Source organism: Prosopis cineraria, unplaced genomic scaffold (genome assembly GCF_029017545.1).
Source record: "Prosopis cineraria cultivar Desert tree isolate PC_DT_omini unplaced genomic scaffold, ASM2901754v1 PC12, whole genome shotgun sequence".
In the NCBI taxonomy this organism is placed as follows: domain Eukaryota; kingdom Viridiplantae; phylum Streptophyta; class Magnoliopsida; order Fabales; family Fabaceae; genus Prosopis; species Prosopis cineraria.
In genome coordinates this window covers 41,614,284-41,686,372 of record NW_026555343.1, presented here as the reverse complement: position 1 = coordinate 41,686,372, position 72,089 = coordinate 41,614,284, and the positions used below count along the sequence as shown (strand labels likewise).

Here is a 72,089-nt window from a genome sequence, read left to right as displayed (position 1 = left end):
TGGAAAAACTAAAGACAAAATTTTATACTTGAAAGATAAGATGCCTTTTTATATTATTTTTCTCTACTTCATTTTTTTTCTTTCATATTTTCTTTCCCATCCCAAACTGAGGGTTAATAAAATATGGACAGAGGCATGACAGCAGTAATTATTTTTTAAATTTTCAAAATACAGGAGAAGTTGAGAATCACAATGGTCATATTAAATTCCATTCAAATCTAAACATAAAAATTAGTTGAGAGGTTTTTTTTTATATGATTATTTGATTGGGTTAGATTCGAGTATTGTTAGACCTAATTAGTTAAAAATAGCTCTTTCAAATATATTTTTTGACATTTACACAAATTCAAACTCAAGATTATATGTTTAAAGGGTTATAACCATTTTCAATATGACTAATGCATGTTATTTTGATTCTTACAATTTTTTATGTCTCGTACATTTATTATTTTTATCAAAACTATCCATACAGTTAGATTGTTGTATAATGTATAGTATAAGATATATTGATAATATTCCAATAAAAATTATTAAAAGAATGAGTATTTTAGAAAAATTAACACACGTATTTCATTATATGTAAATTAGTTAATTAGCCGTTAGATTTTTGTATAAAACTAAAATCATGAGATTATAATTGTTGAGTTTTTTCTTGGCGTACCTCTTCCCGACAATACTTAAATTCCTTGATTCCAGCGCACAGGCACGTGAAAGTGGTACTTGTTAGTTTCTAATGTACCCAGGCAAATCTCTCCCTCTCTCTCTCTCTCTCATCCTCCCTTTTATTCAAAATATAAAACATTTTTAAATATAATTCCGATCCTTTCTCTAATTTAAAATATAAGATATTTTTAATTATAATTTAAATACTAATAAAATTTAATTATATCCTTATCTTCAGTTAAAATTATTGTAAATTTTTCTTTTTATCATTTTCCTAATTGTTGATAATAAATTAAATGAAAGAGATAATATTTTTTACCAATAAAATTTTACCTATGATGAAAAGTGAGAAAAATAATAAAATATAACAAATATTACACAACAAATTAAGTTAATAAATATAAGGGTAAAATAAAAAAATTTAAAACTTATAAAATATCTTATCTTTTGAATCAATATGAGCTAAAAAAAATGTTTTATAATTTGGACAAGAGAAAGTATAACTTTTCTTGGGTTAGTATCATGCATGATGCATCTAAATGCAGCGATTGTAGAATATAGAATAGTGAGAGAAGACTGTTGACAGAATGAGTAAATTCGGAATCATTATTATTATTATTAGTATTATTTTGCCAACGAATAAATTCGGAATTCGATCGTTAGCATTGATTGGCGATCGATGGGTTCGCCTAAGTAGCTATACATTTTAAGGGTGTCATTTTGGTCCAGATTGAAGTCAAAGATTCTTATGCTCCTTTCTATCATTTTTACAAGACACATTTAAATACCTCATCAAAATTAAAAAAATAATTAAATTATTGATTTTATTTAAAAAGGAAATAAATATTCAATTAGCTATCTTAGATTAAGAACTAGAAAATATTTCTTAAAAACGTCATGTAATACAAATAAGAGAGAGTATGTGTTTATATAACAATAACCGCCTCCATTTTCACTCAAGCCAAGTCAATGTTTTGGCATAGACTAAGGCCTCAAAAACATGGTTCTAGACTCTCTTAATCACTCCTAAAAAAATTGATTTTAGCGAGCGACGAATCTCTCACTAAATGTCATTTTTCATAGCTAAATTGCATTTTAGTTATGAATTTTATCCCTCGTTAAATTCATAGCTAAAAAAGGGCTCGCTAAATTTAGCGAAGAATTATATTTCCCTCGCTAATTAGTGAGAGATTTAGTAAGGGATTAAATCCCTCGCTAAAATTAGCTAGGCACTGAATCCTTCGCTAATCTCTCGCTAAATATGCTTATATTTAAAAATAATTATGCCACATCACCCGCCATGTGTGATATCAACCTGTAACATGTCATCAACAACCTCATGTTTTGTCAACCACCATGTCATCTACCATCTCGTGTCCTATCACCCATTACATGTGCGACAATTCATGACGCATCATTATTCACCTTGCGCCATGTCACTTGCTTCTTACCATATCATACGTTCATCATTTTTATGCCAAAGTCAAGGTTTGAACCCTTGACCTCATACCTTCCAAGCTTTATGCTCTCCTTCTTTACTAGTTGAACTGAAAGGCACCTACGAGCATTATATGATAAATTAAATATATATATATATATATATTATTTAACTACATAAATATATCAAATAATTTATTATAAAAATACACACATATACATATTAAATTTTATTTTTAATTATTAATATGTTAAAAATATTTATATTTTATTTAAATTATTCTTTATATTATATTTTTAATAAAATATTATTTTATTAATGAAAATCAACTTAAAATAAATAAAATATTAAATAATTTTACTATGAACATTTTAGTTAATTTTTAAATTTAATTATTATTTTTAAATAAAAATAATTAAATGTATAATTAAAAGTCATTGTCAAAAGGTAATTTTTTTTTGTAGTAATTAGCTAGGGATAGAATCCCTCGCTAAATCCCTCACTAATTATCTTATTTTAGAGAGGGATTAACAATCTCTCGCTATTTTCCTCGCTAATTCTCTTATTTTAGAGAGGGATTGACAGTCCCTCACTAATTTTAAGTCAAGTACAAAATCAACATCCCTCACTAATTTTCTAGCTAATTTGGTATTTTAGAGAGGAATAGATGATCCCTCTTTAAATTTTCTCACTAATTTGCATTTTTCTAGTAGTGAATCATGGATCTCTATAGACATATATCATATAATGCTTGTTTGAATTTTAATTGGATATAATAGATGATAAAAATAATTTATTAAATAATATATTTTAATCATAATTGATTATATTATAACGCAATCTATTTGGATATAATTTTTTAAAAATAAATTTTAATAAAATTGAAGATATTTGATAATTTATTTAGAATCAATTTTAACTGTGTGAGTTACCATAAAGGACGTCACGTTTTAAAATTAAATTATGAATAAATTTGTGTCTAATATTATTAAAGTTGTTACATTTTATATAAGAAGTAAAATATATTATTTAAATTACATATCTAATTAATTAAAATTTTAAATTATATTAACGTTAACATTTAAATTTATGTAAATAAGTAACTCAATATATCTTAGTTAAAATAAATTTAATAAAAGAGAAAAATTTAATTCTTAAATACAAACATCCATTTTACAATAACTAATGAAAATGATAATATACAAATTAATATTTAATGATATCATCAATATGAGTTATATCTAACAAAAATATTAAACACTACCTTAAACTTTTGGCAACATAAAAAATGTAGCCATGTAACAAATGACACAAAATCTTTCTTTGGATCTTTGTAACAATCTTTGTAACAATTCTAAATTTTAAATTAAATTAAATTAATTTTTTTTATCAATTAATATTTTATTTTAATTAGTTTTATAATAAGTGTTAAGTGAAGGATGGTAGTTGATAGGAATTTATGCTAGTAATTTTTTTAAAAATTTAAAATTTAAATTTTACTAAGAGAATAAAAAAAAGAAGAAAAGAGAGTTTGATTTTATTTTTATTAAATTTTATGTCTTTTTTATAATTTTTTCTCGGGCTTTTTTGGTAATTTTTCTCAATATTTTTTTATCAACTGTTCGGAGAAGCTCAAATCCCTAGCTTTCTATAAAAATCGGTTTTAACCAAAAAAAATTCGATTACTGGCTGTTTCAGGTGTTTGGGAAATAACTCAAAAAAATTGATTTTTGAGTTAAAGAATCGATTATAGATGTATCCAGGCACGCACATAGGGAGATTCGTGCCAACTCAAATAAATTATTCATAAATAAAAGCTAATAGTAAATTTTATTTTTAAAAAAATAAGTTATATTTTTATTTTAACATCAATTCATTTTGTATTAGTCATTGTCTATTAATAATCTATTTGAATGCTCCTTGAATATAATTTTCCATACTAAAAACTGTACATGATATTGAATTGAAAAAAAAAAAATTATTGGATCAATCTTAAAAGGAATTTTAAGTTTTAGTTGTGATGACAAATTTGATGATTTGTTTTCAAATTAAAAGCATTGAAAGAATTAATCAAATAATATTATATTAGACTTAGAGTATATCAAAATATTAGATTTTTTTTCAAATACATGTGTTTTACTTATAGAAAATTATTGGTAATATATATTTGGTGACATTGGGAAAAAAAAAATCTCAAAATAGATGAAATAGGCTAAACATATTTTGCATGAAATCCCAGCCATGTACGGACAGTTCCATGGGAAAACGACAACTAGAAATCCCGTGCCAATATTAATAATAATAACTAGTCTTAAACAATTGAAATTTAAATAATAAATTATGCCCTTACTTGCATTGTAAGAAAGTATCTTTTATTGATTAATTTAAGATTCATAACAAATTTTTGTAAATTCACAACTAATGTTATAAATATTTTCAAATATCTTTGATTGATTTCTAAATCCATTTATCAATATGACAACAAAAAATACAAATGATTAGCTTACAATTCATAATTAACTTCATAAATTCTCAAATAATGTTACAAACAATTATAAGCGTATTTTATAAATTCTCAAGTGATTTATATACATATATATAGACAGCAAAAAAACACTGATTAAAAAAAGATAAAATTAGTAACAAACAAGTTAGTCATTAATAAGCAAAATCTGTCAATCATTTTAGGTTCAAGTTGAAATAATGTCATGCTTAAAAAGAATTTAAACAACTTGGGCTTTGACACGATGGTGATGTGGCATGAAGGTTCTAGCGACGATAATATAGTAGGTCATATAAGAGTGACATGGTAGTGATTAGATTCACAAAAAAATTATTATAAAATAAATTAATGATAAAAGTATGCTAATGCATGGCAAATATTTTCTGTTTTAAAATTATTGATAGATCCATACCTGTCATATGGATTGATGATGTGGTATTTTTGATAGAAATTAATGATGGATAATTCATCATTAAATTCAAATTTAATGATGAATTTTGCTTACTAAGGATAAATTTGTCTATCACCAATTTAAATATTTTTATTAGGGATCACAAATGTAATATGTTATTTATTCATCAAATGGATGATTTGTTTTCTTTTGATTTAAAAAAAATGATCTTGTTCTAGTTCTTCTTTTTGCTACTCTTCGAAGTTATTGATTTGTCATTATTCTAAAATATATTCCCTTCATTTAAAAATGTAAAATATTTTTGGAGGAGTTAAATATTTAAAAATGTAAGGTATTTTTTAATCTTTTGAGATACAATCATTGCTTTTTTTTAAAAAAAGTACCCCCTATTGATTAATTACTTTATATTTATTGTAGGGTATTTTATAAGGGTAAATATAAAAAGATAGAGTTAGTTAGAAAGTAGATAACTATTTTATTGGGATGAAATTCGATTAAAAATACTTTACATTTTTAAACGGAGGGAAGGAGGGAGTACATGGTTTGGCCAAAAAAAATATAACAACATATACATAAATATGCAATTTTGTATCCTAATCTTGCAATTTCATATGATAAATTTACAATTATTTTTTTAAATATAACAGCATAATTTTTAAGTTTGATTTTTAATTTTGGAATTTCAAACTGATAAATTTTTAACTTATTTTATAACTTTTAAGAAAGAATGCATATGTTAAGGTTTAAAGTTAAAAAGCAATAAAGGCATTATTCTAACAGTTTCATGGTTTTGCAAATTTGGCTCCTAATTTTATCACTTTGAATTAATGAATTTATAATTTATTTTTTAAATTTTAAGAGAAAACACGCATGTCAATGTTTAAAGTTGAAGAGTAGCAAAGTCATTATTCTAACATTCTCTAGTGATTTGTAAGTCTAGCTCTCAATTTTAAAACTTTAAATTAATAAATTTATAACTTATTTTTTAAATTGTAAGTGGAAACACAGATGTTAATGTTTTAAGTTGAAAAATAGCAAAGTCATTATTCTAACAACTCTAAATTTTGTAAGTTAAGCTCCTAATTTTACAGTTTCAAGTTGATAAATTTATAATTTATTTTTTAAATTTTAATCATATATGTAACTTAAGGATATTTAATTCAATCACTTTATAAGTTAGATTTGTTAAAAAAAGAAAACACATGACACTTTGCCAATATTCTAAAATTTGTTGGAACTTAAGTTGGATCAATTGGTTCCCTTCAATCTCTCCCTTTAGACCACAATATAAACCACTTTCTAAAAGCATTCCTTGGTTCAAAATATAAAATATTAGGTAAATTTTATATATTTTTTCAATTTATACTTTTTTTATTCCTTGTCTTTAAATGCTTCATATTTAAAGACCATATAGTAACACATATATATGTTACTACGAACTCTTAAAAGAGCATAAATGAAAAGACATTGATATTTTTTTATAAATTAAAGTTTCAACTAACATTTTTTGTGATTTGTGAATTAGTTGATAATAACATATATTTTCTCTAGACTATAATATATGATATCTTTTGATCCAAAATATAGAATATTAGATAACTTTTATAACTGTTTTTTTCAAATATACCCCTACTTCATTTATTATTATTTTTTTAAATGATGCATTTGAATTTTCATTATCAGAATATTTATAAGATATTTAATGAGGATAAAATAAAAGAAGTGTATATTTTTTTTAAAGAATTAAGTTTTCACGTAATATTTTTTGTAGACGGTGAATTAGTTGTAAATACCCTTATTTTGGTCAAGAGAGGGTAGTTGTCATTCTCCCTATATTATTTTGAACGTTAAAAGTAGTATAAGCAGCCAATGATCAACATTTATTTTGGAAACCATATGGTCTTGGACTCTAATCCTCCCGAGACTATCCTTCCCAAAATTAACCCAACGCCAATTGCTGGAGCTACCACCGGCGGTGGCTAGGCCTAGGACTTATTTACATTATTTTATGTTAAAAGAAATAAAACAATGTAAAAGTATTTTTGTAATTGCACAAATAACTTATTTACAATTAAGGGATTTGGAATTTAGTAGTAATTTGTGCATTTAATGAGATTTTAATATAATTGAAACAGATGGCACTTGAGAGTAATCCTCCCTAAATTCAATCATGCTCATAAATTTTTAAAAATTGTTATTAGAACTTAAAATGAGTTATTAATATAAATCCATATAGTTACTAATAAAAAAGTTTCACAACTTCTTAAAATATGTATATTTAATAGAGACAATGTTGAAAATTTATTAAATTTTAAAGAATTAATGAATTTTATTTTATTTTGATTTTGATTAAATATATTATAAGTGATATGTAAATAAGATTAAAGGGAATATTTGAAACTGAATACACACAAATATATTGTCCCCTAATTTATTTCCCCGCATATCTTTATTGTGTATAATAAATTATCACTATAAATACTAAATTTAAAAATTTTGATATTTGCAAATATATTTGTTTCAAATTCTACACACCAGAATAATATGAATACCCAAATCCAACTGGCGATAGGAATAATTCAGACTTTTAACAAAGATCTACAGCTTGATCTATTTCATGTCTAATCTAGTTTACTTATTAAATAGGCACAAGCTAAATTTAAACTTTTAATTAATCCTATTTAGTTATATAAGTCAAGCTTATTTTTTAAGGCCTAACTTATAAGTCCAAAGACTTGGCTATATATATGTAATAGTATATTACAAGTACATCAGTTTCATCATTTAATTTGTAACCAATCAATTTTTTTTATTTTTAATTATATTTTCAATCTATTAGATTTATATATTAATCTTAATATTGTTACTTTATTTTCATATTATATTATAGTTGATAAATCCTTTTAATTATTACATATTGTAATTAATAAATCAGGTTGTATATTATATATTATAATAATTTTAAAATATATTTAATACATTTAAAACTAATATGTAGGCATATTCAAGAGGCTTACTTTCACGTAATCTTTTAAATATGTTTCAGGCTAGGTCATGTTTTAGGTGGCATGGGTTTAGGCTTAAATCATAAAAAAAATCTTATACAAGTTTTAGATCAAATTATTTATCACATAGGCTCAAATTTACTTCTTCTATTTAAAAATATAAGGCATTTTTAATTAAATTTTATTCCTCAATAAATTAGTTATTTACTTTTAAACTAACTCTATCTTTTTATATTTATTTATATTAGATATTCAATAATAAATATAAAATTATTTATTAATAAAAATATTTTTAAAAAATAATAATTATATTTTAAAAAATTAAAAATATTTTATATTTTTAAATAAAAAGAGAGAGTATCTAAATACTTAAACTCTATCCAACTTATTTTGATCCTCAGACCCAACTACCTATTTTTTGGAATGTGAGGAAAAGCGGTTGATTAGCTGACAGCGCATGTGAGGGTAGTTTGGTTCACCTTTTAGCATCGCATAACGATAAATCTCCACTGGCTCCCACCCACCCTTGATTTACGTAAGATAGGATCCTTTTTTTTTTTTTTAAGTTATAAAATAATATGAGATAAAATTATATGTATGAACAAATTTAATAATAATATTTAACGAGTTTTTTTAAAAAATAAAAAATATAAATTTTTAAAAAATTTCTTCATTTAAATTTACACACCTAATCTTTTATATTATAATCATTTTAATTTTTTCACCATGGTAAGTAATATTGAAAAATTAATGAAATTTTATTTTTGCTAAATTATGTTATATTTTGGGACAGTAAAATATTTTTAAAGTTATCTTATAATTTAAGTTGAATAGAGTATTTTCTTAAAAAATTTTATAATTCTAAATATAAAATACTTTGTAAAAAAATAGTTTTCTTAAAAGTAATTAAAATATGTTAATTTTAATTAGAAAGAAATCTTTGGCCAAAAAAAATTAGAAAGAAATCTTTAATACAATTAAGTTTTATCTTCTTTTTTTAATTTTATTAAAACCGAAAACAGTAGTGGCACGTCGCGGAAGAGCAAGTGAATATTCCCTCTTATCGTTGTTGTAAACTACAATATTCGATATGAATCGCACGTGTTAAATGCTTATATGGTTCTACCTTCTAAATAATTCATACTAGGGAGAATCACTAAGAGGCCTTAAAAAAATTAATTAATATAAATCAGGTCTTAAGTATTAAATTTTAAGAATTTACAACTCAATCTCTCAATTTTGTAATTATGTTATAGTAGATTTGTAATTTATATTTTAAATTTTAATAGAGAAAATAAATTTTTTATTCTTCAGTCACGTTAAAATTTAAAAAATTAATTACAAATTTATTATAATATAATTGTAAAATTGAAAGATAAATTTATAAATTTTTAAAGTTTGGCACTTGAAACCTAAATTAAAATAATTGATGATTTTAGGACTTTTTTATCATTTTCCTTCACACTACTCTGGTGATTCTTATGGAAATATGACACAATTGTGGCTTTGATATTAGGCTGCATTTGGTTGAAGGAGAGATATTAATTAATTTACCATTACACTCTTATATGTAAGTTTTATATTCTTTAATTATTTGTTGTGAAAAATAATTTTAGACCTTAACCCAAATTGTATGGCTAAGATGATTTCACACCTTAATTATCATCTCAATTTTACACAATTTTTTATTTTAGAATTGAATTATTTTATTTGTTAATTCTCAAGTTAATTTTAATATTTTAATTTTTTATTAATATAAGAAGTTTATTCTAATAATCAAACGTCAATATATCGTGACAATAGAAAATTGAAAAGGAATCACCAGCCAGAGTACTCGAGGCTTTGAGGGACATGGGAAATGATGGAACAAAGAATTGAAAGAGGACATCAAAAAGTTGAAGGTTCTCACAGCGATGATTGTACAGTGCACAGGAAACAAAATTACAGATATAAAAAGTGAGGGAGAAGAGGGCACACAGTTGATGCAAACAGTGAGATACGACTAGCTTGATTAGCTTGAATATAGATGATGAAAAAGGTTTAGATAAATGCAATGAGAAGGATAAATTAGTCATAAATTTTGGTTCCTTTTCAAAAATCTCAAATTGGAGGAAAGTTTCTTTCCTTCAAAATTTTTTAACCAAACGAGGGAAGCTCTTTCCCTCCCTTAAAAAACTCCCTAATCAAACACACTCATAATGTTGACACATATGAGTAAAAGTTAGCTTTTTCTATAAAATATAAAATATTTAATATTTTTTTTATTTATTTGACGTTTTTATTGGCTAAACTTAATTCAAAATATAAGATATTTATTATTTTTTAAAATTATTTGCATGTTAATTAATGTAGATACACGAAATATAATCTTCCTAAATACTTCTTCTAATTTTTTTCAAATAATGGGGTTAAGTTCAAAGTGGAAAATTCATTTTTTGTTACAGGAGTAAAGAAATACTCCATCCTAAAAAGTTTTTTTTGTCCTCATTATAAGAAGAAAAAAAAAAGATTTTACAAACAGAGCCCACGTTATAATATCAAAACAAGCAAACAACTTAACATTTATTATATTTTGTATTATAATTAATTTATTATATTTTTTAATGATATACTATTATATATTAATAATAAATTCCTCTTATATCAATAATAAACTCATTGTATATCAACGTAGACTGACCATAAATTTTAAAAAATTTGGTTCATATTTTGTTGGCACGAGATTTTTTTAGCTAGTGAACCAATTTATCCTAATTAATATTTTTTTCCAGTTTTTGCCATTATTTATTTATTATCATTTGAATTCCTAAAATACAATTTATTATGGTTACTAATAATAAAAAGAGTAAATTTGAACAGTTATATATATTTTAATAATTTTGAGAATATAATTATGATTTCTTAATTGTTTTTTTCTTAGGAATTATTTTTTTTTTTGACCAAATTCTTAGGAAGTATGAAGTTGATTAAATATATCTTGTATGAAGGACTTGAGTGGCAATGACTATTTTTATTGGAAGGTGAACATGACAAGGAACGTCCTGCAATTTGGATAGAAAGAACAGATCCTATTGCATTGGGACACGTATATGCAGGGAGATGTCAAACCGGGGAATGGGCATGTGTCGTCTTCCTATAAAACCCAGCAGTCCATCTTCCGCCTTCATAACCCTCACTCCTCCATCTATTGTTACTCTTCTCCACAAACATGTCTCTGTGGGCACCCAAGTTGGCGCAACCGCTTTGTTTCAACACTTTTCTTGTTTCCTCAAACAATGTTGGTGTCAACCATGTCCCTCAGACTTCTCGCCGCACCGTCGACCCGCTGTCGTCATGGAGATCAACATCAAATATCCAACCCCCAAACTGGTAACCCATTGCATTGCTTCTCTTTCTGCTCCTCTCAACATTAATTTTTTTTTTTTCATCTGATCTTATATTGGTTTTTTAGTTGATAGTTAGATGAATATTCCAGTGTCGTTTAAGTATGTTTAAAACATTAATTCTAATTGCTTTCCTTTTTGTTGGCTAGAAAAAAATAGTCAATTTTATTGATGTGAGAAAACAAGTACACTGTCTAATGCTGGCAAAGGCCCCAAAAAAAAAAAAAAAAAAAAGGCCAACGTCCAACCTATGAATGAAGCTGTAAAAAATTTAATGAATATTAATTTTCATACCAATCTCATACCAAAAATCTGACCCAATCCTTCCTCAGTCAGTAACTCGGCGAGCGGGATGTTGGCTCAGGAAAAAAAAAAAAAAAAAAACAGCAGTTGGAGGGATAACAGATTATCCAACAATTCCAAAATCTCCTCGATTATTAAAAAAAAAACCTAAAATCAATAATTTGAATCTAGACAGGTAAAAATTAAATTTGTCTAAAAAAATTTAAAATCAAGTTCAATAAATAATATTTTTTAATGTTTGAATCCATTTGACTCTAACTTAACTTCAATACTTGAATGAAAATATAATATTTTTAAAAATATACAAAATATAATGAATATTAATTAATTTTTTAAATCTTATGTCATATTATATTAAAATATCATATATTTGAGAACATTATTATATTTTTTAAAAATAAAAAATATTTATATTTTTATTATTTTTAATCAATAAAACATATCAAAATAATATTTAAAATATAATTTAATATTTATTTTTATATTTTAAGACACATATTTTTTTAAAAAGTTGGGTCCTATGCATCATTTAAGTATAAATTTTTTTTGGTAAAATAAAATAATTAAGTTTAAAGTAAAAAATTAAAATTAAAATAATTTTAAAAATAAAACTCGAGCATATATGAATTTTTAATTCTATTACTAGATAAACATAATAAATGAAACGATATTTTTGAATAATTATTTAGTTATCATTCATGTCATACTTGATTAAAAATTAAGAATAAATTAAAATAAATATCCCTTATATGCAGGGGTTAAAAAGAAAAATGATTGTAGAAAAAAAACCTCATTTTACTCATAATACAGGTTTTATTATATATATATATATATATATTATATGACTTTTTTTATATTTTTAAAAATAAACAATACAATTTACTCAAAAGTTATTAAAAGTTTTGAACCAATCGAGGTAAAGATTTTAAGTGAATGGTCTAATTGTAATTGAATTAAGGTTAACTTAATTATAATTAAAATAATTTAATTAAATTAAAATATATAAAAATATTTATATTTTATATATAACCATTATAATATTAATATTTAAACAGTTAAAACACTGATTTACAAGTAAAGGAAACATTTATGAATAAATTACATATAATACAACAAAACAGTAATAAAGTTATTTAATTATAAAGTTGATAAGTTATTAATTTTTTATTCTTTTAATGTCAAAATAATATTTTATGCTTATTATAGTTACTTAAAAATTGAAATTGACTCAAAAAATAAAGAAATATTTTTAAAAAATTTTGAGTATTTAGACAGATTTGAATAAGTCTAAAGCCAAAAGATATTAAAGTTAAATTTGATTATATAATTTTTTTATATAAAATATAATATTTTAACTCTAATTCAAATAAGTCTCGTCTATTTAAATTACCAATATAAAAAAAACTCTTTCAATTCCATCCACTGCACCACTGCGCAACAAAGCCCGTGTAGCAGCTCATTATGGATTTTTATATTTGTTACTGGACATTTAATAATTAAAATTGTAGTTGAACAGTAATAAAACTTATTATAAAAAAATTAAATTATTAAATTGATTACAGTATTGGTTTAACAATTCATCAATTTCAGCAAATGGATTGACCCAGATTTTCACGCAACAGTCCCACAGTCACCTTCCTTTACTCCCTAGTCTTGGCCAAAGATAGGCCTTTCTTCTTGGAAAAGAAAAAGCTTCCCCAAATGCTCCCGCCGTTCTTATATATTTTTAAAAAACCTGTATCACATAATTTAAAATAATTAATTAATTATAATAATTTTATTTAAAAATATAAAAATTAAATTAAAATATTTTATATTAATTAATATAAATATATATTAATTATTTTTATTAATATAAATTATAAGAGATAATTTAAAAAATATGTAATAAATATGTATTGAAATATATAATTTTATTTATATAAAAAATAAATAAAAAGTAATAATTTTTTTGTATAAATAAAAACAAAGTAGTATCGTCTATCTCTCCACACAAACCCTGACCACGCCACACCCTTTTCCTCCATAAAAGAGCTGTCACAATTCATCTTCACAGCCCCAACTTCGGATCCATAAGATATTTACGGGCGTAACCAGCCCAGCCTTGAGGATGCATGCATACACATGTATATATTGTTGATTCAACCATTTTTTTTAATATTCTTTATCATCAATTTTTTTAAAATAATTTACAACCTCATTAAATGATAATTATGTATAATATTATTAAGAAAAACAAAATCACAACATATATCTAATATATTATTTTTAAGAAACAATATGTAAAACATGTGTGTGTTCTGTGCATATAAGTTTTTATATTTTCAATTAATTTTCAGATGTCATTATATATTGATGATCTAAGAGATCTTCAAATCTTGTAAAATTATAAACCAATCTACAAAATGTTAACCAACAGTTAAACTAGTCTTATTACTATTAATTTCAAATTGAATGAAAAAATCAATGAAATACTCATTCTTTTTTTAAATGATATACTCATTCAAATGCTCAATTTTATAATAAGTGTTTCCAAAAAATTTAAATAAAAAATAACATTTGTAATAAAAATATGGAAAAATATAAAAAATATAGTAATTCATAAAAATTTTATGAAATCAGAAATTTTCTCTGAAATCCCATATCTTTGGCTGAAATTATAAGTTACGGTTAAATAGTTGTTAATTGTTGCCACTTCAATATATGTTTTATTTTTTACTTCAATATATTAATGAGGACAAGTATAAATAACTAATATGTCTCTAGTCTTATTTACAAGTAATTTTTAACATGTTTTATCAGAAGTAAGAAAAATGTTAAAATTTATTAACTCTCTTTAAAAATTTAATAAATTTTTAATTTTATCCCTATTAAATATATGTGTATTTTAAGTCTTTTAACATGCATTAGCCAAATTCCTCCGTTAGCCTCCCAACCCTATCAATAATAAACCTCCCTCACATTCGCCTCTGTACCTTCAAAACTGACCTATACCTTTCTTTCCAAATCTTCCAACAGATATACACAATCAAACCCCTACTAAACTCATCCACCTTATTCATCATATACCCCAGCAGAGCCAATCCTTAAGCCTCCTTGCTCAAATTAAATCAACATGAAACGACAGAGAGTAGCAAAAGCAAACTCGCTTAACCCAAGGGCAAAAGAATAAAAGGTGTTCAACAGTTTCTACTTCATTCTTGCAGATCAGTCATGGTGGGTATGGGTATTTAATTTTCAGAATTTCCTCCACCTCTCTGCTGGACAGCCTTGCCTCAGTGCTACTCAAATTCCATTCACACCTGCTAACTTGATATATCTTCAAGATGAAAACCATGCTTATCACTTATATTTAAAGCGCTTAGGGCGGGCCTATAAACCCATTTTATTTTTTTAAAACCTTAAAAAATAAAAAATTTATAAAATAAATAAATACAAATATAGATATAGAATCTTAATTAAGTTTTAAAATGAAGATAGAAATTTTCAATCTAGATCAATCTTATCAAATCCAATAAATACAAAAACTTGTGTATTATAGAGTACAACATTAATCAAAACTAATAAATAGATCTTATAAAGCAATCATGTTTAAGAAATTAATAAAAAAATATATTAATATCATATTAAAATAAATGGCAAAAGAACCAACATCAATTATTTTGATAATACAATACTTAAAAAATCATTGATCTTTTCAAGAATGGGGCTTGTAGGGCCACTCGAGCTGTTTTTTTTAGGGCCTATCAGAGCTGGGCCTAGAAGCTTGATTTTTCAAAAAATACCAATTTTTTTAAGTTTGAGTCCTTATCTAAACAAGACTTTTAAGCTCAATTTTTATTCCTAACTCTACCTATAAAGCACCAATAATGCTTAAAATATTAAGAATATAGGCTAATCTTTATTGGACATATGACAGAATTTGATCAGTTAATATGAATCCATCCGTACTCTTCAAAATTTGACAGTCCCTTGTGAAATTTTAAGGTGGGACTTTCAAAGTCCTATGAATTCTTGTACTGTGATACATCTACAAAGTGTATCTGAAGACTCGTTGGTTTCAGTCAAAATCTAGAGCTCAAGTAATGTGAAAGTAGTTTTATTCCAAGTTATAAAAGTCGTTTTCACTAATACAAAATTAATATGGAAACCATGTCAGCCTATTCACATGCGTGTATGTAACACCTTAGAAGGAATCTATCAATTGTTTTCAATATCTCAAGGGAGATTATTCTCTACGCTCGGTGGATTATACTTACAAAAAAACAGACATAGAAAAGGGTGGTAGCATTTTTATAAATTTGTGCAATACTTTTCGGGTTAGTTAAAAAAAAAAAAACCCGACACGAAAATGCCTTTCTACGTTTATTGCCCTTATTTCCATATCTCTATGAGGTGATGTAAAAAGATATCTACAATATTAATGTAAAAGTTCTTCCTGCGTGTTAAACTCGAAACAAACAAGCATCTAAATACATATATTTTGGGCATATCCATTCTATTTCTTAGAGTATTATAGGGTAAACTTTGAGAGTGTCAAGCAAGCAAAGTAACTTCATAGAGATTCCATCTACACCTTATGTTACAGCTCTCTAATAATATGTCAAATAATTTCAGATTATGAAAACTAGTTTGGATCTACCTCTGAAACTTGTAGTGTATAAAAATGGAATTTGAGGTTATTAATTCTTTCTTGTTTGGACCGTACAGGCACAGCATGTCACGAAAGAGGAAGGCTTGGAGCTATACGAAGACATGGTATTAGGCAGGGCCTTTGAAGGCATGTGCAGCCAGATGTACGATAAAGGCAAAGCGGGTGGTTTTGTTCACTTGTCTATTGGTGAAGAAGCTGTGTCAACAGGATTCATCAAGCTTCTTAAGAAACAAGACAACGTAATAAGCACCTACCGTGACCACGTTCATGCACTAAGCAAAGGAATACCACCTCGAGGCATCATGAGCGAACTCTTCGGAAAAGTCACCGGATGCTGCCGAGGTCAAGGTGGTTCCATGCATCTATTCTCAAAAGAACACAATATGATTGGTGGGTTTGGATTCATCGGTGAAGGGATTCCAGTAGCTTGTGGGGCTGCATTTTCCAGTAAGTACAGAAAGGAGGTATTGAAAGAGGCAGATTCTGATGATGATAATAATGTCACCTTGGCCTTTTTTGGAGATGGGACTTGTAACAATGGTCAGTTCTTTGAATGCCTAAACATTGCGGCTCTGTGGAAACTCCCTCTCGTGTTCGTGGTGGAGAACAATTTGTGGGCTCGCAATACGTCATATCTCAGGACAACCTCAGATCCTGAGATATGGAAGAAAGGGCCATCTTTCGGAATGCCAGGTGTTCATGTGGATGGAATGGACGTTCTGAAGGTCAGGGAGGCGGCTAAGGAGGCGATTCAAAGAGCTAGAAGAGGGAAGGGACCCAGTTTAGTGGAATGCGAGACCTATAGATTTAGAGAGCATTCATTGGTGGATCCTGAAGACATTCGTGACCCTGGTATGTATAATATGTATTCTAAATTACGTTGTTTCATTGTTTCTTAATGGTGTCTGTTAACTTGGTGTGTTGATCTGTTGGTCGGGGGCAGCTGAGAAGGCACGCTATGCTAGAAGGGATCCTATAGGCGCGTTGAAGAAACATATGATTGAGAACAAGTTGGCGAGTGAGGATGAGTTGAAGAGCATAAAGAAGAAGGTTGATGAGGTGATTGAAGACTCGGTTAAGTTTGCTGATGAGAGCCCTGTTCCTCCACGAAGGCAGCTTCTGGAGAATGTGTATGCTTGCTGATCCTAAAGGTTTGGGAATTGGAGTAAATGGACGGTACAGATACGAGGACCCAATCTTCAGTGAAGGCACCGCTCTTGCTTAGTTTATTCATTTCAAGTTTGGAACATTCACAAATGTTCTTCTACTAGACATGCATTTGTATTCTCACTCTTCCTCAGTAAACGTCCAAATAATAAGGTCGTCATCTATATCTGGGGCAAGGATTAGCTTCTTAATGTTTTGAAACTTGGAAAGTGTCCAACTATGTTTAATTAAGTGTTTCATGGGATAAAACAACTGAGAGAATTAATGCCTACAAAAATTGAACGTCTTTTAAAGCTTAAATATAGTTAGTCATTCCCCAATAAAAAAAAAAAAAAACAGACTTTTGGCCACTTGAATCTGGAGAAAATTATACACACGCAGACACGGACCCATATATGTAGATAGCAATAGACAACAATGGGCATATATAGGCCAATTCATCAGAAGCAAACAGATAAAAGCAGAAAAAGACATGGAGTTTATCCACATCCAATTGCCTAGTCGGCAAAGTGATCACATTTTCATTGCGATGAACTTTCCGCCAAAAAATTCTAACAAAGCCTTTGATCTACGCTCTGTGAAATGATATTCATACAGCAACTGTTTCATATTTTTTTTATTTTTATTTAATCAAATATAAAAGAAAAAAAATCACTCTAACGTCCTATACAAAAAACCTAAATATAAAAAAAATCTTGTAAAATTTACAAAATTAATTTAAAATATCATGCAATTTTTCAAGTTGTCAATTTGCTTGCACTGTATGTAAACAGAGTTTTTTAGTTGATAACTGAACAAAATAATTAAAACTATCTGGAAAATTGTTTACCAAAAACTATCTAGAAAATTTCAGAATAATTTTATAATTTTATAATTTTTTGTATTTAAATTCCTTATATACAACTTTATAATAATTTTTTCAATATAAAACTAGGAACAATAAGCAAATTTGTCCGTGGTCTAACAAACATCAATGGACGACGCAAGCCTAAATCGGTAAATTCAGCGAGCGGTCCGAGACTCCGAGTACAGTGGTCGTCGGGCCCACTTGCACCGCTCAAGACGGTTATTTCCTCTCTCGATCTGTGCCTCCTTCCCTCGTTTCCTCCGCCCTCCTTTTCTGTTTACACTTTACACAAAACCTGTTCCTTTGTCTTCTTTGCTTTCCCTGGAGAGTCCCAACTCGTTCTCGGTTTCTCTCTTCCCACCAAAATGTCTTTCTCTGCAACCAAGTTCGTGCAACCCCTTCATCCCAACTCCTCCACTTCTAGATCCAATGATAAGCCTACTCCTCTGTCCTTTAACTCCTTCAGGACCAGCTCCTCTTTCCTTGGGTCCATGCACAAAATTCGTTCCAATGCTCTCGGAAAGATTTCTCGGCGCAATTTCCAACGTCGAGCCGCTGTCGTTGCTGTTTCCGATGTTGTCAAGCAAAAGAAGCCCAAATCAAACGCCAATCTGGTAGTGTTTAGACCCTTATTTTTATTTCATTTCTGCTTTCTGCGATTGCGTACTAGCAATTGTTTCGCTTGGATTCTATATAATGCGTTGCATAAAGCACTAAACTACGCTTTGCAACCTATTGTGCTTAACTGAACCCGAATTAGTTTCTTATGTTGCGCCCAAAGCAAAACAATCTAATTGGTTTTAGTCTAGTCTCTCTTATTTTTCCTAAATTTCTCTGTTTGTTGTCTTCCATGTAGATTCTTCAAATACGGTGTAATTTTTTGTTTCTATTTTGATTTTTTTGCATGAAATGTGAGAAGAGCTCTTGGTGGAGTGGAGTGGAGTGAGTAATTTGGCATTTTTAGATTCGTTCTGTACCTAGAATGTTCAAGTTCATGTATAGTGTATTAATGATTGGTGATTCGTGTAGCTAGATGTTAAAGGGTCGCGTAATGCGCATACTTATACTCATGGTATTTCGTGATTGAAAGCCAACTTAAGTCAAGAGAATAACAAAGTGGTTTCGAAGAGATTCCTTCTCCTCATCCAGCATATCTTTTATAGCCTGTCAACTACTTTCAATTTTCATCAAAATATTTTGAATCTGACTTTGGAACTTGCGTTTAAAAATGGTATTTGAGGTTATTCTTTATCGTTTGGATTTATGTATGCAGCTTGTCACGAAAGAGGAAGTCTTGGAGCTATATGAAGATATGGTATTAGGTAGGGCCTTTGAAGACATGTGTGCCCAGATGTATTATAGAGGCAAAATGTTTGGTTTTGTCCACTTGTATAATGGCCAAGAAGCTGTATCAACTGGATTCATCAAGCTTCTGAGGAAAGAAGATTATGTTGTAAGCACCTACCGGGACCATGTTCATGCACTGAGTAAGGGGGTCTCAGCTCGTGCTGTGATGAGTGAGCTCTTTGGAAAAACTACTGGATGTTGTCGGGGTCAAGGTGGATCAATGCACATGTTCTCAAAAGAACACAATTTGCTAGGTGGGTTTGCATTCATTGGTGAAGGGATTCCAGTAGCTACTGGGGCTGCATTTTCCAGTAGGTATAGAAGGGATGTATTGAAAGAGGCAGATGCTGATAATGTCACATTGGCCTTTTTTGGAGATGGAACGTGTAACAATGGGCAATTCTTTGAATGCCTAAACATGGCAGCACTGTGGAAATTGCCAATTGTGTTTGTTGTGGAAAACAATTTGTGGGCTATTGGGATGTCACATCTCAGGGCAACTTCAGATCCTGAGATTTGGAAGAAAGGGCCGGCATTTGGAATGCCAGGGGTTCATGTAGATGGAATGGATGTTTTGAAGGTCAGGGAGGTGGCTAAGGAGGCTATTGAAAGAGCTAGAAGAGGAGATGGACCAACTTTAGTTGAATGTGAGACCTATAGATTTAGAGGACATTCATTGGCTGATCCTGATGAGCTTCGTGACCCTGGTGAGCATTTTGATTATTTTTCTTATCTTGCCTAAATTTTACTATATAGCTTTTCTAGAAGCTAATTACGCTTCTGTTTCCTTGCATTTCTCATGATTATTTAGTTGCAAAGTGTGCTTCAGAATCCTCATATTTATTTTTTAATATATTCTACCATATGTTACTGTTACTAATTTTTCAGCTTCCTTGGAATTTGTCTTCCGACAGTATACTGATTTTAGTGCATTTGGTTCTGATTGTTGACTAAAACTTAAACATGGGGTGCCCACTCAGTTAAAAAAATAATTCTCACTCTGTCAACTGATTTATAATCTGTTGATTAGCAAATATAAATCATGGATCTCGAAGGGGTTGAGCTTGCTGTAATGTACTCTATCCTGTTAATGGAAGAATTAAGAAGTGCCATTTGGTTCTAGATTATTAGAACAATTAATGTTGGTGAGTTGGTCGTATATATCGGATCCAGATTTCAGATCGTAATGAACTATGCGTCTCTAGCCAAAACAATTAATTTCTTAGCTTCAGCTGTTTGAGGCTATAATATGTTACATTTTGATCCCTTGTGCTCGTTTGAAATTCTATTTTAACTATAGGATCGCGTATTACATATTTTGACTGGAACTAAAAAAAACAAGTCATGTCGGTCATGTCAATGTAAGCATCTCAGACACGCATCTTAATCGAACCCACCTCTCCTATGCTTCTATATGTATTATAATGATTGTAATACGATGAATATAAATGTGGAATCGTATTCTAGAAGAAAGTGAGGTAGCATTGCCATTGGTAGGGAAAACTGTTGAGGGATTTTTCTTTTGGTCTGACGAGGGAATACATGTGAGGGTTTGTTTGAATGGGAGGCAGGCTGATTCATTGATTGGTGAGACTAGCCCCTTGAACCCAAGACTTCCTTTTCTTCTTTCCTATTGTTACTCGTCTTTGCTGCTGCTCTGTTGTGGTAGAGGTGTTCCCTAAAGACATTACAATCTTTCATTGTCTGTATCTGCCAACTTCTAATGTGTGAACTCTCCTACTGTTTCTTCTCTGGCAGCTGAGAAGGCACACTATGCTGGTAGGGATCCTATCTCTGCATTAAAGAAATACATGATTGAGAACAGGTTAGCGAGTGAGCAGGATTTAAAGGCCATAGAGAAAAAGATTGATGAGGTGATTGATGACGCCGTTGAATTTGCGGATGAGAGCCCGCGTCCACCTCGAAGCCAGCTTCTGGAGAATGTGTTTGCTGATCCAAAAGGTTTTGGAATTGGACCAGATGGAAAGTATAGGTGCGAGGATCCAAAATTCACTCAAGGCACCGCTCACGTCTAGTTTATTCGACTTTGGACGGCATGTTCTTCAGCAGATATTCCATTGTTGCCACACTTCAAATTGTATTACTTTTTCTATTACGGCTTAATTATTTTAGGTTTAAAATGTTGTCTAATGTATTTACTCTATTTGGCATACTCCAGAAAAAAAAAAGTTAAAACTAAAAACTCATTAACTATTCAATATGAATTCTGTGTCTGAATTAATAGTAGAAAAATCATGTTAATAATTTTCTATTAAGGCAGTTATTCTTTATGTCATCCATAAACAATATAATTTTAACAGGTTAACAGTCTGAGCAATTTGACGTATTTCTCAAATATTATAGAATGCACAAAACACACTGGAGAACCAAATGGTAACTCAGAAGGCAAATTTGGTAATTGGAGTGCCTGCACAATTGCACAGGTAATGAATGTCCTTTTCCCCTCTTTTCCCACAATTTCCAAGTGGAGAGAACAACATGCTTTTCATTTCAAAAATTTTGTAGTTACAATTTTTTTCCTTTGAATTAGATAGCGATCATTGAGAGTTAAACCTGCAGACATTTTTCTTCAACTTGTTGACCTTCCTCGCTAATCATCCAAATAACGAAAATGTGATTTCTCCATCCAATCTGTCTTCCATTCCCTCCCCTCAGGACTTGACAAGTACTGTATTAACATTTATCTTAATAGTTTCTAATGTTCTGAAACTTAAACTAAAAGTCTCCAAAGAGTTCTACAACAGAAATATCTACTTTTGAATAGGGCGGAAGAAACGAGAAGCAATGCCGAATTTCTTAGAGGGCAAATAGCTTGATACTTGCTCTTCTGCTATTAGAATTTAAAAAAAAAAAAAACTCAAATATTCTAGTGCTCAACCAAAAATACAACGTCGTAAATACATATTAAATGAAAAAGAACAAAAGAATACGAAAGGGCTTTACAAGATGGGCACTACAACTTAAGGGCGGCTATTGCTTCTGGTTTAAAATCAACCCTAAGGCCCAAGACACGCCTCACCTCCGCTGGAGTTAGTCTCCAGGTCATAGGTCCTGAGTTCTCACCCCAGAAATCTAGAATTTCAGACACTTTTTCCAAGTTAAGGATAGTTGCCATTTGAGTAAGACGTGCAAACTTGTCTCTAACTGTCCTCTGCGTCATGCCAGAGAAATGGCTCACTAATGCCCTAGCATCTCTGTCAAGCTGAAGGCCACCAAGCTGACTAAATCTTTTCTGCATCATGATCACTTCCAATCTCTTCACAATAAAATCAATGACCAAATGAACGAAACTATCATAATTGTTAGCAGTCATCAGTGGCTGTAGCCATGCCACATTTGTCTGCACAGCATGGAGAAGCCTCTGAACCCATGGATCATTCAACTCATTATCCGCATACTCAGCCTCCGACAAATCATAGCTGACTGTTCCTACAGTGTCTAATATGGGACGTATTCGCGGTGTAATAGTTGCCACAAGTTGTTCCACACCAGCATTTAAAGATTGTTTGAAAGCATTGTTCATGTCTCCCAACTCAGACAAACAAGATTTCACCTTTTCTCGATCAGCTGGTGTGGGAAAACCCTACACATAATAAGTCTGTCAGTTCTATCATTTCAAAATCATACTTAGGCAAGCAAACTGCCATAAATAACATGACTTAAAATTCCTACTACCAAAATAACCTCATCAAACAGTCCATTTAGTAACATATATACATATATCCTAATGGCACAAAAGATGTGGGGAAAGAAGACATTTCAAAACCCTGCAAGACAATTTTCTAAGTTAGCAAAACTGGGACACTGAAGAGACAAGGTTACAACAGTCTCTTCTTGTTAGCCCATATATGGAGAATCGACAATTAAATGAATCAAAGTTCGATGTGTAGTAGTCACCAGGATTGAAAAAGATTTTTTCATATCATGAGTCTGTTTCAACAAAAACATTATAAAATAAACTGCTAGGATAAGAAATACTTGCAAGCTGCCTGAAGTTTTAACCAATGTTCCCTTTAGACGCACCAAGACCCTCAATTATCAACACTGTACTCCTGTAGATCTCAGTGTTTAAAACATCTGTAGCAAGTGTTTTAGGTCTCCTCTGACAAGCTAAATGAGTTTTCATCTCCAATGAATTTTCTTAAGCCAAAGTAGAGTTCAGTTATAACATTCCCGCGCTTTGGTGATGAGGGCAGGACATGATAAGCCACCTTTGCCCATAAAAAGGACCACAGTATAGCATCAAAGTAACGGATGAGTATTTTGCAGTCCAGCAAACATCCCTGATAATCAGAGGACTTAATTGCAGTTCTCCTAAAGTGCAAGCAAGATCAATCCAGAGAACAGAATTTTTGTTTCATTCCAAGTAGGGAAAACTAATATTTGGCCTCTAATTTTAACTCAGTTACTGAAGCTTGACTCATTGCAAATCAAACCCTATAGTTTTTTTTTTTAATGAGAATTAACGAAATTTGATGAGATCAACCCTACAATTTTGACCCAATTAAAACTCAATCATTGATCTTTGACTAAGCATTGTCCTTACAATTTTAACCATTTAAATAATTGATCCCTAACATTCAAAAAATAACTTGATTCCTTATAGTTTTATTTTCTGAAATGTAGAGACTAAATTTTAAACTCCACCTATGTTTATAGCCAGTCCCAAGCCTGAGTAAGGAAAAAGAGTTGTGTTAGGCCATCAACAATCAACGTAAAACTTTGTTAAATCTATCATGAACATGGACAATAAACGTTATAATGTTAATGCTAAGTTGTTGCCCGTAAGTAACACGCTGCATGGCTCGAATACAATGATAAGTGAGTTAGAGCCGTTACATCGGCGCCCGGATGTAGTGTTAAATGAGCAATGGCTACCGCATCATTCTAGACGTGCGCGGCTAAAAAAGTTAGTTCAAAACAATATTAGATTTAGTACTTGGAGTGTCAGAACATTGAATTGTAAATCTGTAGAAGTTGTAGGGGTTATGATTTAAAGGAAAATCAATATCCTATGCCTGCAAGAAAAAAATGGCGTAGAGAAGAAGCTAAAGATATTCATGGTTTTAAACTTTGCTATACAGGAAAAGTAAGTGCACGTACTGGAGTAGACATCATTATTGATAAGGAGTTGAAGAAGAACGTTGTAGAAGTTAGCAGAATTGAATACAGAATTATTTCTTTAAAAATGATAGTTAGACGTGAGATTGTTAATATTATTAGCGCTTATGCACTTCAAGTCAGGATAGAAGCCAGTCTTAAGAATTATTTTAAGAGGATTTGGAGGGGTTGATTCAACACATACCATAGAGTGAAAAGATTTTTATTGGAGGAGACTTTAATAAGCATGTCGGGAGGGAGGCTGGTCAGTATGCGAAAGTGCATGGTGGTTTTGGTTTTGGAGAGCTAAACAATGAAGGACAAACTCTTCTTGATTTCTCGTTGGTATATGATTTTAAAATTGCCAACACTTATTTCAAGAAGAGAGATGAGCATCTCATCATTACAAAAGTAAAGCCTCAAGGTCACAGATTGATTTTATTTTAGTTAGAAATACAGATAGAAGACTACGTAAAAATTGCAACGTGATTTTCCAAGATGCTGTAACGACACAACATAGAGTCCTTGTCCTTGATGTGTGTATTATGAGTAAAATTCAAAAATGTTGACAAATAGTAGCACCAAGGATTACGTGATGGCAATTAAAAGGTGAGAAGTAAGATATTTTCAAGCGGAATCTTTTAAATAAAGGAATTTGAGAATTTCAAGAAATGCTAACATCATGTGAAAGGATATAACTAAAAAGATAATGAAGGTTGCAAAAGTAGTTTTGGGAGAATCAAAAGGTTTTGGTTTGAGAGATAAGAAGTCTTGATGGTGAAATAATAGTGTACAGGACAAAATTAAACATAAGAAGAACTATTTTAATTATTTTAAAGCCACGCATTTGTGTAACAATGAGGAAAATTGAGAAAGGTACCGTATGGCTAAGAAGGAAACTAAAAGAGCTGTGAGTAAAGCTCATTCTAAAGCTTTTGAAGAATTTTATAAAAGCCTTGAGACGAAAGAAGGAGAACGAAACATTTATAAAATTGCTAAGAATAGGAAAAATAAACTAAGAGATCTAGAACAGATAAGGTGTATAAAGGATGAAGAGGGAAGAATTTTAGTTACAGATGATGAAATTAAAAATAGACGAAAGACTTACTTTTTCAAACTTTTCAATGATGGAGAGGGTTCATTTAGTAACTTGGAGGATCAAGTAACCCGTGAAGGAAAACAAAATTTATCATTTCCATCGAATAATACGTGATAAAGAAGTAAAGGAAGTTCTTAAGAAAATGACAAATGATAGAGCCAACAGACATGATTGTATATCTATTGAAGTGTGAAAATGTTTAGATGAAGAAGGGATAAGATAGTTAACTAAATTATTTAATGTGATTTTACGGGCCAAGAAAATGCTTGACGAGTGAAGGAGAAGTACATTAATTCCTGTTTATAAAAATAAAGAGGATATTCAGAATTGTACTAACTATAGAGGGATTAAACTCATGAGCCACATAACAAAATTGTGGGAGAAAGTAATTGAGCACAAGTTGAGATTGGAGACAAGTATTTTTAAGAATCAGTTTGGTTTTATGCTAGGTAGATCTACTATAGAGGCGATTTATCTATTAAGGAAATTAATGAAAAAGTATCATTGTAAAGATAAAGATTTACACATGATTTTTATTAATTTGAAAAAAGCTTATAATTGTATACTAAGAGAAATGCTTTGAAAAGTCTTGAAAAATAAGAGAGTATGGATTGCTTATATTAAAGTCATACAAGATATGTATGAGGAGGTAAAAACTAGTATAAGAACGTCTAGTGATCAAACAAAGAACTTTCCTATAAAGATTGGACTACAACAGGGATCATCTTTGAGTCCTTATCTATTTAACCTGATCTTAAATGTTTTGACGAAACATATTCAAGGAGAAATTCCCAAATGTATAGTTCTTATAGCAGAGGCAAAAAGAGAGGTTAATTGTAAACTTGAGTTATGGAGGAGACATTGAAGTCAAAAGGTTTCCATCTGAGTAAGAGTAAGATAGAATATTTATATTGTAAATTTGGTAAAAGACTAGTCGACGATAATTTGAAAGTGAAATTGAGAGATTAAATTATACCTCAAGTGAAAAATTTTAGATATTTGGGAGCCATTATTCAAAATGATGGTGAAATCAATGGGAATATTTCATATAGGATTCAAGGTGGGTGGTTTAATTGGAGAAAAGCTAAAGGAGTTATTTGTGACCGTGAGGTGCTAATAAACTTAAAGGAAAGTTTTATCGCACTGCTATCAGACCGGCAATGTTATATAGTAGTGAATGCTGGGCTCTAACGGAACAGCAAGAGCATAAAGTTGGAGTAGCAGAGATGAAATGTTACGATGGATGTGCGGACATACACGTAAAGATAAAATTCGAAATGAGCACGTACGTGAAAAAGTGAGGGTGGCACCTATTGAGGAAAAAATGTTAGAAAATCGGTTGAGATGGTTTGGGCATGTACAAAGAAGACCAAAGGAGGCACCAGTGAGAAGAGTGGAACATATAACTTTGAGTCCGATTAAGAGAGGTAGAGGAAGCCTAAGATAACACTCTTGGAAGTTGTTGAAAATGATAGAAAATCGTTTGAGATGGTTTGAGCATGCATAAAAAAGAGCGCGGAAGGCACCAGTGAGAAGAGTGGAATATATAACTTTGAGTCCTGTTAAAAGGGATAGAAGAAGGCCTAAGAGAACACTCTTAAAAATTGTTGAACTTGATCTTTTAATTAATAATATTCCTAAAAGTTTGATAAATGATAGAGCATAATGACGTCTTACAATCCATATAGCTAACCCCATCTAGTGGGATAAAGACTTGTTGTTGTTGTTATTGTAGAGCTAAATTTTAAACGGTTAAAACTAAAGGAATCAAGTTGTGCTAAAGCAAAATTTAGGATTAAGTTTCATTTGAAAGATTGAGATTTAACTAAGTTAAAATTATAGAGACTAAATGATTAATTTGTCCATCCAAGAATTGAGACAAAGAAACCACCCAAAAAAAAAAAAATCTCCCGCACATTCAGGTCAAAAGTTAATTCAACAAATGCCCATGGAATTTTTTCTTCTGGTCTTGGTAATGTGATATTTGGCCCTATCAATGATGTTTGATTGTTTCTTATCCTATTTGTGCGGTTCTGCCTTTGTTTACCAAGCACTTCAAATAAGCATTAGGAATCAAGCAACAGTATAGTGCCATCCCCATCAGTATTCTAGATATGATATTACAAAACAAAATATTTCTGCTAAAGGCAAGGCAATGGCAATCTCATGTGAAGATATTCCGCCAATCTTCACAAAATGGCATTAAAAATTAACATTCATAAAGAGCAAACTGAAGATACAATGAGAACTCATTGAGGTTGAAAATTTATTATCTATCTATCCTACCTTGACAAACAAAACCACCTAAAGAGGGACATTGCAAGTAAACTCATTTTGATATTAAAGTTGCCAATAGCGGATTTTAAAGTTATTTTTTGTTGAGCATTATTGCCTTTTATATGTATCTAACTATGCAGCGAGACACTAAACCTCTAATTTTGGCCATAAGAAAACAGCACATTCGGAACTATTGCCTGCATTGTTTACATAACTAATAAACTAAACATACATGCTGATAGCTATATATATATACACACACATATATTATCCATCGAATTTTTTCATGATTAATCTGCAGCTACTCTACTTATAATGGAACATGTCATGCATAAGGCAGATGACGGGTCAAACATATTTCCTGCCATATTGAAATTTTTGGTGGAATATGACAGCAAGGTACTAGAAATATACCACTTACCTCATTACATTGCTCTTCAATCTCATGTTTTAATTTCAAAACGTATTCACTGCTAACATCAATATTGTTTAAAGCTGTTGCAATTTCTGTCCCAGTCTTCTGCACACCAACGCCTCCTAAGAACAACTTGGCACCAAGGTTTGGCTCTCTCATCTTATGTTGCAAGGCGTCATGATACTCATTGGACAATAAACTACTAGCACCACTCAGAACTGCCACAACAGAATTAATATTTGAAGTTGATATTGCTCTACGTAAGCAACTTTGCAAGACATAGAACACATCGTCCACCATTGAAGTTGTAAGGCTGTCAGGCACTTGTTCATCTATCCTTATAGCTTTCCTTACATTTTCTACCATGAAAAATCCCTCTAAAATGACATAAAATCCAGTTATATCCTGAACAACTTTGCTGAAACTACCACTCCTGAATGCTTTTGTAGTGCGGGGGACCAAATCTGGATCTACAGAAGTAAGAGCTTTGATCCTTGAAATCATGAAATCCGTGTAGTCCTCACCCAATTGCATAAGTGACAAAATTTCTTCCAAGTACAATTCAATCTCACGTGGGTCAGGTCCCTCGGCATCTCCTCCAACAGCAAGCACACTCTTGGTCTGGGCATTTATTTCTGATGACAACTTGGCCAACTTCCGATACTCCATGTACTTCTTCAAGATCAAAGAACCTCGGGTGTCGCACTCTTCTTGAAGCTCACATATCGCATATACAATTCCATCTTCACCACACAGGCTCCTCAAGATCTCATCATTCTCTTCAATTGCCAACACAATGTCCTTAAACAAATTCGTCAAACACCCAACAAAATTGACTTGGTTTTGATTGACATTGCCATTGTTGTTACCCAAACCTCTTTGTTCCGCCAATTCCACCAACTGTTCAAACTCCAGCTTAGATCTCATCCCAATAACCTTCTTCAAGTAGCCAACATAAACCTGCAGCCCCTCCTCCTCAAGGCCCAGCGGCGTGTAAAGCCGGATAAACCGTAGAATTGTAGGGTGGTCACGCTGATCCACAGCGGTCGAAAGCTTCTTCCTTACGATCCCTTCAAGCTGCTTCTTGGAAGCCATCAACCTCTCCCTCTGATCCGACTCCGATTCCTTGTACTCCGCATCAATCCTGAGGAATGTTTGGACATACTTCGCCGCGGATTCATAGTCCTCTATTCCAAGAGTCTTATCGACACCCTCCAAACAATTCCCCCTCTCAACGATGGCATCGATGCGGAAGAGCGTGGAACGAACCCGTGACTGAGCCAAGTCAAGCTCTCGGACCTTACGGCTGACATCGTCGGCGAGATCGCAGGTTGAGCTAACATTGGACAGCATGTGGTCAGAATCTGCCTTGACAATGTCGAGAACCTCGGAGGAGCGCTGGAGTTGGAGGAGCTGTTTGTCAAGGTCGGTGCGCTGAGACAAGAGGTTGTCTAACTCGACATCGAGGGATCGCTGATAAGCTATACACTCATGGAGGAGCCGAGTTATGGCTCCGATGTCGGTGAGTGAACGGACATAGTCGAGTGCCTCGGGTTCGCCGAAGGCTGAGGAGGAGGATAGAGTAACAGAGGTGTCTTGATCAACAGATGCAATTGATGCGGTGGGAGTAGAACCCATTCTCTCTTAGCTCTCTCCAGAAGGAGAAAAAGTTCAACAGCAATGAGATCTGGGCACAGAGAGAGAGAGAGAGAGAGAGAGAGAGAGAGAGAGGTGAACGGATCCAGACGGCGAAGACGAGTAACGAGTTTTCTTCGAGCGTCAAAAAACGCTAAACTAAGTGATTACACCCACAATTAACAATTAAAATTTAAAAGCTTCAAAAAAAAAACTTTTTTTTAGCAAAGCTTCAAAAAACCAAAATGAGGGAAAGAAAACGCAAGTGGTTCAAGTTCGAGCTGTACTTTTATTACAATGTAGGCCGTGCAATTGCACGGGATATGAAAATTTTTAAAATAATTTAAATAAATAATGAGATTTACTTAAATTTTAAAATGAGTTGTTATTAAATTAAAATAATTATTCATAAAAAAATAATTAACCCATAAATTAAATGTAGAAATACTGCAAAGCATGAAATTTAATAATATCACAATACATCATAGCAAAAGTCATGAAGCAAAGTTTAATGTATCATTTAATAATTATTATGACTTATCTCTTATCTCAACTAACTCAATCTCTATTGTTGTTATTAACTACAAAAATAAGAACCTATGTGTTCTAAAAGCAATACTTCCCCAATTGACAAATTCATATATTCAAAATATATAATGAAATTATAAAATGCATGTATAAGGATTTTGTTTTTTAATTTAAGAATTTACTTCTCATTCCATCCATCCTCTCATACTTTATCTTCTTTTCGACATTATGCACTCCTTATTTGAGCCACTATCTAAGGAGAGTTAAAATCAATATTAAGGCAAAAATAATTTTTATCAAATAAATTGGCTTTTCTTTTGATGGAGAAGACTTTATAAGATAAAACATTTTCTTGTAAAACATCTTGAATTGATCAATTGGCATCAGCCATATTGAGGGCAACAAACTTGGTAAGTTATTGGAGAACATGCTACTTGAGTGTCAAGGAATTTCCTTATTTGTCAAGTATTCCATTTTCATTCACAAAGTTTGTCTTTCTACAATTCTTGCCCAACAATTCCTTTTGCAATAGCCTTATTGTAGCATATAAAAGCCTTAAAGCATACTATAGAACCAAATTGAACAACAATATCAAAACTACTTTTACAATAAGTATATAGTGGGGGGATACTTAAGAAATGTAATGAATATGGCATAGAATGAATATTTTATTGAGAAAGCAAACCTTATTTGCATCTTGATCTATCAAAATAGTATTTCAATCTCCATATGCATAAGTCACATCACTAAGAATGGACATCATGAGAAGAACATGAATGCCATCTCCAAAACTTCCCAAGATCCCAAACAACATCAACAATTTGTCCACCTTATTTGCATATTGAAACATTTTTCTTTTCCAACCTCTTCACACAAAAACCTTCACCACTAAATCAAGTTGTTGATATGGGTGTAAAAAAACTTATTAAGCAATAATTGACTTGTTCAATCATAAAGAGCAGAGGATGAAAATCAAGTTGTTGACTAAAGAGGGGCTGTTTGTGCCTTGTGGCTTTCATATTGTCAATCATATTCCTTTTGAGCCTGCAATCACGCTAAGTAGGGAGAGCAAGCATGGGAATGATGATACAAAGTAATTAGCCTTTGATTTTCGTGTCTTCTATTAAAAAGTAAGTTAGCTTTAAAATAAATGAGAACGTGAGTAGTATAATGATAGTTATATTGGAACTAAAAGTAAGGATAGCTTAAAATGGTATGGAGAAGTTATCAGGTAGTGGGAGTTATAATAGTGGAGAAATTTTCAAGTGTGAGAAGTTATAATGTTTGAATTTTTATTTTTTAAATATTTTTCATGGTGAGGACTTTTTTATATTTAAAAATATTAAATATAAATAATATTTGGGAAGTTATAATTAAAGTGAATGGATTGTGGAATCTAAAAATCAGGAGAAATTTTAAGTGTGGGGAATATATAATGTTTGAATTTTTTATTCTTTTAATTATTTTTCATGGAAACTTTTTTATATTTAAAAATATTAATTTTAAATTTAAATAATACTTGGAAAGTTATGATAGTGGATAGATTGTGGAATCTAAAAATGAGGAGAAATATAAGAAAATTTAAAATTAATATATATAAATTAGAATATTTCATATAACATAACTAAAATCTCATGTGGCTCTCCAAAATCACTGCACTTTGCAAAATAGACACATATCAAGCTTATAATATTGCTTGTGATTCTACTTTTATTTTTTAAATCAAAATTTTTCTTATTATTTTCAACTATAAAATTGAATTTGGTTAATAATCTTTGATTAGACTATTATTGTTTTAATTATCATAATTTTGAAATTAAGTTGGGATAGTGAAGAGATAAGTGAGAGGGTGGTTTTTTAATTATGAAATTGGATTTGAAAATTGATTTTTGGTTAGATTATTATTGTTTTAATTATTATAATCTTAAAATTAAGTTGGGATAGTGGAGAGATGTGAGAGAAGAGTAATTTTATTTATTTCTAAAATAAATAATAAATCATAAAATTATAACTGACATGTACCTGACATCATTTGGATAGATATATGGTAGAGAAGTAGTGTAGTTATTTTTTAATGAAACAAAAAGCAAAAAACTAAAAAGCTTAAAGGACACATGGCATCTTAGACATTTGTGGTTTTACTTTTATTTATATATATATATATATATATAGATTATCTTACCATATTACAATATGAGACATTCAAAGAAAAAATGATATATATTTATTCACACACACATTAATACTTTTTATGTGATATATATATATATTTATATCTCATATGAAAGGGAAAAAAAGAAAAAAAATTGAATTTAATGTTCATTTTATAAAGAATGCATTTGGAGGGATTGCTGACTGCTGAAGTGTTTATAAAATCATACATCTAATGCAATTATATTAAATATTGGATTACGAAGATCAATTTAATTTTAAATATATATGAACAACGCATTTGGAGGGACTGTTAACTGTTGAAGTGTTTATAAAATCATACATCTAATGCAATTATATTAAATATTGGATTACGAAGATCAATTTAATTTTAAATATACATGAACAATGCATTTGGAGGGACTGCTGACTGCTGAAGTGTTTAAAAAACAATACATCTAATGCAATTATATGAAATATTGGATTAAGAAGATCAATTTAATTTTAAATATATATGAACGAAAAATAAGTTCTAAATATCATGAGGTAATCAAATTTTGAAAATTAAAAAATTGAGTAGATGAATTTTTTTTAATAGCAAGTTCAGCTTACTTTATTTACTAAAAAAATTAATTTTAAGCTTATTTACATAAACAGGTTAAGCTAATGCCTTTTTTTTAAAAAAAAAAAAGATAACTGTTGAAGAGTTGAAATTTGTTGAAAAGTCAAAGCCTGTTTTATCTGTTTAGTCTTGATTCTACTAGTTTAGTACCTTCTCAATGATTTTGAGCTCTTCCTGTTGTGAGTTTCTGTCTCAAACAAAGATGTGATCCATTTCCCAGTCAAATGCACAATCCTGATAGGGAAGAAGATGAACAAGTTTCAGAAGGATTTGGAGATGAAGCAAAAGAACCTTCCCACTACCTTTTCTAAAACTTGGATTGAAAGTTGAAGAATCCATTGAATCCCTTGGAGGTTCAGGCTCCCTCGAGTTGATGTGGAGCACACCAAAAGGCTCTGCTTAGATAAGTACCAATGCACCGCTTTCAATAAGATTGCACTCTTGCTCTGATCACCTGACTCTTTGTTTTGTGTTTTATGTCATGCTTTTGATTTTTGTGAAGATAACTTCATCTAGATCATAAAGCTTCTTCCTCACTCTCTGCAAATGTAATACCCTAAATTATGTGGGTCAATGAGCACCTTAAAGAGGAAGTGGGTCTCCCCTAATGTAATAGCTTTATAACTATAGATATGACAAAATATTAGTCTTTTGCACGGGTTTTCTGTAGCCTTGCATTAAAAAAAAGTGAGTTTAAATGTTGAGCCTCAAAGAGTGGGATAAAGAAATAAAATAATAATAGTTAAAGTATTTAAATTTAGAGACTTTTGCATACATAACCCATTTTATAGAACTAAACCCAAAAAACAGCTTAACATTTGTTATATTTTGCATTATGATCATTTTAATATTTAGTTTATCTTTATATGACAAAACTATCCTATTTGCAAATAATATGACCTTCTATCAAATACTTTTTTTTTAGACAAAAACTTTCTTTCAAATACTAAAAAATGAAAGAGAGCTTCATTTAACCCTCTTTCAAAAAAAGAAATAATGAGATTAAGCATCTCTATATTTACAAGATTAGATGATGTCGATAAGTTTTTACTGTTATGATTTATCATTGTATCACTGATATACTATCGCAGATCAGAAACAAAAAAAACATAATCATTTGCCTAAAATAGATTAAACACAGCTTGTAAAAAATTTTGAACATCTTACTTATCACAGAGAATCAAGTACCTAAATTAATAAATCTCATTTTTTATCATAATAAATGATGAGATTAAGCATCCCTATATCTACAAGATTAAATGATGTTAGTAAGTTTTCACTGATGTGGTTTATCAGTAATATTCAAAAAACATGAAAAAAAAATCATTTCTCAAAAACAGATCAAACATAAGTCATAAAAAATTATAGACATCTTAACTCATCACAAAGAATCAAATATCCCTTTGTAATGAAAGTTTTGGGTTTACATTTATCTTCGTGCAAGGAAGCCTAGCAATGAGACTCATTTGCAAAGCTACAAAATTGAACTACTTATGTTGGGACATCTCTTACAGAAGAGTGCATTTCTTAGAACAACAAAAAAACAATATATGAATATCACCTTAATTTCTTCGCCTACCAAGAAAGGGAAGGAATTATTGTGAAATGGAGAAAGATATGATGGGTGTGCATGAATTTATTTTAGTTAATTAAATATTAAAATCATGTAGTTAGTTATATGAGATATATTCATGAACCAATTTATGCACAACGTTTAATAATATATTTGTTTTGTGAATAAAAAAAATCACCTATAATTGATTTTTGTGAATGAGTCATATTCTAAAATATTTAAAAACCTCATTCATAATTTATGAAAATTGTATTTTTCTTGGCCATTAGGCTAATTTACATTTAATCTTACCAAATAATTGAAATTAAATTATAAAATAAAATAAAACAATAATCAAAGAATCTGATAAGTTTTACAATACATCAAATTATCTTAGAATATCTTCCAAGACAAGGGTATTGAAATGATGATGAGAGAAATTAGTTTAATTTTATAATTTATAAGTTAGTAGTTTTATAACCTAGAAAAAACCCTAATTCTCTAGTTATTTACTTATTTAGTTACATTTCCCCCTTTTTTGGTGGTTGATTCTTCTAGGAACTCTCTCACACATGTATCTCTTTCTTTTTTTCCCTCTCCCCTTCATCCTTTGCCTTTTCCTTTCTCTATGTTTCCTTCTCGTGTTGACTTTTATTGAGAGTTTTTTTGTCTGATTTTGCTATGTGATTGCTTGTTAGCTCAAGAAAAACAAGGAACTTGAAATTTTTTCATGTGTACACCAATTATATTTGCTGTGGTGATTTACACAAGTATGCGCCTATATATATATATATTTTCTAATTGAGTATAATATATGTACAGAGACTAGATGATAAATTGTTGAGAAACTATAAAGGATGTGATTGTGAAATTTAATGAGTTACTTTAATTTAGTCAAGCATGCTTGAGTTATTATCATGATTATGTGAGGTATTACTATATATTTTTTAAAGCTTGTTTGTATGCATTTGTGATTATTGCATATGCATGTTATGCATCGGTAATGGGCTGAGGAGATGATGGTGAGGATGTTGATGTTGAAAGATATATATGATTCAATAATCATGTGATTTGCCTCCACTTCACACACAATGGTTAGCCTTTCTTTTAAAGCCATGTTTCTAAATACTTGCCTAGCAAGGTTTGTAAAAAGAGAACATAAGATATTGACACCTCCTGGCTAAATTTTTTGAAAAGCGGAGCCATAATTTGGAACTTGGGTGTTGTACCTTTAGCTTGATATATCTCGAGTTTTGAAGATGCTTCTGGTTAGTCCAACACGTAGGGCCATATCATGGATAAATTTATAGTTTTGATCAACAATATAAGGTTGGACAGAGTGATAAAAGGGGTTATCTACTTGCATATGATCATATGTCGTATATAACTGTTATGAATGATGGCTCGTAATTGTTAGTTTAAGAAAAATAGGTAACTTGAAATCTTTTCATGTGTATGCCAATTATACTTGCTATGGTGACTTACATAAGTATGCTCCTATATATATATTTTTTCTAATTGAGTATAATATATGTACAAAGACTAGATGATAAATCATTGAGAAATTGTAAAGGATGTGATTGTAGAATTTAATGAGTTGCTTTAATCTGGTCAAGTATGCTTGGATTATTATCATGATTATGTGAGGTATCATATTTTTTTAAAGCCTGTTTGTATGCATTTATGATTGCCACATATGCATGTCATGCATTGGTGATGGGTTGAGGAGATGATGGTGATGATTTTAATGTTGAGACATATATATGATTCAGTAATCACATGGTTTGCTTTCCCTTCACACACAATGGTTAGCCTTTCTTTTAAAGCCATATTCCTAAATACTTACCTAGCGAGGTTTATAAAGGGAGAATGTAAGATAGTGATACCTCCTGGTTGAATTCTTTAAGGAGGGGAGCCATAATTTAAGGCTTGGGCTCTATACCTTTGGCTCAGTATATCTCAACTTTTGAAGATGCTTTTGGTTAGTCCAATATGTAGGCCAGATTGTGGATAAATCTATAGTTCCAATTAGCAATATAAGGTTGGATGGAATGATAAAAGGGTTACTTATTTTGCAAATGATCATATGTGGTATATAACTATTATGAATGATGGCTCTTTAATTGTTATGATGATAATTGATAATGCTGATAAAGGGGGTTACCTATCTTTCTCTTAAATAGTGTTATTTTCTGTAGTTGTTATTTTGTATGTATATGGTAAACCTTAGGTCTCATTTAGTATGATGGAAGGATTTTTGATATAATTGGAATTAAAATTGAAAATGAACATGGAATAGAATTGAGTTATAAAAGTTTGTTTAGTATGCAAATGAAATCCATGTATTATTTATTATTTAGCATGCATATTGATACATGAAATGACTAAAACAACCCTAATAAAAAAATATTCATTCCAAATTTTTTTTAAGACTCCACCATTTATTTGAGCCATATCCAAGGAGCCCTACATAAGGCTAGCAATAGAGGTATCAAAACTCCACCATCTCCCATCATTTTCATGAAGCCTTACAAGACCTCAACATTGTTATAGTCTCAGCCTTGGCTCTAACAACAGCAGCATCACAAGCAAGACAGAAAAAGCCAAGGAAAAATAGCTCATCAAGAGGAGCTAGCGATTTGTCATCTCGTGAGGTTTGGCAAAGTTAAGCAAATCAAGTGGTCAATGAAAGATTGTCGCCACCATGGATGTTGTGCTCAACCTTTTGCTAGAACGAAGGTAGAGAAGCTCAAACCTAAGGAAACCTAAGATGCTATCAAAGAAGATCGGAACTAAGGTCAAGGAAGATCAAAACCAAGTAGCAACAAAATAAAGAAATTGAACCAAAACTACAACAATAACAAGATTAAACTTGGAGAAGTTTTTTTTGTTGTTGTCGATAAAGGTTTGTCAAAAGCTAGAGGTTGAAGGTTGATGGTGATGATGATGGTATTAGAGAGGGCAAAATGGGATTCCATGCAAAAGAATCCGATTCTTTAAGGGTGAGGAGGGAATTTGATTCAAGGAATTTTGGTAGAATCAAGATTCTTAAGAATCCTAAATATGTCATACCAAACAAGCATGGACTAGGATTCCAAGTCTGACTTCATTTTCTTATTCTCAATTCTTGAATATCAAATAGGCCTTAGATTATTAAGACATTAGTGCTCATCCCTTTTTTTAATCATTTTTAAGTAAGTCTAACAGAGTTATGAAGAAGCAACCAGAAGCTTGAGACTTTGCTTGACAAAACTTTAAATCCATTTAATTAGTTTGAGGAATAACAATTGTCAGTGTAGCATTCATCATTTACAGTTGGGATTTAAATTATGTATTTATTTACTCAATTGTTTATTTACTTGTTTATATTTGTTATAAGAGTACTATTAGTTGACACATTTAGTCAAAACTAACTATTTAAGTAATTAATTTGAGTTATGACACAATATCTAAGGGCTTGACTATGCCAATATTTTTATGAAATAAAATATTATTTTATAAATTTAGTTCTATTTATCATGATAGACTCCTCTTTATTGTGGTAGGGGTTGTCTTATTGATTTTAAAATTATATATCCAATCTTTTATGATCTTAGTAGTTTTTTTTATTAATCTTTTTTAACCAAGGTTAATTGTCAAGTATCTGTTTTATTGGGTGAGACTTTTTTATAACTATAGTAGTTCTTGAAAATTATATTTAATTATTTTATACCATAATTATCTTTTAAATGAATTTTAGAAAACTAGTTTTAAATTTTTATATCATGGTATTTGATTTTGTAAGTTTAAAACCGCAAATGGTGTCCATCACTGGGGCAAGAGACGGGATTTCAGTATTTTGATCGAGGGCAGAAACTAATCGCACCTCACAGCAAGAGCTGATCGCATTTTATCCTGCTTTGCTTGAAAAGAAGATTCTTGATTATGGAGGAGGTACGGAGTTCAGAATTGGGGAAGATCGTTGTGCTGTTTGGCCAGGGCTCAAGACAGCAATTCCATGAAGATTACTTGGACGCCAAAACTGGTCCCTAGAAGCTGGTGCTTGAGTGGTAGATGCTTTAACTCGAATTTTAGATTTGGGATTCCGCCTTGAGTTTTATATATCCCAAGGAAAAACAATCGCCGGGACATATGATTTAAACAAATAGGCCTGAACATAGCATGGTAACCCAAGAGACACCTCGATTGAGGAAGTTTCAATATGCAATATAGCACCTAGACTTGCATGACACTAAACAGCCACCATTTTTGCTCAAGCTCTGTTGCAATAGATTTGCCCCTTGAGTTTAGGTTGTTCGGTGGAACAGAAGTCACTGGTGAAAAATCAATCTAACAGTGATTTTGCATGCTAAATCTCTCGTCATTTCACCTGAAATTGACAAATTAGTTCTCGCATTACGCATAAATTGGGATCCTGTTGCCTCATATGTATAACATTCCCATTCAAAATTATGTACTGGGACGCCTCCATGAAAACCAGAATGTGAATCTTGGGATTATGCTTGAAGTACAAAGTAGGAAAGTGTCAAAAATTATGAAACTCAAAACCATTGGATAATAATAACTGATTAATTTTATAATCCACTGTTTATTTGTCTTTTCTATTCAAATTCAAATAACAGTAATATGTTGCAGAACACAAAACAATAATTATAATGATTGGATAAGCTCAGAAATTATGAACGAGAAGTTTACTTCAAATTTAATCTAGATAGTAAATCATGATGCTAAATTGCTAATAATGGTTGGATACGGTGTCGGAGCTCCGACTGGGTTCCATGGTGTCGGGTGTCGCCCGATTTATATGCGTTATCTCTGTGATTTACAAAGGGCCCTCTCAGTCGGGAGAAATGGCAGCGAAGGTTCTCCGCCTCACTTCACCTTCTTTCTCAGCATCAATAAACAAGCCCCAATTCGCAGCTCCAGCGATACGTTTCGCTGCATGCTCATCGTCTCTTCCTTCTTTGGTTCATTCATTATCTATCGCCGCTATCTTCTCTCCGGGCCCTTCGTCTTACTCTTCTTTATTGAAGGGGCAGAGCAGGGGAGGTAGGGTTTGTACGGCTTTGGTGGTCGTGGATAAAGAAACGGTGATTGCAGAAGAACCTCACGGTGAAAAATACGTGGACGCAGAAAACGATGACGTTTCCCGCGAGAGAGAACCAAGCAAAGTGGGAAGACCTTGTGAAGTATATGTTTGTAACCTTCCAAGGAGCTGTGGCTCAACACAGCTTCACGATATGTTCAAGCCTTATGGAAATGTTCTATCTGCCGAGGTTTCTCATGCTTCACCTTCTTTTACTATATGTGTGTGTGTTTGTAGTTCATCGCTCCTTTTCATCTCTTGAATAGTTTGCTTAAATTTGTTGAACTTTCTATCCAATAGCCCCACTGGGTCATCGTGAAATTTATTAGTCTACCATCTACGCACAAGTTTCTCATCACTGCTTAACTCGTCGTCTCTGGAGTAATTGTCTTGGTGTTTGCATTTTTCGTCATGATAATCTTAATTAGCTATGCAGAATTATTTGGGATGAAATATCAATCAAATTTTCTTCAGACTTCCTAGATAGGAATTATCTGCCTTCGCACTCCTGACACTTCAGTGACTTCACCCCTCCATTAATTCTAACTTTCTCAAACCTCCCAAACAAGCAAATAAGCACAACATCATGATGAGCATTGAGAACTTTATTTGAGACTGGAAAGCATGGAATCATCATCATGCCTTGTGTTTATAATTTCAATGCTCCGCTGCAGGTTGATCGAAATGATGAGACCGGTGAAAGTAGAGGGTGTGGTTATGTCACAATGGGATCAGTAAACTCGGCGAAAAAAGCAGTTGCTGCATTGGATGGATCAGTTAGTGAAACTGGCCCCTTTCTTGTGCCTCATCCGTTGTGTTCTGACTGTGTATTTGATCTGAACAGTACCTGTTTTTTTAATATTTACTCAAGGATATAGGTGGCCGTGAAATGCGGGTTAGATTTTCAGTTGAGATGAATCCTGGAAGGAGAAATGCTGAGACGATGAACTCGTCACCCCAGAAAGTTATATTCTATGAAACTCCTCACAAGTTGTATGTCGGCAATCTTGCTAGGGCTGTTAAACCAGAAGACTTATGGAATCATTTTAGCAGATTTGGAACTGTGGTTAGTGTAAGAATATTGCATGATCATAAAGAAGGGAATGGCCGTATTTATGCATTTCTCTCCTTCCTTTCACAGTCAGAACGTGATGCAGCAATGTCTCTTAATGGAACCGTAAATTCTGCTTCCTCCACTTTTCCAGTTTCGTGCTTGTTAGTTCATTTTTAGCTTCGATTCCCTAACTTGGTTCTTGTTGCAGGAACTTGGTGGCCGTACACTAGTAGTGAGAGAAGGAACGGAGAGGACTGGGCCTTAGCCGGAGTTTGAAATGTAAGTATAGCGAAGTTCCCCGTTTGAAGACCTGGAAAGCATGGAATTTTAACTTGGACCTAGATACTTCATTTTTGTTGTATTGCAATGTTCCAATCATGTCATTCCCATATTTGAGGTTTCTCTAGTCTTGACTTGCTTTGTGGCTACAAGAACAGTCTAGACCTATTTTACTTTGCGTGCGGCCATTCCATGCTTTTTGATCATGCGATATAAAAACAAACTAAAGTCATTATTTGGGCAAGTAATTTCTTAGATTGTATGCAATGGACATGGTAAAGATTTCTATATTAGAGTTATATAAGATATGTATAAAGGGACAGCAACTAGTATAAGAACTCTGGCGATAGAACAAAGGACTTCTTTATAAGGATTGGACTACATTAGAGATCATGTTTGAGTCTTTATTTGTTTAACTTGGTCCTAGATGTTTTGATTGAACATATTTAAAAGAAAATTTTCAAATGCATGCATTTCATAAATGGTATAGTTTTTATTGCAGAAAGAAGAGAAAATATTAACAAGAAACTTGAGTTATGAAGGAGGATATTAGAGTTAAAAGGTTTTTATCTAAGTAGGAGTAAGATGGAATATTTACATTGTAATTTTGATAAAAGATCAGTCAGTCGTAATTTGGAAGTAAAATTGGGAGATCAAATTATATCTTAAGTGAAAAGGTTTAAATATTTAGAGATATTGCATATAGGATACAAACTGAGTGGTTTAATTTGAGAAAAGCTAAAACAGTTATTTGCAATTATAAGGTACCAAATAAACTTAAATGGAAGTTTTATCTAATTACTATAAAACTAGCTATATCATGTGATAATGAATTTTGAGCTTTAACGGGATAGCAAGAAAATAAAGTTAGAGTAGCAAAAATAAAAATGTTGAGATGAATGTATGGATATACACATAAAGATAAAAACAAAAATAAGCACGTATGAGAAAAGGTGGGCATAGCAACTATTAAGAGAAAAATGATAGAAAATCGTCTGAGATAGTGCAAACATGTACAAAGAAAATTGCGAGAGGCACTAGTGAGGAAAATGAAATGTATAATTTTGAGTCTTATTAAAAAGGATAGAAGAAGGGCAAAAAAAATACATATGAAAGTTGTTAAATAACACCTCTTAGTTAAAAAATTCCTAAAAATTTGATAAAAGATAGAGTTCAATGGCATTATACAATCCATGTAGTCGAGCCATCTAGTAAGATAAGACTTATTGTATGCGATGTACATGATCTGCTCTAGTTTTATCATATTGAGGGCTATCTAGCTGTAAAACAGCAGATTTTTTATGTGATCAATGACCATGTAGCTGCAAAACAATTCTTTTTCTTTAAAAAAATGCGGTATCAAAACACACTGAATCAGTTTGGCGCATGCTAAGTTTACATGGCACTTTTTCTGTTTAAATTTCTGTATAATGATGACTACAATTTTGGTTGTTTCAGATCGGAGCAAAGTTTCTAAAGTTGAGAATTTATTGTGTGAAAGACGCAATACTGAAGAAAAGGTTATTTATATATTTCTTTGGCAGCGCCATCAAGATTTGGATCCATGCGTATGTTTTTGTGATATTTCAACTTGCAGTCAGTAAATATCAAAGGTGTTGCAAGGGTTGTAGTTCAGTCAGTAAAGTTTGAATTTTATACCAACTTGCATATTTGTGTCAGAGCTTGAACTTCGGGGATCATTGAATATGAACTCGGGAACACTATTATGTCTTTTGCATGTTACAGCACAATGCTTGTAAATTCTGAAACGCCTGTTATGTAACTAGCATGTACAAACAGCCTTGAAGATCTAACAGGAGCAATGAGTGCTTATGGCTTATAACTATGGTGGTGGCATCTCTTTTCACAAGGTTCATATACCTGCACCGAGTGTAGGCATAAATTACAGTGTGATTAAACAAGTGTTCTATCCAAACATATTGTCAAGGAGTCTTATGTAACACATAATGTGAAAGATAAGATTGACACAATGACCAGTCAGAACCCCGAATACATCATTTATGTAAGATCATTTATATACAAACGAACACCCAAGGAGCAATTAGAGTACTCATACCATCAAGGAATGGGGATTCTCATCTGAGACTAAATAGGCAGGATCCGACATGATAAACAGAGGTCAGAAACAAATCGTTAGCCATGTAGATGGGATATGTTTAATGTCCCCTTGACCTTGATTGTATCTTCCTAATCAAGTAATTCTCCAAACCGATACCAGCCTCCACTATTCTAGTGTTACCTTTTATTTCAATCTTCAGAACTCCTTCAAAAATATCCCTCATCTTGGCATTATCCTCCACTTCACAGATTCTAGGTATTATGATCGCCCAACTATCCATGTGAGGCACTTCCCCATGTTCTAGCGATTTAGTGAGCACTCTACAAGCTTCATCAATCTTACCAACATTGCAGTAGCCCTTAACTAAGGCGTGAATAACAGAGAAATGGGGAAAAAATCCTTTTGACAACATGTCCTCCATGTACCTGTTTGCCTCATCTAACATTCCCTCATCGCATAAACCATTTGTCAAAGTACGGTAAGATACCAAATTGGGTAAACACCCATTTGATTGCATGTCATCAATAACCTTACAAGCATCAAGAGCACGGCCTACCCTGCAGAACCCCAGTATAACAGTATTATAATGAACAATGTCAGGATTGCATCCCTTAACCTTCATCCTGCAAAGAAGTTTGTATGCTTCTCTGAGCTTCTTTTTCCTACACAAACTATTCAGCAAAGTAGTATAGGTTAATGTATCTGGTACCAACCCTTTGTTCAACATATCCTCCAACAAGTCAACAGCCCCATTTACTTGACTCTTTCTACACAATCCCTGCATCAAAATTCTATAAGAATCTATATCTGGAAAGAGATCTCTCTTAAACATTTTGTTGAACAGTGAGAAGGCAATACTTATATCTCCATTTAAACAAAACGCCCGCATCAGAATATTGTATGACTTTGTATTAGGCATTACTCCATACCTATGAGCATCTCTGAAGAGATCAAAAGCGGGTCGCACATAATTCCTGTGAGCCACGAGAATTTCAAGAATGCGGTTCAGGTGTTTGGGTAAAGGTTTACAATCAAATTGCATCATAGTGTAGAAGGTTTTGAGGGCTTTATCAGGCAAACCAGCTTCACCGTAGACTTTGATCAAGTATGAAAAGAGTGTAGGAGTAATGGGTTGCGAATCCGATTTCAAGCGACGAAGGAGATCATCAACGAGGGAGAAGTATCTGGCGCGGCCCAGTTTGAGAATGAGAATGAGGTAGGTCGAGTAAGAGTGACGGAAGTCGGGTTGGCGAGAGGCGTAGTCGAAGATTTCCTTGGCGAGAAGAGGGTTCGGTTGCGAAGCTATGAGCTTCTGGACTCTGGCAGGAGACCCAATTGATGAACTTGAACCATCAGAATATGAGGAATCGACAGCTTGATGATGCTCCTGGTGTTGAATTGGGCTCTGCAACTGATGAGGCAGTGATGAGAAGAAGAGGGACAGTAGGTGTTTCCTTAGAGGTGAGATATGAACAGAAGAGATGGTTGTTATAGTTTTGAAGGAACGGAGATTTGGTCTGAGCATCCCTTCTGGTTCGGGTTTCGGGATCGGGAAGAGCGGAAGCCAGAAATGGTGGCGAAGAGATGAGTTACCAAGTTTGAACCTTATAGCATAAGAAGCCTGCTTTCTTTTGGGTCAAGGAAGTGACCTTGGTTGGGTTCTATGTTATGTAGCCCAAAGTCATGACATTCTGCTCTCTTTCTGGGATTCTGTTTTGTCCTGGACAGCCTAATTTTTTTATTTTCGGTAATTCAAATTACCTTTTTTTGAAGATGCTCCTGGTAAGGGTGTTTAAAATTAATACAAATTAAAAAGACCAAACCAAATCGATCTAAATTGAAATGAACCAATTAAAATTAATCATTGATTAATTCTACTTTAATTTTTATGACATACAAATTGATTGGCTCGGTTTGGTTTTAGTTTTGAAATATAAAAATCGAACCGAATTTGAACCAAACTTAATTAAAAATAGTATTTATTTATATAATATGTATCTAATTAAATATATCAATTTTTTTTGAATAATAGGCAGTTGATATAATATAAGTGAATATTATGATATTGAAATATGGATATTGGATATTATATTTTGAATATATATGTATAAAACTATAGGTGTAAGTATTACTATTAAATAGCGTGATATTTAAAATTTTAGATATTTAGTTTCAGGATATTTATATGTTTGCTGTTGCTATTAGGTGATGGATTTTTTCCATGAAGATTCAATTAGTGCATCTAATATGATTATGAAGATGAATAGTTAATCACCATCTTTTTAATTTTTTGCTACTTGCAATCATTAAATTAATTTGCATTGTGTGTGTGTGTATTGGATGACACAAGGAAATTGATAAGATCATGAAGATATAATATATTCAAGGCTAATGAAATGAATAAATGTATAAGATTAATATAATATGAACATATTTTTTTTATCTGTGATTCGTTTGAGACCAAGCAAAATAAAAATAAAAATAAAAGATGAACATGTATGCATATGATACATGATTAATCAAGGTTCAAAAACTTTTCAATTTTCACAAATATGTTATGATTGTAATTGAAATAGAGCATGAGGTAAGCAATAACCTTCCATACAATGAAAAAGCTAACAATGCATAAATCAATTCAAGATAAAAGAAATTCAACTATCACAAATATGGGAAAAAAATCAAATAAATTCATTAAAGCTTAATTCAAACTTTAACCAAACCAAACCAAAACAAAAGCCAAACTAAACTGATTTCAGTTGAAATTGATCAAGTTTCACAAATGCTCAAATCGATTGGTTCAGTTCGGTCTGGTTTTTGCACAAAATCAAACCAAACCAAATCTATAAACACCCCTATTGGTAAGGGTGTTTATGAGATGAGATGAGATCAAGACACTCTTGTCTCGTATCATGTCCAAAATAAAAGATCAAAATTAAATTTTTATCCTGTATCCCGTCTTGTCCCGTTATGAATTGAGACGAGATCGGGATATCTCGCCGTTCTAATAAATTAGACAATGGTCAAAAAAAGTTTGAATAATAATATTCATTAAAATTTTAAATCATATGATTTATTAAGCTTAAAATCAAAACAACGCAAGTACATAAATTACAACAATTTAAAATCAATTATTGAATTATATTAATTATAACTACACATTATGATAGCAATTACAATTTATAAGTGATCTCTAGGTTAAAAGGGCAATAATAACAAACAAGCCAAGCATAACATCAAATTATTATTCTTCTACTCCAGTTGAGATGTGCTAAGTTAATTACTCTTGCAAAAATAAAACAAGAAATATGATATAAATAAAACTTATTAAATAGATATATATATATATAAATTATATTAATATAATTAATATATCATAAAGAAAGATATCACCCTGTTTACTCTATGTAATTAAAATCATTAATATAAAAAACTTTAGCTTTATGTAAGAATTGCAAGTATTGAAATTATAATTGATATAATTAATATAACTATAAATTATATTAATATAATTAATATATTTAATATATATTTTTAAAATAAAAAATAATATATATAATATTCAGGACGGGACAGGACGTTTTGATGGTAATCTCGTGTCCTGTCTTATCCTGAATTCCTTTTCTATCTCGTCCTAATTGCCTTTGGGCCGGATTGAGACCCATCTTAATATGATTTGAATGATATTCAGCCAATTGAAATGAGTACAAGCTAGAAACATATAGTTCTTGGTGTTAAAAAACCTTATTTGGTTTTTTTCAAAAAAAAAATAAAAATTTTACAATATATTTTATTTAATATTTTATTTGTAAAATAATATTAATGAGAAAAAGAATATAATAAAAAATAATATCTACTATAAAGTATTAATAATAAAGAAATTTTGAGATATCTTGCATTTTAAGATGTTAACTTTAAAAAAAAATTATAAATTAAGATGAGAGAAAATAGTTTGCGGGTAATATAATTAACATACATATTTCTTCCCCCACCTCCCCCCCCCCCAAAACAATTGACATGCATATTTCATGAATTGCGCAAGCGGCTCTCTAAGAAATACTAGTCTGTTCTGATATACTGTTCTGATCTTAATTAACATTATCTTGTATCTTTAGCCTGTTCTTTTTCGTCCACATCTACTTAGTCTCTAATTGAAAAATATAGAAATATGAAATTGAACGAGTTTTGTTAAATTAAGACATAAATTATTTTTAGCCTCAAAATGAAATTATTTCGTTGAGTTAGTAGCAATTTAGTATATAATATTTTCACTAATGATAATTATGGATTATTTTTTCGTCTTTAGAATAATTATTCAATTTATTTACTAGTTAATTAACTTATGGATAATTCTGGCAAAAAGAAAAATAAAAAAAAAGTTCTGGAAATCGGATAATATAAGAATAAGAAAGTGGGGCGGCAACTGGCATGTGCTATTTAATTAATTAATTAACTACTGTATGAAGAAGATTCATCCATTGGCGTGGGTCTCGAGAACAAGTCTGCGCCAGGAGCCACAAAATCTGAAAGGATTTCGAAAACGTTCCACGTGTCGTCTTTCTTACCACAATATCAAAAGTGTGGTGGCACGGACGCCGACGTGGCAATCCTCGTCGAAAATATCCTCTCCCCATTAATATTGTAAACGATGGCCCAGATTTAACCACGTCACCTTCTGCACAGAGCGGCCCAATGAGGGCCCACCTTTTGATCAAGCTCAAACTGACACACCCAGTGGGGGGGAGAGAAATAGATTTCAATGGGAGATATTTTTAGCGGTTTTCGCGGTTGTGAGCGAAAGCTGGTTTTCGAAGTATTCAAATTCTCTCTCTCTCTCTCTCTCTCTCTCTCTCTCTCTCTCGTCTTCCACTCAATTTTTGCGGACTTTTTAGATATTTTTGTTGTTTAAGGATGAGGTAGATTTTGCTTCCTATTCATTCTTTTTCTGATTTTCTCTCCTTCCTTGCTTCATTGCTGCTCAACGGTTCCTTCCTTTTATCTGCTTGATTCCCAAATTTTGACTTCTGTTTCATGCGTGTCTGCTTTTTATGGATGTGCTTGAGTCGTGCTATGCTGTTTGAGAATGGGTGAAGTGGTCGTGGCGACGTGTGAACAGGCGATGGAGGTCGGGTTGGAGACAGAGGAGGATCAGAGCAAGAAGATGGTGCGGTGGGAGAAGTTTTTACCCCGGATGGTGCTTAGAGTATTACTTGTGGAAGCGGATGATTCTACTCGTCATGTTATCGCGGCCCTTCTTCGGAAATGCAGTTACAAAGGTGATTTTACTCTCTCTGCGCTTTTTTAAGGAAGTGTTTATTTTGATTATAATGAATGATGGCTTCGTTTTGGTGATGTGATATTTGATCCATTTCACTAATGATGCTTTCTGTGAATTTTGCTGTTTCTAGCGTTGATTTCTGGACTTTTATTCCATTGCAACTTTTTTGACGAGGTCAAGTTTAATTTCCAAAAGCCTTGTTATGAAGATAATGTAATTCAAAAGTATGTGCTGCTTAGGAGAAAGTTTGCTTGGAAGGCCACATAGAACTTTTTATAGTTTCATTACTCACAAAACCAGCCCTGCTTTCCCTATCTTTCCATATCATTTTTTATCCCTGACATCTGCATGGATGAACGGAGCATTTGAACAAATGCAAACACTTCAATTCATTGTGAACTTGTGTTGGATCTTGACATCAAATTAAACCGTTATAGTACTATGAGTTTTGTTTGAAGAACATAAAAGCAGTGGCTTTGGCTGACTGTGATAATGGAGCCCTGCTTATGGTCTATATATTTTTGCAGTCTGTGTTTTTGTACTTTTAAAATATTCATCACTCCTTTTAAAATACTTCTCTCTTCAGTTGTTGGGAACCATCCCTTGCATTAATTAGGTTAACTTCATTTGTTTACCCATAATCGAAGGTTTGTGAAACACAGAGGGAAAATTCTCTGATTTCATGTTTTGCAATGATTAAATTTTAGAAGAGAAAAAATCTCTATCCATTTTTGGTGGAATGAAAAAATTTTCATGGACTCCTTCTTCTTCGAGGTTATAAGGAGTTATTGTTTCAGGAGGACTGCTTTAAAAGATGTTTGAAAGCTTTGAGGGCATTGTTAAAAATATTTCCTTCAGGCAGAGGTCGTTGGTAATTTTATATTTTCGTTGAATTTCTTAACATGCAACACTTTTGAACTTCATCTATGTGGTAATGCTTTTCCTTGCAGTGGCTGCGGTTCCTGATGGACTAAAGGCATGGGAGACGTTGAAGCAAAAAGCTTCTGAAATAGATATCATTTTAACTGAAGTGGAGTTGCCATCAATATCTGGATTTGCACTCCTTACTTTAATCATGGAACATGATATATGCAAGAACATTCCTGTCATAAGTAAGTTAAATCGAATGGTGAGCAGTCTTAATAGTCTATCTCTTTTAGTTTGATGAGTCTAATGGTTTCGGGTTTATTCTCATGGTTGTGCAGTGATGTCTACTCATGATTCAGTTAGTTTGGCATTGAAATGCATTTTGAAAGGTGCAGCTGATTTTCTCATAAAGCCTGTTCGGAGGAATGAGCTGAGGAACTTGTGGCAACATGTATGGAGAAGACATGAGGTATGTCATATTCTTCAATCTTCTGGTTATAATGCATTAATATTTTTCATTTTCTTTTTTGCATTGGCATACTTATGTGACATATATTTATCTATTTTCTTCCTCTTTGTTTAATTGTGTATTATTTGAACAGATTAGCCGGCAACCCCAAAATTTGACATTTCTGCAGAAAAAACTGGAAGCTGCTTCTGAAAATGATGCTGCAAGTAGTGGTTCTGTGGCTTCCACACAGAAAAGTAATGGACACCCTGAGAAAGGGAGTGAAGCCCAAGTAAGGTTCCCCACCTCCCCCTGGCCAAGTAGACCGAAGTCTCTCTCAGCATAAACTAGTAAAATTATTCATTAATGTCTCAGTATTTCAGGTTACTGTCTGTTTTGTGTGAAACAGGGAGAAAATTGTAAAATTTATAGAATTGTTTCTAACTTCTCCTTTTTTCTCTGTGCCTGACTTAAGTAACTTGTAATGGTTAACTCAAGCAACCCAGAACCTCTTGTACAATATATGTAAAAGCCACCTATCGCTTGAGGAGTATTACCTGTTAAGATTAAGTTGGCTTTATAAAAATTCACATAGAGACTACATGTTTTGCCAACTCTTCTGCAGAGCACTTGTACATCGCCAATTTTGGAAGCTGAGAGTGCATGCATGCAAAATATGCAGGGTACATCCTATGTGAAGAGTTCTTCCAATCTGAGCAACATTGACACGATGCAGCATGAAGACTCAACCATATTGGGATTGGAAAAGCTGTCAGTTAAGCATGACAATGAAGTTGGAGGTATGAAAATTCTTTTTTTTTTTTTTTGGTTTGGTCTTCAATCTTTGATAAAAACTTTTCTTTATTCTCCTCTTGACAATTTTGGCATCTCACAACGTATTTGTTGCAGAGAAATCAGTGGCATTGTTATCAACGGCAGCAAAGTTTGACAAGAACTTTAAATCAACAGACTCTGGGCAGGATCACGGACGTGATTGTCCTGAAAAGAAGAATCAAGTTGAAGTTCTTAGAGCAGAGCCAAGCAGAGACAATCCTGATGACACACAGATTCATGAATGCAACCATGGACTGGTAGAAGGAGTTATTGATTTGATTGCCACATTGAAGAATCTACCAGACATTTATGATGAAAGCTGTAATCTCAGTGGTGTTGGTACAAAGAAGGTTGATTTTGATCCACGATTGGAACTTTCTCTAAGACAAGATTTTCCTGGCAGCTCTTCGAAGCAAACGACTGACGAAAAACAGGCATTGAACCATTCAAAGGCTTCTGCCTTTTCTTGGTGAGTCCACTCTTAGCTAGTGATTTGGCAAGCTCTTAACTTATTTCAAAATACTGGACATAGATCACATAATATTTCCTCATGCTCTCGTAGAAATACATTTCAATCAGCCTAAATGGGGTTTGGATTTTTCTTGCTTTTCATCTAAACTTTTCTTTACTTATCCTTCATTCTTATTTACCCTGTTCTACTTGTACCTCTAGAGCTAATGAGGGTAGAAACTGAATAAAGGTACTGATATGGAGTAAAATATACTTGTGAGAGCCTGAGAATAGTCTAGAATATACATCGGAGAAGCTGACTAAATGGTAAACATAGCTATGCTTCTGAAGAGAGCATATTTTATGAAGTGTTGTATTATCATTTCTTTGTAATTTGAACAATCTTTGAATGATATTGTTAACAATTAAAGGAGTTTGGTTTCTCGAGTTTTGAAATTTCTAGATAAAATAATTTTCTCATACTGCATTTTTGTTAATTTTAAGATTACGCAAGTGCCTTTTACTTGCATTTTTTGCTATGTCGTTGGTACCCCAGTAAAAGAGATTGTTTACGCTTTTATCATTGAGGACGAGAAATAAGGATCACAAAAGCATTTATATTTAGTTTTTCTAATTCTCATGCAATTTTGTTTTATGGCAAAATCATATTTACAGGTATAACGGGTGCAAGTTTCCATCACCATTGGGAAGCTCTGCTAAAGCAGGTGGAAACAGGGGGAATTCTTGTGAAGCCAGTAAATTATCCGGAAGAACTGTTGGTACTTCCCGACAATTTGGCGGCACGAATCATACTTCAGAGAATAAGACAACCCTTGACATTGATCGGTTTGTTCAGGTCGAAAGACAGTTGTCAAACAGTCAACTTGGACCATTTCCTGCTGCTGCTGTTACTTCTGATAATAAGCCTACTGGGTACGGATATGGTTTTCCAATGTTCTACGCGCAATCTGATGTTCATTCCACGCAAGTTCCAAAACCTAACTGCCCGAAAGAGAGTTTTCCTTCTCCCATTCTCAAAAGTAACTCTTTCCAGTCCAATCCTGAAAGTTACAATTCAGAACAACGTTATCACTGTTCTGATGATCCCATCTGTACTTCTCGTGATAAAACTGCAAATGAAAAGAGCAATTTGGATCCTGCCGGGCGGCATTCTTCTGCTGTTGATCAGAGCACTAGTAACACCTCATGCCATGATACTGCAAATCAGAATAATAATGATGATGACAATACTAGTGCATATAAACTCGCATGTAAGATTGATGGAAATGCTTCTTCAGCTGCAGTGGTTAAGAGAAACCCTGAAAATTATGGGGACAGTGGCCATAGTTATGATGGATATAGAGGGACAGATTCTCATTGTCCCAGCCAAAGAGAAGCTGCTCTAACGAAGTTCCGAATGAAGCGGAAAGAGAGGTGCTATGAGAAAAAGGTACTGCAACGAATTTTGCAGCTACTTCCACAATGAGATACCATTGATTCAATTATCACTTCATGATGCCATCGGCAGTTCTAACTTCTTACAAGTTTGGTAACTCCAATGGCTTGTTTCACTGCGTATCTCACGATCTTGAATCTGATAACGGTCTTGCCTAACTCACTTTGACATACTGACTCAAACGCATTGTCTGAAGCATTGTTAGATGATTAATGCTTAATTTTCTTTTACAGGTCCGATATCTAAGCAGGAAAAGACTAGCAGAACAGCGTCCTCGGGTTAAAGGGCAGTTTGTGCGCCAGATGCATAATGATGATCATCCCGTTGCTGATGTTGATGGTGGTTCCTGAAGTTTGTCTTATGTCTTACTCCATTGCATTGCAGAGTTCAACATTGATTTCTGTGAAGGATTAGCCGTAGAGTTTGTGTGGCTGGTGGAAACTTATTCTCTCGTTTTTTTTTTTGGGTAGTGTGAGGCAAGAGAGTTAGGATGATAACTTACAAGGTAGTGGTTTTGTCGTTCTTAGTGGTTTCATTTAGCTGGTCAGTCAATGATAAGTTTAGGGTTGTAATTATCAAGTGAGATACTGGGATTTCTTTAATTTCCTGATTTTACATAATTGTATATGCTTTCCCCCGATGGGTACTGCTAATTCATGGCCATGGGTTTGATTTCTCATTAAGCAGTTTACTGGTGCTGAAAAGAATTGGTAATTCACTAAAATTATTTGAACCAGATTTATCTAGCAGTATCTATAAAATTAATTTTTTTCTGTTTTTAAGAATATAAATGGAGGCTAAAAGCCCAGCAATTAAACAACAGGTCAACACGCCCGTTAAAACATTTTGGGAACATCAAATCTTTTGTTTTTGCATTGGGTTGGCGATTCTGTCAAAATGTACAAGCTTAACTCAATATCTTCTAGGTCATGCGCCAACCAAACTGCAGAAGTATTGGATTGTGTTTGGTTTGAAGGAAAAGGAATGGAGCGGGGGGAAGGGTTTTAATGATGTCTTACTTGATTTTGTTTGAAGGTTTATAAATGGAGGCTAAAAGCCTAGCAAAACATTCTGGGAACATCAAATCTTTCGTCTTTGCACTGGGTCGGCAATTCTGTCAAAATGCACAAGTCTAACTCCATATCTGCTAGGTCATGTGCCAACCAACTTGCAGAAGTATTGGACTGTGTTTGGTTTGAAAGAGAAGGAATGGAGGGGAGGGGAAGATTTTAATGATGTCTTATTTGATTTTGTTTGAGGGGAGGAGAGGGGATTTTAATTATATGTTGTTTGGCTTGGGAGGGAGGAGGGAAAATAATAATTAATTTGCTATTATATTCCTTAGTTTACTTTTAAAAGAACTGTTTCTTATATTAAATATTTTTTCACCTTAATTAAATTAAATTACAACTTTTAAATGTTGCGCATTATTAATAAATTTTATATTAATTCTTCTTCTTTCACATGGGAGGAAGATTTAGAACAGGAAAGTTATTCATTTATTTATTTTTTGTCCAGTATGGGAGGAAGGTTTAGAACAAACTTTCTCTGTTATTTCACCTTTTAATAACTTGACATCAAAATTTTTCGAGTAAATAGATGGGAAGGAAAGAACGCATATAGAAATATGTGTTTCGTTACGTCTTCTATCTTCAAATTTTAGCAATTTTTTAATATCAGCACCATCCATGACACTCCACTTGTATCTGATATTTTATTCACATGCTAGGAGGGAAGGTTTTGTTTTTTAACACAAGTGCATTTATAAAATATCAATAAAAAACTGAGGGCAATATAGTCAAAATTTTTACCTTCCTCCAAAAATACCCAAATTGAATGGGAGCAATATGAGGTGAGAGAAGAGAAGGTTCCCCTCCTTTTCAAAATTTTTCAACTAAATAAGGGGAAGGGAAGGGATTATCTCTCCTTTCCTTCAAAATCTCCCAACTAAATGCATCTTTGAAATTTTGAAAACAGCTTGTAAAATATTTCCTAATCTCGCTTTCCCATTTCCTAATCTCTTCAGCAATACAAGTGCAGGGTGCTTTCTAAGCATAACCGAAATGTAAGAAGTATATTAGTGTGTTTTGGGGAAATGGTCAATTACACGTATTATGTGTTTTGGGGAAATGGTCAATTACACGTGTAGCATCTGAACTACAACACATTATGTAGGGATAATAATAAGTAATTTGCTATTATTTCCTAGTTTACTTTTAAAAGAACTGTTTCTTATATTAAATATTTTTTTCACCTTAATTAAATTAAATTACAACTTTTAAATGTTGCGCATTATTAATAAATTTATATTATTTCTTCTTCTTTCACATGGGAGGAAGATTTAGAACAGGAAAGTTATCATTTATTTATTTTTTGTCCAGTATGGGAGGAAGGTTTAGAACAAACTTTCTCTGTTATTTCACCTTTTGATAACTTGACATCAAAATTTTTCGAGTAAATAGATAGGAAGGAAAGAACGCATATAGAAATATGTGTTTCGTTACGTCTTCTATCTTCAATTTTAGCAATTTTTTAATATCAGCACCATCCATGACACTCCACTTGTATCTGATATTATTCACATGCTAGGAGGGAAGGTTTTGTTTTTTACACAAGTGCATTTATAAAATATCAATAAAAACTGAGGGCAATATAGTCAAAATTTTTAACTTCCCTCCAAAAATACCCAAATTTGAATGGGAGCAATATGAGGTGAGAGAAGAGAAGGTTCCCCTCCTTTTCAAAATTTTGAGAGATAGATGCATTGTATTTAATCTTGAGCATAGAGCTGGGAAAACAGGCTAAGTCCGTTAGGCTAGACCATTTAAATCTGTATAACAATAAGGTCGGATTTGTAAATAAAAAAATAAAAGGATAAATCGAGCTAGCCCTTTTAAACCTATATATACTTTCTTTTTAATTTTCATAACTTTGATTCTTTTGGACTAAATCTTATTCTACATCACATGTGAGCCCATATTTGTTAAAGAATGTAGGTAAAAAAAAATCTTAAATCTCTTAATTCATCTAGATCTCTCAATCTCATACCTCAATCTTTTAATCTCATATGATTTAGATTGAGTGTTTGTTGGCTTAACATTCATTACTTGGTGACTTGTTGTCATTTCTTTTGCGTTTTTAGTTCATTTAAATGTTGTTTAGTTAGTTTTTTTATTATTTTTTTGATTGGGTATTATTTGGAATAAAGAAATTTTTTGTTTGATAAAAAATTTAAAAAAATAATAATGATTAAAATGATTTGAAATCTATAAGTCCAATCTTGAGCTCATTATATCAAGGGTCAAACTTCACATCTCAAAGTTACAAAGAGAACTCAATTTAAACGGATAAACTTTTTTAAGTCCTAGCTTGTCAAAGGGCATGCCCATTTTCCTAACTTTGTTGGAAATAAAAAGTCCATTTCATTCAAATAATTTGGCCTGAAAACATAAAAGGAGTCGTTCAAACATTATAATGGATGTATTTTCCTGTGTCATGACATGACATGATGACAGTAGTGAGTTACCCACATATAAATAATCCACAGTCGAGCTTTTTTATTCTATTCTAATTTCTAAAACTCCATCTGCTTATTAACCCGTCAAAATTCTTCTCAAGCCATAGTTTTGTCACGCAACACATTTGCAGTCTCTTCTTTCTCCCTTCCCTCTCAACCAATATTCTCTATTCTTTGTCCCTCCCTGTAAAAAGCAAAAGCAAAAAGAAGCTCTCTAGTAAAATATAGGCTATATCCCAAAGCATTAATAACATCACAAAACGGATCATTCTGCTTTAATTCCAAGTTACCCGATGATCAATGGCAACCATGCATGTGTCCTCAACAATCACCTTACCTATGACCCGTTTGGTAATCTGCTTCTACTTGAGCTCCAAGTGACCCGATTCCCTTTCCTGTTTTTATATGATAACTTTGAATTCTCTGCTCCATCAATTCAGACTCACTATCCTCTACTTTTAACATTGTTCGCTAGCCACCACCACTCTGTCTCTTTCCTAAGTCACATTCATACACAGACACACAGTCCCTTTCAACCTGCTTCTTCACTATATCAATGGAGGATCATCATCAAGTTCCTCCCCCTAGAGAACGCCCCAACCTTCGCCAAAACCAAAATTATCAGCCCCCACCGACCCCTGTAAAGCCCATGTCCAAGCCCACGGATTCATCAAGCTACCGGCCGGACGAGCCCAACCGGCGGGCCCTCTGCACCTGCATCACCACCGTCGTCCTCCTTGTTGGCCTCCTGATCTTTGTCCTCTGGCTCATCTACCGCCCCTCCAAGCCCCACTTCGCGGTGGTCAGTGCCGCCGTCTACGGCCTCAACGCCACCACGCCGCCGCTGATGTCAACCTCCATGCAGTTCACTATCGTCATACAGAACCCCAACAGGCGCGTCGCGATCTACTTCGACACCCTCAACGCCTATGTGTCGTACCGGAGCCACCCCATCACAACGCCGGTTGCGTTTCCGGCGCTTTACATGGAGGAGCACAGCTCGGTGTCTCTGTCTCCAATGATTGGAGGGTCGCCGGTGCCGGTTTCGCCGGATGTGTCTAATGGGTTGGCAATGGACGAGGCGTATGGTGTGGTGGGGGTGAGCGTGATCATGCAGGGCAGGCTGAGGTGGAAGACCGGAGCTATAAGAACTGGGCATTATGGGATTTACGTGAAGTGTGACGTCATGATGAGCTTGAAGAAAGGGGTCACCGGTCAGGTCCCTCTGACCGGAGCTCCGGCATGCTACGTGGATATATGAAGAAGATTCGTGCTACTATGGAGTGCCGAAACAGTTCGTTAAAGAGCTACATAATGTTAATTTTCTTATTAATCACTGCCTCCCATGTATTCTTCATTTTCCTTCTCTTTTTTCGGTTTCATACTCGCAATCATATTCGTATTTGTATTTCCGTGACAAATATTGTACTTCAATTTTCTTATATATATATATATATAATATAGTACAGCACAAAGTAAATTGTATCTGCAATGCTTGTCTTCTACCTAACCAGCTAATTGATCTAAATAATACTGGAGGTAGTGAGTGGGGGAGTCAATTTGTTAAGAATGGAATTTGTCTTGTCATTTTAATTTACATAATTTATAGTTGACAAGTTATTCCTGGCTCTAGCTTGTTAATTAAGTAGTTTCTTGCACTTAGCTTGGTCTTATTAGTATTTCCAGTTTAAATATACTTGTATGGATCACGTATCTAATTTTAATTTAATAATAAAAAATTAGAGTTCATGAATCTTGTCAAATGCTTGAAAATATTTATAGTGTTATTTTAGTTGACAGTTATTTTTTTTTTTAATTCTCCGCGCCTTCTATATTGATTTTGACAAGTCAATTATCATATGGATTGAGAAGTATACAGTAATTTAAAATTTTCACTCCACAATTTGAACCAACTGTATAAAAGTTCCCTTAGTAAGCGTAAGGATAAGAGATTCTTTTCTGCGCCCAATAAATCAAATCAAAATCTACGATATTTATTTTATTTTTTTGTTTGGTTGGAGAACACAAACATGTTTTTTATGTAGAAAATTATTATTTATTTTATTTTTATTTTTCAGTACTAGATGAGTGGGAAATTCTCCCTCTAATCCTATATAGAGTACAAGAAACAAATAGCAAATTTATAAAAATCAAAGGGATTAGCTAAAGGCGAATAGCTCATGAATAGTTAGCCTCCAAAACTTTTAATGCCACTCATGAGCCTATTTACTTTAATTTTAATGATTGGAATGAGGTGAACTTTTTAATAATTAATAATTAATGATATTCATGAGCACTCTTGTTGATTTGAGTGGATCAGGTTTGATAATTATTACTGTTGTTTTGAAAAAAAAAAAGAACTGAATTATTGGTTCGCCACCCAACATAGGCATGGAATGGAAGTAAGATTCTTTTTTTCTTTTTCTTTTTTTAATAAGGGAAGCCAGATTCCGAGAGTAAAGCATTTGTACAAGTATCTGATTCTGCGTTTCAGCTTCAAAATTTTGATGTGACTGATCAGGGTGCAGCAGCACGAACCTCACCTCCGCTTCAGCCTTCAGAATCAATTTTCATATCATTTACTTAATTTTTTTAAAAAATAAAATAAAGTTGATCGTCCCGGGGACAAATAGTAATGTGGATTTACAATTTGGGCCGCATACAACATGGGTAATGGGCTGGGCCACAAACCTACCCTTTTGATTTTTGAAACAGCGGGTCCTCTCACAGAAGATAGTATCCGCAAATTTGAATTTTGACTGGGGAATTAAAAAATGGAAGTGTTTGAATTTTATTTTATCTTATTAGGAGAAAAATAGGACACGGGACCGCAAGACGGCAAGGAGTTGCATAAAGAAGAAAGAGACGGTAACATTATCACAAAGAGACAAAAGTGAAAAAGTGGTGGACTCTCATCGTATCAACATCAATATTCAATCCACACCTGTCCGGCAGGCAGCGCCACATGTTTCGTCAGACAAGATGCATAGTTTAATCACATTCATTTTCGTTTCAATTAACCTTATTTTATTCTTTTATATTCCTCTAATCTTATATATAAATGATTTTTAACATATTTTATTAAAATTAAAAAATTAAAATTCATTAATGTTATTTAAAAATTTAATAACTTTTTAATTTTATTTTTGTTAAAGCATATACTTTAATAATATATTTTTTCAATATTTAATAGTAGCATAAAAAACTTATAATCAAAATTAATGAAATGATTTTTATAAAAATCTCTTTTACGTTATTTTATTTCTCTTTCTTTACTACTCGAAGCATCCGACCTTTTCTTGGTGCAGGGAGGCGAGAGCTGGGAACTTGCTTACTTGAATAACATGCCTATTTTAATATGTTTTTTTTTAAGTGAAAAGAGAATTGAAATAATCATAATATAATAATGAAGTGTATAAAAATATTTTAAAACATTTATAATTTTATTTTTTTAAAAATAAATTTATAAAATACTATTATTGTATTTTATTGATATACGTAGTCTTATCTCAATTATTTTTAATTGTGTTCTATTCCCTTCATTTTTATTTGTAGAAAAAATTATTACTTTTTACTTTTTTTATATAAAAAAATTACATATTTTAATAAGCATTTATTATATTTTTTTAAATCACTTCTCATAATTTATATTAATAAGAAATAATTAATGCATATTTATGTTGATAAATATAAGGTATTTTAGTTCAATTTTTTATCCTCAGACATAATTATTATGATTAACCAACATTTTCAAACTGTGTAATACAATTTTTTTCTAATATAGAAATGGAGGGAGTATTATGCTTTATCATTTGAGATTGAGACAGAGAAGTATATCTTTCATTAATTTTTATAATTTTTTTAACCCGTACACTATACTTAAAAAAATGGTCAATTAAAATTCCAATTATCATTTATTTTAAGTCAAAATAACAGTACAATTAGAAAGATTTATAATCTCTTAAGAAACAAATTTTTCAACTAAATGTCTCAGAACGTGAAATAGTTTTCAAATGTCCAGTATTGTAGATGGGAGAGAAGTATTCAACACTAAACTAGTTAAATGTATTGGTTTCTCAAACTTATTTAATATTTTGAAAATATTATTAATCACATTCATTTGTATTAATCTTTTTTAATATTTTTTCAGGTAAAATATTTTTCAATATTATCTCTATCATAATCAACCAACAATGTCCATACAAAAAGCATGCTTAAAAAAATTACGGAATTTATCAACTTTGCAAAATGACTTGCAAATAAAAAAAAATTTAATATCATAGTTAGGTCATGATGCGTCCATGGACATGTTAGATCGCTGAAGGAAATTAAAGAAAAGTCCAATGAAAAGGAACAAGGCTGCTTGGTGAGCTAATACTTGAGATAGATATTTATTTAAATATTGTATGATAAAAATCCAAACGAAATGAGTAGAGAGACACAGGATCAGCAGAACCCACGACCCTCTCTAATCTTTTAATTTTTTTTAATCAAAATGTAAAGATTACATTTTTTTCAGCCTTTTTAAGTTAGCATATATTATAAAGTTTTAAAATATAAATGAAATTCTCATTTCAATTCTACAATAATTATATATATATATATATAGTCCAACAATTTTTGATTATTTTGAAGATATAGTTGTTTATAAAATCTACTTAATTTTAACAATATAATGTTACAATTACATTTAAGTATTGATGTCATTTGATTTTGTTATCTTTTATGTTTGATGAAAATAATTATAAGAATTATTTAATAAATTTTGTCAAGCACTACACAAAAAATTTCATATATATTGAATAACATGTACTTGATATCCATCATAAAATTACTTACTCAAAAGTTAAGAGATTATGGCTAAAATATGTTACTCTAAAAAAAAGTAATTTTTATGTAATAATCAAGCTATTAAAATTTATTATATGAATGATTTTACTATAATATACTTAGATCTCATCAATATAAAGAATTTGGGACAATTGAATATCATTATCGTGTTAATATATTTATTTACTAAAATTATTAATTAAAAAATTAAATAGTAATTCGGTAAGTAAGTAATAGAGTTTTTATATTAAATAAAATTTTAAATCCCATTTCAATTCTACAATATTATATATATATATATATAGTCCAATTATTTGATTATTTTGAAGATATAGTTGTTATAAAATCTACTTAATTTTAACAAAATAATTTACAATTACATTTAAAGTATTGATGTCATTTGATTTTGTTATCTTTTATGTTTGATGAAAATAATTATAAGAATTATTATTAATAAATTTTGTCAAGCACTACAACAAAAATTTCAATATATTTGAATAACATGTACTTGATATCCATCATAAAATTACTTACTCAAAAGTTAAGAGATTATGGCTAAAATATGTTACTCTAAAAAAAAGTAAATTTTATGTAATAATCAAGCTATTAAAATTTATTATATGAATGATTTTTACTATAATATACTTAGATCTCATCAATATAAAGAATTGGGACAATTGAATATCATTATCGTGTTATATTTTATTTACTAAAATTATTAATTAAAAAATTAAATAGTAAATTCGGTAAGTAAGTAATAGAGTTTTTTTTATATTAAAAAATTTTAAATCCCAAGAATGCATTTAAATTATTCAATACTCATGGGAAGGATGAAATCTTCACTAATTTAATGATAGTTTATATTGAGAAGAAAATTGCTAAAAACTTTATTGTAGACATAATAATTAATTATTCTTTTGCCATGAAAAATTGATGAGCAAAACTTAAAAAATAAAGGCATTTATTTATTTTGACTGTATGTATGTAACATTGAATATAAATATATACCTTAAATTTTTTTTATTATGTTAGTGATATATATAAATTTAATTTTCTTTTGATTATTATATATGTTGCCATTTTGGCCTTCTTAATAAAATATTATAGCTTTATCCCTTGCAGGAAAATTACAATTAACCAACCAATCATCACACAAGCACACACGTATGCCTCTTACATGTGAAAAATATAGTCTATGGTGCTTTTTTCCTTTTTATCAATAAAGAAGAAATGTATAATGAGTTTAAAAGCATGTTGTGATCTTGATGAGCTTTAAGAACCCAACTCATAAACTTTTTTTGGAAAGAAGAAGAAGAAGAAATGTATAGATGATGGAGGAGGGAAGGACGATGGGCATACAAACACACATGCATTTCATCCTGCACGTGTTGAAAGCTTACACACAATTATACCATGTTCATGTGTTTTATCGATATCAAATTTAATTATCACATGCATATAGAACAACATTTCCTCCAATTCGTTCTTGCCATTGAAACAGAGTTACAATATTGTCTTGTGAATTTGTCACCGGCGCAGAACTTATTGGGAGAATTACATATACACACTTATAGAATTAAAATAAATTAATTACAGAGGTTCCATCTGCTTGTAAGTAATTTAAATTAACAAGTAAATATAAATGTTGACTTATATATAAATGGATTGAAAAATAATTAATTTTCTTGTTTGGGACCTAGTTATGTATAATTCTCCAACTTATCTGATACATCTTATATCCATCAATTAAAGCCTTTGAAGTTTGATCCATGAACTAAATTTTCAGTCAATCCATGGCACAACATTTCAAAGCGAAATCCGTCTGAAGTGATAGTGCTGGCTTCTTTGTGTCCATAGTATAAACACCATGACAGTTTATTTGGTAAAAGAATAAAATGACTCTTAAATTATAGATCTAAGAATATTTAGGACTCTAAACTTATTTTTTATATAATATCTCTCTTAATTTTTAAAAATGGTGCAATCTGATCCTAGAAGTTAATTTTAACTATTAATTGAATAGATAATTATAGAAAAAAACCTTAAAATATAACAAAGGACCAAAAAGGAAGGACCCAAAAAATAACAAAAATGACAAAAAAAGTTACTAATTGATTTTTTTTTGTAATTTTTGATATTATTTTCTAATTAATTAACAATCAAAGCTAATTTTTATTGACGGTAGGAGTTAGACTGTATTATTTTTAAAAGCTCAAGGAAACATTGCACTAAAATAAATTTAAAATTTCAATCATTCCTAAACTTACAGTGTATGAGTTAATTTGCTCTTTTACCGGTTTAATTTTATTAGCTCTTTGTTTTTTAGGAAAATTACATTCAAATCTCACTCATACAATATATTATAATTCTCTTAAATTTAATTATTAATAGATTCGAGAGTAATTAATTATATTAGGCGTCACTTTCAAATAATTCTCTGTTTTTTTTTTATTTGGAAAGAAAAGGTCCATTTTCTTACCTCCTCGATAAACGTGGAAACGAAGAAACTAATATGAATATTTCCTTCATTCCTATTTTCAAGTCATATTTAATTAATTTACATAAACAAAAAATTTAATTAAAATAAGTTATTTTTAGATTACCCCGTCTTTTTAGAATAAAAAAGAAGGTGACTAGTATAGGAAAAAAAAGTATTGATATAATACTCCCTCCATCTTAAATTATAAAATACTTTTAGATAAAATCTCACATATTAATAAATTTTATTAAATATATTTAAAAATATTATATTTCTAAAATAAGAATATAAAATTTTAAAAAAATACCCCTCATTTAATATATTAAAATAAAATGGATGAAAATTAATTATATAGAAAAAAAAGATAATATTAAAATTAGTTTATTTAATGAAACTTTAATCTATTCAAAGTATCTTATATTTTGAGATGAAAAAACTTTTTCAAAAGTATCCTATAATTTAAAAACGGAGGGAGTACTATATTATAAACTATTTTATCTCTCTTTTTTTTTGTTAAAATATATTCTCTTTAATCTTTAGTGTAAGACACTTTCAACTATTTATACATTTTAAAAAAGTTAAAAAAATTATATGTACTTTCATTTTTATTCTTGATTTTAAAAGATGATATAACTACATTAAATACTTTTATGTTAATCAAAAAAGGATAAAATTTAAAAAAAATTTAATTACCATAAAGTATCTTGAATAAAAAATATTTCTAGAATAAGTCTTATAAATAAAATCAGAAGGGAGGTTATTACTATCCTTTATCATAATACTAATACTAATATTAATATCATCAATTGACATCAATATCAATATTTAATATAAAATATAAATTTTACGATAAGTTGGAACATTTTAGTGTGCTCGCCTAGTTGTTGAGTGTTAATAACATGCCATATCTCTGTTGGCCAACTCGCGGACCAAAATTAAATATTGCATGGGTTTGATATCTACAACACAATGTATGTCCCCCTCCCAATCTTCTGGAATCAATAAATTATATATTCCATCCATCTGAAATTATGAGGTACTTTTGAAAGAGTTTTTTTTTATCTCAAAATATAAGACACTCATATTTTTATTTTAAAAATATAAATATATGTAATGGGGTTTATTAGTATGTTTTTGTTTAAAAATGTCTTATAATTAAAAAGGAGGGAGTATTAAAACATAAAAATTTAAAAATAAATAATAAATAAAATAATTTATTTTCAATTTAAATAATATAATAACTCATTTTTGAAAGAATCTCATAGTTAATTTCAAGCCATTTTCAACAGCTAAAAGCAAGGACCAGCTTTAAAAGCAAGAACCAGCTTGGCAGCTTAAAAAGAATATGTGATAAAAAAAGACGAAAAAGAATAATATGGGCATATCCATACACCTTTTAAAAAGTTTTGCGAAAACATTTTGCTTCGAACACCGAAGCACGAGAAATAGATTTTGTGGACATAAAAACCAACCTTTCTTGTAGTAATGGCAATCATGAGGACAGATCCTCTCAATTAGATTGCAACTTATACAATAATAATTGTAATTTGTTCTTGCAACCACTCATAATTGACAAGACTGCCAGCCACTTTTTCAAAGTTGAGATAATGGGGAATCAACTCTAGCTTTTAAACTTTCATTCAGGTTAACGTACATGAATACATGTATAATAATATAATCATGATAAAATTTAAGATTATATGATAAATTTAATTATTTTAAATACTATTATAAAGCATTAATAATATAAAACATTTTTAGACCTCAGCAAAATATAACAGAAGTATAATAAAATAATAAAATTTATAATAAATTCTACTATTTATAAATCACAAATAATGTGATTCATTTGTTTAATTTTATGAAATCTAAGAAAAGTGTCTACTTTAGGAATAATGTAAGTTTTATAATTTACATTTTTCACATAGAAAAATTACATGAGAAATAGGAATCACAAAATTTTATAAATCATAACGATCACATATGCACCTTCTACTTCTTCCCTATATTACAAATAGTAGAAGAGCTAACTTTCTTTAAAGATAAATGGCTCATTTGGTAACAAGGAAATGGAGAGAGAGAAGTGAAAGTAAAAGTGAAACTAATATTTTCACTTGTTTAATATGATAGAAGCCAATTTCACCAAATTTGATGGAACCGATTCCACCACCAGACCTAAGGAACTGGGTTTCATCTCTCTAAAATTTTGCTTGCTGGTCATTTTGCCCCAATACCCCTCTCTCCTTCAAGCAATCTAGTCACAGTGGCAAAAATGATGGAAGACCATGGATGGTGATTGATCTTTCAGTGACAGCTCTGGCTCTGGCTCCCATGGCGGCAACATCATCTGTGGCTATTGTTAACTCTCCTCCTTCTCTAGCCATTAAGCCATTTTGTGATTGTCGCTGCAGCAGGTTTTGTAGTGTAGAGAGAGATTCATGAAGTCAAGGAAGGTGATGATTTTCTTTTTTCTTTTTTAAATTTTTAAAGGCATTTTAGACTTTTTAAACATACAAATATATTTATTAAATAAAATTTTTATCTCACGTTCTACCAAATAAACTTTTAAACCTCATCTTCATTTTCATTTTTACTTTCACTTTCATTAAAGACAATTATCTGTGCCAAACGGCACAAAAAAGTGAAGGCCGAAGGGCATCGGCCGCCAATGGACTATGTCTTTATGCGCCGATTCTCATTGAACACAATGGATGACACGTGTTTAAAAAAAATTAAAAAAATAAATATTGCATGATTTATTTACTATTTATTTTTGACGTATTATACAACTATTTAAATAATATATACTAACAAGCATCAGTCTTAGTTAAAAGGAGTTATAACTATTTAAGCATGAAATCTTGAATTCAAATCAAATATATGCAAAAAAAAAAAAAAGAACTCCCTCTAACTAAACATGATAATATTTGAATAAACCATAACTCATTTAAACGAGAAAAATTGTGTTTCATGAAATGTGAAATACAATTTAATTTACATATGACACGGTTACGATGTTGAAATGTAAAAGTAATTTTTTCCTGATCATAGCAAACTATAGGAGGGGAAAGTATCCCATGTCATAATACCGTATCATAAAACCCTATAATATCATTATTTGATAGATAATATATTAAAAATATTAATCATTTGGTCTTATAATTTTGACTTATTTATAATTCAATTCTTAAACTGTAACTCATTATAACTTAATTCTTATAATTTTAACTTACTTGTAACTCAATTCTTAATTTTTGTCTTTTGTACTTTAATTTTTATAGTTTCAACTATTTAAATATTAGTCACTGTATTTTTTAAAAAAAATTATAAAGATTAAAAATATTTTAAACCTTTAATATTTATATATTTAAAGATTAAAATATTATTAATAATATATTTTAAACTTTTAATATTTATAATAATTTGAATTTATATTATTTATAACATTAGTAATAAATTATAAATATTAAAATTATGTTAAAATCTATTACTAATACTTTTATTAAACCCTAAGCCCTTTTAATCTTTATAAATATTATAAATCTTAAAGATTTAACATATTTTTAATCCTTATAATTTTATTTTTTAAAATATGATGATCAATATTTAAATGGTTGAAATTATAGAAGCTGAATTACGAGAGAAAAAATTCAAAACTTCAGTTACAACTAAATTAAAACTATAATAACTAAATTATAACAAGTTAAAATTCAGGAATTGAGTTATAATTGAGCCAAAACTATAGGGATGAAATAATTAATTTTTCTTAACATAATTAATTAGACAAACTTTGTTACAAATGTTTTAATATTGTATCAGGTTGAAGAACAAAGACTATGTAAACGATTAACATAATGAGTTCAAAAAAAATATATATATATATATATATATCTATATAGTGATACCAATTAATCATCTTAAATGAACATAATTTGTCTTAAAAAATTATCTGTTTTATATTTTCTAATTGAATAAAATAATGGATTTAAAAAGATTATACTTACAAAATATATTTTTATTAAATAAGTTAATATAAAATATAAGAAACTAAGCTTGGCAATAAAATCTTCTGCTAATAATTGGTCTATGCCAAACAGATTACATGAATCACGTAGGTTTTTTTGGGTTTTTCTCTCTTATCCAAAATATAAATATTTTTTCTCAACTAATCTTTATTTAAAATATAAATAACTTAGTACATTTAATTTTTTTATTTTACTCTTTATATTTATTAATTTAAATTTTTATATAAATATGTTTCTCAATCATCATAAAACATATTGATAATAATTGATATTAGGAGTAAAAAAAATATATATATATTTTGATGAAAATAAAAAAATTATTAGCACGCAGATTTTCCTATTTATACGACGTAGTACATGGTAACTTCACCAAAGCCTGCTTCAGATTCGTATTCTTGTTCTTGGAATCAGGTATCAACTACTCGCTTATTGCTAAGCTCATCTCAAGAGTATGCCAGAGGATCCCGAAGAACCGTATTACTTTTTCTCTTCGTAGAGAGAAAAAAGAATTCGGTTTAAGGAGTCGTCTATTTATATCATTAGTCTTCGCATTTGTTGATTAGTTTGTGCAATGATTTATCTCTTGCGAGTCACCCACTTTCCACCTCATTTCTGTTTGTCTTTTTCCTTTCTTTCTGAGATACTTTAATCTACGCGCAAGATGATTGAGGTATATTCCTGAATTTCTTTCATCTTCTTCCCGTCTTTTTCAGATTCCATTTTATCAATTCTGCTTCGATGTTTTCCCCCATTGCTGGCATAACTGTGGGGTGAATGATATAAATATTTGAACCCAAGATTGGTGCTTGAAGATGCAAGAACAAGCTCAAAGCCAAGTGATTATCAGTACTAGCAATGTAAGATTCATTTCCCTGTTTTATGTCGTTCAGTTATTGGATTAATGGTTTCCTTTGCTCTTGTCGGAAAACTTAAGGCTTTATTGTTAGTTGTATGCAGAATCGGCTGGTGACAATTTGTCTGATTAACTATTGTTTGGTGATTTTTGTTTTTCTTGTTTGAGCGAGTCTTCTTTGTTTTTCTTTTTTAGACTTGTAACTTTGTGAGTGTACTTTGTCACCAATCTCAAGATCATTGTGGTTTCTGTTCGACATTAAAGTGCATGTGAGAGCAAGACGTCGAGTTGCCTAATCAATTGAATAAGTACCGTTGCTTTATTTCTCTTCCTATGTTCATCTAGGAGCATCTTTTAGATAAAACCTTTCAACGCTGGCACTCGCTGAAAAAGTCCATGGTGCTTGTTTCTGAGAGCAATTATTTGTGGTGTCAAGCTGCAGGTATTGTTTGCTGTGTCGGTTATGCGAAAAAAGTGTTATTTTTGTTCTTACTTTCCTATAACATGCCAATATTTGTTATGTTGTTTTTGCGATCCAATATTGCTTTTGTTGATCTATAAGTTGACGGCACACTTTATTTGGTGGTCATGGGTTGACATTATCTTGTCAGTTTGAAGTATATCCTTGACAGTTTTGCCTTGTTGCTTATTATGTATGGCTACTTCACTCCAATTTTTATGACATGCTCACTACAACTTACAAGCAAAATGATGAATTCAAAGAAGGAATTGATCTTAAAACTCATACACCATGCACTTTCTTACCATATGGCTATGCTTTTTTTCCCATTAGCTTCTGTAATCTGAAACTTCCTTTTAGTTCTCTGTTGCCTGGAATGCGTGAAGCTCTGTTGAAGCTCATCAAATATTAATAAAAGTGGATGCTTGCTTGAACCAAAATTATTCTTGCTTGCTGTTTTGCTTCCTTACGATAATGTTACAGTTTTGATGTTCAATTGCTGGTGACATGCAATTAAACTAAATAAATAAGCACATGTTCCCCCCCTTAAAATGTGATTATATATATATATATATCTATATTCTTTGAGAAGGATTTTACAGAATTAAAATTTTATCCTCAGTGTGTTTCAGAATTATCTCTAGCATTTGATGACTTGTTGGGTTTTATATATGAGGCGATCATTCATGTTAATAATTTTTGTTGGTAATTTCTTACAGCCATATACGTACCCTTTTACTTGATGTTTATATCCAATGGGTTGATGCATCATCAAGACTGTTAGTTTGCTTCTTTCCGGACTAGGGATTTTTGGTCAAGACATTAGATTATTAGCACTTGTATCTGTTCACCATTGGTTTGGAAGGGCTTATTACTGTGCCTGTCTGTTACTGTCTACCAAACTTGATGTTTCGTTCTCTCTCAACTTCAATTTTGTTCTTATTTTGGGGTTGAGCAGAAATATTAATATCTTTTCAATGTGCAGAACGGTGACTTTTGGTTTTTCTCATCCTATACCTGTTGTTTAGGAGTTTAAATATCTGTAATGCCACATGATCCAGTATCTGTTATTGTGTAACATCTGAAATTAGTGTTGCTCTTGTCTATCTTGTCAACAATGCATTGCTTGCTCTACGGTCATTTAAAGATATATTGTTCAAGTGTCAAGACTGCTTGAGGTCTACTTATTTCATTATTATCCTGCCTAAGTAATCTTAAATATATGTTCTAGTAATTTAAAGTATGATTTCACTCCAGTTGACTAATTCATATACGATAGGCTTTGTGTTAAATTAGCCCAAGAGACTTATTTGAAAGCTAGAGAGTATCAATCATGGTTCTTAGTTTGTGTGCACCATAACTGTTCTGTTTAGTGTTTGTGATAGGGAGGCTTGATAGCCCTGTAGCTTATTTCTTTGTATTTATATAACCACACCTGAAACATCCAAGTGATCATCATCCAAAATTCTGAATGTCAACCACTGTATGTCCCTCCCTTTTTCAAAGCATGCTGATCAGGATTTTGCAGCCCAGGTAGTGGGAAAGTCCCTGTCTTTTATGGAGCTAATCTGTCTTGTTGCTACAAGAGAAACAGGGGTTAAAATAAAATTCGTCCAGAATGTTGTCTTTTAGTCCACTGAAAAAAGAAATGGAAAAAAAAAAAAAGGTTGTCCACATTTTGCATGTGGTGATGACTGTTGCCTCACCAGGCACCATTCAAAAACTGAATGGAGAGGATCTGCTCGCTTGTTCTTAGTGCATTCTGTGTGTGCTGTTGCTGTTTTATTTAGTGCCTGTTGTAGGAAGGTTGATAGCCCTGTAGCGGATTCCTTCAAGTGTCAAGTGTATTGAATGCTTCTGGTGCATTTAAATAGGTATGAAGCAGTGAGGATCAGCATTGGTTCTGGTGCATTGTTTATTTGTGTCTGAAATTCTATTCAATTCCAACATGAAATCGTCTTGAAACTGAAGAATTTTACTTGTTGCTCTTGTATAGAAAATTTTGGGTCTGATTTTCTTTTCTGAGTATCCACCATTTTTTATGGTTGTGGAGTTTGTTAAATAGTTCTCAAAGAACAATCAGTGATTTCTTATATACATAAAAAGGGCGAAAATAAAGGTTCAAAACCATTATAGTATTCAATTAGGCAGCATGTGAAACATAGCATATTTGTTGAAGGAAGTTCATATTTTTCATTCCTTTGCAGTTGAGCAAGAAAGTTGCTGCAATAGTTGAATACTACAGAACATAATCCTGATGACAGTTTTGATGCTTCTAGGTGCTTTAGAAAATCATCAGAACCTGATTCTAACCCTAGTTGTATTGTTGGATTATGGTTGACACAGCCACTGCCTTTGGTGGATTTATTGAGTTGTGTTATTTGCTAAATTCCTTTTTTCTTCTTTTCTTTAGTGTATTTGGAATCATATTCCTTTTGACATACAATGCTTCCGTCATTGTGTACTGGTTTTATGTTTTGTTTCTCTGTCTTCTGTATTTATTTTTACACAACTGAAGGAATATTACACTTCCTGCTGGTGTCTCAGATGGAAGCACAAAGCTCTCAACATGCCCAAATTATTGAAATCAGTGGTGATTTTCCGGAAGGAAGAAGAAATCCTGGAGGAACCAAGATTTGTGGGGAAGCACCATGTGGATTTGCAGATGCTGGGTCCATCTCTAAGGATTCTAAAGAACGATCAATGTCAATGCGAAAGCTTTGGACTGCTGTGATTCTCTGTGTTGTTTTCATGAGTGTTGAAGTATTTGGTGGCATTAAAGCCAATAGTCTAGCAATTCTGACTGATGCCGCCCATTTGCTTTCAGATGTCGCAGCCTTTGCCATCTCCTTATTCTCTTTATGGGCTGCTGGGTGGGAAGCCACACCCCGTCAGTCCTATGGATTTTTAGAATAGAAATTCTTGGTGCCCTGGTTTCTATTCAACTAATATGGCTGCTTGCAGGGATTTTGGT

At 31.3% G+C, this 72,089-nt stretch overlaps 7 protein-coding genes and 1 pseudogene across 8 annotated transcripts; 6 read left to right on the top strand and 2 right to left on the bottom strand.

Moving 5' to 3' along the window:
* The first annotated feature begins 11,135 nt into the window (after window positions 1-11,135).
* Window positions 11,136-17,741, top strand: LOC129289369 (pyruvate dehydrogenase E1 component subunit alpha-3, chloroplastic-like). The gene is made up of 3 exons (XM_054926128.1): window positions 11,136-11,390; window positions 16,418-17,213; window positions 17,305-17,741. The coding sequence occupies exons 1-3, from the start codon at window positions 11,136-11,138 to the stop codon at window positions 17,502-17,504; spliced, it is 1,251 nt and encodes a 416-aa protein (XP_054782103.1). The 3' UTR covers window positions 17,505-17,741.
* Window positions 17,742-18,504: 763 nt separating this feature from the next.
* LOC129288258 (pyruvate dehydrogenase E1 component subunit alpha-3, chloroplastic-like) lies at window positions 18,505-21,960 on the top strand. The gene is made up of 3 exons (XM_054924765.1): window positions 18,505-18,989; window positions 19,649-20,429; window positions 21,481-21,960. The coding sequence occupies exons 1-3, from the start codon at window positions 18,741-18,743 to the stop codon at window positions 21,756-21,758; spliced, it is 1,308 nt and encodes a 435-aa protein (XP_054780740.1). The 5' UTR covers window positions 18,505-18,740; the 3' UTR covers window positions 21,759-21,960.
* A 441-nt stretch (window positions 21,961-22,401) lies between these two features.
* Window positions 22,402-30,410, bottom strand: LOC129288256 (conserved oligomeric Golgi complex subunit 4-like). The gene is made up of 2 exons (XM_054924763.1): window positions 28,641-30,410; window positions 22,402-23,326 (listed from the first exon to the last, which is right to left on the bottom strand). Exons 1-2 carry the CDS (start codon window positions 30,270-30,272, stop codon window positions 22,697-22,699), a joined length of 2,262 nt encoding a protein of 753 aa, XP_054780738.1. The 5' UTR covers window positions 30,273-30,410; the 3' UTR covers window positions 22,402-22,696.
* A 9,475-nt stretch (window positions 30,411-39,885) lies between these two features.
* Window positions 39,886-43,387, top strand: LOC129288259 (33 kDa ribonucleoprotein, chloroplastic). Its single transcript, XM_054924766.1, has 5 exons — window positions 39,886-40,398; window positions 40,883-40,984; window positions 41,080-41,385; window positions 41,471-41,541; window positions 43,000-43,387. The coding sequence occupies exons 1-4, from the start codon at window positions 39,901-39,903 to the stop codon at window positions 41,525-41,527; spliced, it is 963 nt and encodes a 320-aa protein (XP_054780741.1). The 5' UTR covers window positions 39,886-39,900; the 3' UTR covers window positions 41,528-41,541; window positions 43,000-43,387.
* Window positions 43,388-43,523: 136 nt separating this feature from the next.
* LOC129288257 (pentatricopeptide repeat-containing protein At4g01400, mitochondrial) lies at window positions 43,524-45,334 on the bottom strand. The gene has a single exon (XM_054924764.1). The coding sequence runs from the start codon at window positions 45,144-45,146 to the stop codon at window positions 43,719-43,721; it is 1,428 nt and encodes a 475-aa protein (XP_054780739.1). The 5' UTR covers window positions 45,147-45,334; the 3' UTR covers window positions 43,524-43,718.
* A 3,051-nt stretch (window positions 45,335-48,385) lies between these two features.
* On the top strand, window positions 48,386-53,634 carry LOC129288374 (two-component response regulator-like APRR3). 2 transcript variants are annotated; one of them, XM_054924910.1, is made up of 9 exons: window positions 48,386-48,534; window positions 48,682-48,894; window positions 49,847-50,008; window positions 50,102-50,232; window positions 50,366-50,503; window positions 50,837-51,011; window positions 51,121-51,514; window positions 52,171-52,945; window positions 53,185-53,634. In XM_054924910.1, exons 2-9 carry the CDS (start codon window positions 48,702-48,704, stop codon window positions 53,299-53,301), a joined length of 2,085 nt encoding a protein of 694 aa, XP_054780885.1. In that variant the 5' UTR covers window positions 48,386-48,534; window positions 48,682-48,701; the 3' UTR covers window positions 53,302-53,634. The 2 variants fall into 2 exon arrangements, with proteins under 2 accessions (XP_054780885.1, XP_054780886.1); XM_054924911.1 differs by having other exon boundaries at window positions 48,426-48,894; window positions 50,894-51,011.
* Window positions 53,635-56,888: 3,254 nt separating this feature from the next.
* On the top strand, window positions 56,889-57,910 carry LOC129288897 (NDR1/HIN1-like protein 12). Its single transcript, XM_054925708.1, has one exon. It carries the CDS (start codon window positions 57,025-57,027, stop codon window positions 57,727-57,729), a length of 705 nt encoding a protein of 234 aa, XP_054781683.1. The 5' UTR covers window positions 56,889-57,024; the 3' UTR covers window positions 57,730-57,910.
* A 10,343-nt stretch (window positions 57,911-68,253) lies between these two features.
* LOC129288441 (metal tolerance protein 1-like) overlaps window positions 68,254-72,089 on the top strand; it is a 4,837-nt pseudogene continuing 1,001 nt past the window's right edge.

Coding starts and splice junctions, on each gene's coding strand:
- LOC129289369 (XM_054926128.1), top strand. CDS start 11,136: ATGGGCATGTGTCGTCTTCCTATAAAACCCAGCAGTCCATCTTCCGCC. Junction 11,391..16,417: donor AATATCCAACCCCCAAACTG/GTAACCCATTGC, acceptor TGGACCGTACAG/GCACAGCATGTCACGAAAGA. Junction 17,214..17,304: donor TGAAGACATTCGTGACCCTG/GTATGTATAATA, acceptor GGTCGGGGGCAG/CTGAGAAGGCACGCTATGCT.
- LOC129288258 (XM_054924765.1), top strand. CDS start 18,741: ATGTCTTTCTCTGCAACCAAGTTCGTGCAACCCCTTCATCCCAACTCC. Junction 18,990..19,648: donor CCAAATCAAACGCCAATCTG/GTAGTGTTTAGA, acceptor TTATGTATGCAG/CTTGTCACGAAAGAGGAAGT. Junction 20,430..21,480: donor TGATGAGCTTCGTGACCCTG/GTGAGCATTTTG, acceptor CTTCTCTGGCAG/CTGAGAAGGCACACTATGCT.
- LOC129288256 (XM_054924763.1), bottom strand. CDS start 30,272: ATGGGTTCTACTCCCACCGCATCAATTGCATCTGTTGATCAAGACACC. Junction 23,327..28,640: donor TTGAAGAGCAATGTAATGAG/GTAAGTGGTATA, acceptor TATTATGTGTAG/GGTTTTCCCACACCAGCTGA.
- LOC129288259 (XM_054924766.1), top strand. CDS start 39,901: ATGGTGTCGGGTGTCGCCCGATTTATATGCGTTATCTCTGTGATTTAC. Junction 40,399..40,882: donor GAAATGTTCTATCTGCCGAG/GTTTCTCATGCT, acceptor GCTCCGCTGCAG/GTTGATCGAAATGATGAGAC. Junction 41,386..41,470: donor CAATGTCTCTTAATGGAACC/GTAAATTCTGCT, acceptor TTCTTGTTGCAG/GAACTTGGTGGCCGTACACT.
- LOC129288257 (XM_054924764.1), bottom strand. CDS start 45,146: ATGCTCAGACCAAATCTCCGTTCCTTCAAAACTATAACAACCATCTCT.
- LOC129288374 (XM_054924910.1), top strand. CDS start 48,702: ATGGGTGAAGTGGTCGTGGCGACGTGTGAACAGGCGATGGAGGTCGGG. Junction 50,504..50,836: donor AGAAAGGGAGTGAAGCCCAA/GTAAGGTTCCCC, acceptor ACTCTTCTGCAG/AGCACTTGTACATCGCCAAT. Junction 51,515..52,170: donor AAGGCTTCTGCCTTTTCTTG/GTGAGTCCACTC, acceptor TCATATTTACAG/GTATAACGGGTGCAAGTTTC.
- LOC129288897 (XM_054925708.1), top strand. CDS start 57,025: ATGGAGGATCATCATCAAGTTCCTCCCCCTAGAGAACGCCCCAACCTT.